At 27.0% G+C, this 72089-nt stretch overlaps 3 protein-coding genes across 3 annotated transcripts in view; 1 reads left to right on the top strand and 2 right to left on the bottom strand.

Annotated features, from left to right (window-relative positions):
* Nucleotides 1-1551: 1551 nt before the first annotated feature.
* On the bottom strand, nt 1552-13073 carry LOC145833790 (protein YIPF4-like). Its single transcript, XM_082940975.1, has 6 exons — nt 12963-13073; nt 12136-12276; nt 10258-10360; nt 3658-3784; nt 2698-2889; nt 1552-2268 (listed from the first exon to the last, which is right to left on the bottom strand). The coding sequence occupies exons 1-6, from the start codon at nt 13042-13044 to the stop codon at nt 2131-2133; spliced, it is 783 nt and encodes a 260-aa protein (XP_082797101.1). The 5' UTR covers nt 13045-13073; the 3' UTR covers nt 1552-2130.
* An 8809-nt stretch (nt 13074-21882) lies between these two features.
* Nucleotides 21883-58150, bottom strand: LOC145834687 (uncharacterized). The gene is made up of 14 exons (XM_082942183.1): nt 57946-58150; nt 51314-51452; nt 48077-48190; nt 47250-47368; nt 46409-46547; nt 43950-44081; nt 43702-43826; nt 42982-43103; nt 40045-40189; nt 37417-37566; nt 36799-37032; nt 36525-36653; nt 36322-36423; nt 21883-22084 (listed from the first exon to the last, which is right to left on the bottom strand). The coding sequence occupies exons 1-14, from the start codon at nt 58125-58127 to the stop codon at nt 21901-21903; spliced, it is 2016 nt and encodes a 671-aa protein (XP_082798309.1). The 5' UTR covers nt 58128-58150; the 3' UTR covers nt 21883-21900.
* A 10905-nt stretch (nt 58151-69055) lies between these two features.
* LOC145833912 (E3 ubiquitin-protein ligase MYLIP-like) overlaps nt 69056-72089 on the top strand; it is a 7771-nt gene continuing 4737 nt past the window's right edge. Inside the window, exons 1-4 of the mRNA XM_082941174.1 lie at nt 69056-69210; nt 69996-70189; nt 70628-70828; nt 71825-72089. The exon at nt 71825-72089 is cut by the window's right edge and continues 26 nt beyond it. Of these exons, the coding sequence (XP_082797300.1) occupies nt 69091-69210; nt 69996-70189; nt 70628-70828; nt 71825-72089 (780 nt within the window). The 5' untranslated portion in view covers nt 69056-69090. The remainder of the gene's footprint in view (nt 69211-69995; nt 70190-70627; nt 70829-71824) is intronic.

The following is a 72089-nucleotide window of genomic DNA, read 5'->3' as shown; positions in this document are numbered from 1 at the left end:
ACCAAGGTGAATTGGCGAAGTTTGACTATTTCGTTCGCTAATCTTCAACAGTTTGGCACAATCTAAAACTTGGTACTCACTCAAAATAAGCTGTTTATCGTGTTTCTCTTCTGTATGGCAGCGAAATGTAGACTTTGTTAAGTATGCAGAAAAAATATTAACACTTTCTATTAGCAATGTCTCTGTCGTGTTTTAGAGTAGGGTTAAAAATTAATAGTAACAAATAGGAAGGTAGTAGTATCATCACTATGTACAATATACGTACACCACTTTAAACAAGCGTCAGACTTTGTTAGCTTGTTCAAGTTCTTGGTATGAGTGAGAAACCAATTCCAAAAGCTTTGCTATTCATTTGTTGTTACCAAACGTTGGTAGTCGAATAATAGCCTACATAAAGATCGTTGTAAGCGCGACTTAGTATGGAAATTTATAAATGAAAAAAAAAAATCATAAGTTAACAATTAGCGAAAAGCAAAAAACTGACTGAGATAAGAATACTTATAGATGACCAAATAAGAGGGAGAAATAATCGCAATGAGTTTATTTAATTTCTTTATAAATTTGTTTTTAGAATACTTAATTTTCGCAACTATCATTTTTACTGTGTGTTTACTTTTTCTCGACGTTTAATTCTTAAATTCGATCTTTAAACTTTCACATTTCAAGTACCTAAGAAATTATCAATAAAATTGTTTACACTTCAGAGTAACTTAACAGTTTTTTAAAAGAAAACATAACGTACAAATATTATCCGTACTTATTAGTTTTTAAAAACTTTCACAATAGTAATACCGTAGGAAAAATTTTTATTAGGTTTTAGATACCATTTGCAACTTAGTGGAAGTAAAATTGCTTGTTTTATACAAGTTTTTTCGACATAATCTTTATGTCCTTATCGTGTGATACAGTGAATGTAATTAAATTGCAAGTAAAGAATTTATCAAATCAGTTAATAATGGTATGACTGATATAAACAGTATTTAAATAAATTATTAAGAAATAATAAGTTTAAACCCTAGTATGGTCTTAATTTTTATTCACAATAAGTTTTGGTTCTAGGCACCTAATCCTGCAAAAAAAAAACATTCGAATGAAGTAAATTTTAAGTAAAATATATATGCCCTTTTAAAACCTATTTTAGCTAAACAATTCAAAGTGTTTTTTGTTTATATTATTAGCTTAAAATTTTTTTCCAACTACCATTGAAAAAAATAAGCTAAATTATAATTATTCTTTATTTTACAGTAAAATTTTTATTATTATTAATTTTTAAATATTAAATTTTAAACAAAACTTTTAAGAAAAGGAGATACTTAAAGAACATTTTGAGATTTTGATAATTAAACCTTAACTTGGTTATTTCATTAAAGTTTTGAGCTTTTGTGTTTATTTTAAGTGCGAATTGTGATATGAACTTATCTTTTATTTTGCAGCTTTGTAATACTTTCAAGCATGCTACATCCCTGTCATAGATAGAATATGTTCTAACTAAAACTAAATTAATTTTATGGGTTCACAATAATACAAATAAAAATTATGTTAGACTTAAAAATAATTTATTTACTGGTTAAAAAGTAGTTTAAAATTCAAAATGTTTATAAACCAATGCTTTGTTTATAGCTTTATATATTGAGAATTTTTATATAAGTATTTTAGTTTTGTAAGAGTATAAAACAAAAAACAAAGTTAAATTTGGTTAAAAAAACGACAATCGAAATAAAAATTAAGTAATACTAATTTTTCTAATACAAAAAAATGTGTTTTAAAATTGTAAATCGACTGTAAAAATGCAATTTGAATAGTGACTAGAAAAAAAATATATATTGAAACTAAATAACAGGTTTTAAATATAATTCGTATATCTATAAAACTTATATGCAATTGCAAAAACAATATACTGAATATATTTTAATCAAAAAAAAACTTTAAACACTGTTAGCGGACAAAAATAAAAATTTATATGTACTATAACTTTCAACATATGCTATAATGTCAAATTTTACAAAAATATAACACTTCGCAAAAATTGTATTATAACTAACTTTATTTTGTAAAGGCAATTTTGCATAAAACTTTTTGTTAATAAATAAATTAAGTTAAATATGTTTACTTTTATTTAGCTATTTGGCTTTAAACTCCATGGTAAAGACTAAAAAAGTATACATACAAAAGAAATATGGGGTAGATCATCATAGGTTTTTTACTTTTGTATGAATCATCTACTATTAAAGATGCTGCACTGTAAGATGCCCAAAAAATTCCTATTATCTGTTTAAAAATAGCTGAACTAAGGCTATGTTCAAAGTTCGTACTCAAAACTACTGTATTTTAAACTTTATAAGTATTTAGCCTTTAGTAGTCATATAAATAAAACAAAACATATTATAAATAGTTATAGTCTGCTACTGCTACCATATCAAAAGATAACTTATCATTTTTGTAAACATTTGTTTTTTAATTTTAAACAAAAAAATTAATTTTATTTTAAAACAAAACAAACATAATAGCTAATATTTTGTACACACTTGAAATAAAAAACAAGCACTAGACTGCTATGTCGATAGATCCACTGTGCAGTCTAGTAATTGTATAATTTTTCTTTTTGTAAAGTAATTGAAAAAGCTGACCATACTTTTATAACTACTTTTTTTATATAAAAAAAGTAAAATCAATTAGCAAAATGTATTTCTTACAGACCCTTATGACGACGCTTAAATAGTACAAGTTTTTCAAAAGTACAAGCAATGGAGCAGTGATTATGAGCGGTAAGAGTGAATAGCCAATCACACCCAAGCATTGTTGATAAGCCACTTCTCCTCCCAATACTCTGGCTAAAACAAAAATTAGCATAGTGCCAAACAACCACATGGTCAGTATCCACGAAACAACCTGTTGTTATTGAATTCTATTTAGTTTTAGTTTAGTAAAAAATGAGATATTTAAGTTCAGGTAGTTTAGTTAGTCAAATTATAAATATAAAAAAATTGATAAATTATTTTAGAAATTTATCAACATAACATTTTTTTATTAAATCAACAAAACAAACTACTGTTCTCAAACGTTTCTAACATAAAATAAATTAAAAACACTAAATTCTTTAACTTACTTTTAGAACATAAATTTTGCAGACTTATATTGTTAATAATATAATATACTTCAAAACAATTTTCAATTTTTTTTTTTTTAAACTAATAGTTTATGTTTCTTAAAATGATAAACTATTTATAAGTATTTATATTATATATATATTAATATAATAGTATATACGTTAAACCTAAAAACTTAGTCATTTTCTGAAAAAACTCATAAAATGTTTGGTTATAATCTTAACATTATTTACCATATTACCATAATTATATTCAAATATATTTTGCAGATTAGGTAATATTTTAACTAATATTTTTGTGTTATTGAATATCAAGGTTAAAAATGTTTTGAATGAAAAAAAGTCTGTAGGTAATTTTTAAAATTAAAATTATTACAAGCATGAATTTATTTTATGTAAGTAATCTGACTTAAGAATTTAAAACGCACGAACTTAGTCAATCTGAAAAATAGAAACAGCTTAAAACTCTTTCTAATAATGAAAACTTATGTTAATGCTATATTATTGAATAATCAATTACTTGTAATGTAAATAAAATGTTTGTATATTACCTGAATTTGGCCAACTATGGAAACCATACTAAAAAGTAAAACTACAGCCAAAGGACCCCAAAAGTCGGGATTTTCTCTTAAGACCTTTCTGTTGTATCCAAGAGAAGGAAAAGGAAGAAGAACGCATCTGTGAATAATCAATTCGTTAAATTTTTTAAAAACTCTTAACTTTTTCAATGGCTACTAATGTATTTTTTAAATTTATAAAGTTTTTGATATTTTTATCAAAATTTAAAGTAGTTTAGTTATATCACTATAATTTTAATATCTATACTTAATAAACTGACAAGTTATAAATCACCTTAAAACTAATTTTAGTTATTTTAAAATAAAGATAATTTTGAAATTAATATAGGAAAAATAAAACTTTATACTTTTTGTTTTAAGCGTAAAAATTAGAGTTTGCAACTTGGGTTTGAGGAGTTATTAGGACACATATTGTATGATAAACTCTTTTACAATATATAAAAATAAAATATTCTTTATTATTATACATATGTTACTCTACTTGAGTAAGAAATTAACTATAAATTGCTGTTCCTGAGCTAGACAATATAGTAAATCTGTCTTAATTATAACTTTCCAACAAAAACATATATATCTGATATTCCATGAATTAAAATAATTTGTTTTCCTTCTAAACATATAAGATACAAAGAAGTATTTAGTTAACTAAAAGTTGTAGCTAAACAACTTTAAGACCACACACTATCTTATGTGGTTAAAAAGTTAAACCTTATCTCAAAATTAGTATCCACTGCTCTATCTTTCTAAAATAACTAAAATAATTCTTACATGACTGACTATTCATAAATGATTTTAGTAAAACAGCAACTAATCTCTTGAAAAATCCTGATTTTTTCATTAGTAGGACAGAAAAGGTACGGAAATAGTTCTACTTGATAAAAATAAATACTCTGAGAATATATACATGATAGTACATAATAGAATTTTTTTTAAGAAATTAAGACCAGCTGATTCATATGATAATGCAATAAAAATTTAATCTGCAATACAATCATACAGACAATTATCAATCAAAAAGAGTAACAAAATTATTTCTTTAAAATATAAATCAATGCACGAATCTGGTTCATACAAGCCAAGACTTTTTAGTTTGCCCAAAGTAAACAGAGTTGACATAACCATAAAACAAGTAAGTCCTTTTAATGATATATTCACAGCAAAATAAATTTGCAAAAAATTGTGTTATAAGTTTATAACCTTTAGAGAACTTCCGCTGTAAATTTGTCATAATTTCTTTTGTCTTAACTGATAAGGTAATTAAAAACTTTTAAAGAATATACTACCATGTTTCCTTTGATATTGAACCACTGTTTGCCAACAATACAATGTTTTTGGAAAGTTTTCTCCAGGTTTTCAAAATTTCTTCTAGGTTTTAAAAACTACACGGTTTAGTGTCTATTTTTAGTTTAAAATTAAGTTAAAGGTAAAAAACTGTGTTCAATAACATAGTGACATTAAAAAGATATGTTAAAGCTTCTTTAAATGAGTTTTTTAATAGACAAATTTATGACCAAAAAAAACTTTATCAATATGATAAATATTTGTCTCAAATCAAAACTTTACTACTTAACATATAAAAATTGTTTAAAACCACAGGTTTTTTATTAATTTTTATTCAAAACACCAGGTTTTTAAGTGATTTTTGTTCAAAATTCCAGGTTTTTTTTTCAAAATTTCTTAAACTCAAGGTTTTTTGTCAACCCTGACAATACCATTCTAGAAAATATCAACCTTGTGTTGAAGAACTGTTTACTTTAAATCGAGCATCAACAAATTTGTTCCCTGACGTTTTTGAACAACTATCAAAATTAGGAAGTGTAAGGGTGTTGAACTTAGTTGATTTATAAACATATTGACGGAATTCTTCACCAGGTCATATTATTTAAAAGATCATTTTAGAGTTTTTTGAATAGAAAATTATAAATGATAAATCTTACAACTACTATTAAAAACTCAGTAAACAACAGTTTGCTATTTTTACATTTACGTGTAAATTTAGATAAGAAAGTTTTTTACAAATATCTACAAAAAAAGTTTGTTCACTTGTGATAATTTACCATTTAACTTCTTTAGTTCCATTACACAGAAAACTAATTTGATCAGCTGTCCCAATTGTAGAGCTATAAAAATTTGTTCTCAAAGATACTTGAAAAAAAACAGTCAAGTATTGAAAGGACTTCCTGCACTTTTGTTTATTCGATTGATCTAATAAAATCTTTAGTTCTTAAGACAAAAAAACGGTGAAACAACCACAATAGGTTCTTAGTAATGTACAGGGTATTTAAACTTGATGTACACTAATAACCAAATCTTAGAAATTAATTTAAAAAAGATTATTAGTAAGTTTTACAAAGATTTATTTTACAATAAGATAGGTTTTTCAAGACGAACATACTGTTTTAAATGAACAATTAAGACAAACTTATCAGTAGGGGTATCTGTTGTCACAACCCTCGAGTTTCTTGATGAAAATTGTTTCAGCCTTGGGAGGTCACATATAAAAACAACACAAAAAAAAAGCTTTCTAGTTTTTACCACCATTCAACACTTTTTAAAATTTTCTGAAACATCCCCTATGTAAGTTGTATGAAACCTTAACATTTTGACTTTCAAGTTTTTGATTGAAAAACTTTCTACACGTAGCAATTCTCACAAAAGACATTCTACGTGTCTCAAGACGATTTGAAGAAATTTTCATGGAAGCACTTCTTAATTTTCTCAAAAAAAAAATTAAGTACAAAAAAAAATTTAATTACAGAAACCCAAAAAATGTTTCCATGAAACTTTCCTTAAATTGTTTTTAAACGCATAGAATGTTTTTTGTGATAATTGCTACATGCAGAAAATTTCCAATCAAAAACTTGAATGTCAAATTTCTAAGGTCCCATACAATTTACATAGGGGTTGTTTTAGAAAAATATCAAAAGTGCTGAATGGTGGTAAAAGCTAGGAAGCTAATTTCTTTTGTTTTGTTTTTTTATGTGATTCCAAGGCTAAAAAAACTTTTCAATGCGCTAAACAAAAACTTTCAACAACAGGTACACAACTACTTCCCAGCCACTATAAAAACAAATTGATATATGTTTGGTCATGTAGAAGTAAATATATGGGAAGGACTTGTAATAAGTTACAAAATACAATAAAACAGCACATACTAAAAAATTTACTTATAAAGATTGTAAGTTGGAATAGTAAGAGCAAAAATGGTAATTTGAACAATAAACTGTATAGATGTTCTCTATTTTTATCAGGGGAACGGGTCAAAAATTCACAAAGACAAAAAAATTGCACGAAGATACTTTTGTATTGAAGACAAATTTACACGAGGGGATAAAATTGCACGGGGGGGGGGACAAAATTGTACAAAATAATTTTGCACCAATAGTCAACTTTGCACGGAGGGTTATTTTGCACGAGAGTAAAAAAAAAAAACAGAAATATATATATATATAAAACAAAAAAAAAAACAATAAGATAATATTTTAAATATACAAAAAAATAACTTACTGATCAAGGGTTAGGGCTAACAGTGATAGTAAAAAAAAAAACAAAATAAAATATTAAAATAAATTAAATTAATATATAAAAATTGAAACAAAATATTAAAAAATTAACCAGTGCAAAATTGTTTCCATGCAAAAGTATCTTCGTGCAAAAGTGTCTTTGTGCAATTTTGTGCCATCGTGCAAAAGTATCTTTATGCAATTTAGTATGCTCGTGCAAACTTGAAAACTACCCAAAATTCAGAGAGCTAAGAGAAATATATCTTAATTTTTTTTTCAATATAATGAACTGGTACAACAGATTATCATTAAAAATCTCGTATTTAATATTCTAAGTTTCAAACTTAACTTATTTTTCAAAAAATGTTTATCAACCATTTTACTTCTGTCTTTAAACTTGTGATTATCTTTTGTTACAATCATTTATAATTGTAGTTAACTCAGTCTAACTTGTATACTTTGCTTGTTTCTAAATTATATGGTTTTTGTTTAATACCTAACTATTTTTCGTTTGTGCTTATTTAATTAAGGCTCAACTTGTTTTATCTTTATCTAATTATACTCCACTAATAACTAACACTGAAGAGCAGTGGCTAAAAACGTTGTACTTTTTAGCCACTTTTTACATTGTATTATTTTGAAATAAATTGTATCAGTAGTAAAAAGGTCTCAAATGAAGGTCTCTAATAGAGTAATAAACGGTTCTATTTTAGTAGTTTAATCTAAAATAAAAAGAAATAATCAAAAATTATAACATTTCAAGTTGATTGTCTTCAAATAAAAAGTAAAAAGAATAAAAAATTTTGAGTGGAAAAACCTTTAACTTGCTGCGAATTACCTTCGCAATTTTTTTTACTCTCAGTATATTAATATACTTGTAAGTCAATAATAAGAAAAAACGTTTAATAAAAATTATTATTTTAAAATCTAGAAGCTACTACTTTTTGTTTATTTCTACTACATTGTCAAAGGTGTTCTAAAATTATATTGCTTAATTTATGGTTCCCTAAATAAAAACTAAAAAAAAAGAATTTTTTGTCATAGAACATACTTCTTTAACTGAAGCTTACACTTACATGATTTAAATTATAACTCAGCTATGTTTTTAGTATAAATTAAATGGCAATTCTTCAACAAAAAACTAACCTTGAGTTTTATATAAAATTTAACAGCTTTTTTGTTTAAGAATTGCCTTTTTTTTTAAATGTAGCTGATTTATAGTTTATAATTAGTTATAAATAGTTATAGATTTAAAACCGTTTTTATTTTTTCCAGTGTCAAAGAGAATGAGAACTCCTTTGTTCAGACAGTAGATAATAATTTATAGACTCTTTAAAATAATTTTGTTATACCTGATTTATAGTTATAACTCTAACATAAGTATTCACATAAAATTTAACAGTTTTTCAAACTCATTTTCATAAATGCTATCTTGGTAGAAAATAGAAAATAATCACCTCCGTTTATTAGATGTCACCCCTTATATTAAATTACTCATTTACTCTTTGCAGCTTTACTTATAACGCCCCGCTACAGACAAAAGGGAGCAATTATTTCTATTTTTTAAATCCTGCTTTAGCATGGTTGCCACTGATCAAGCTGAGAAAAATTTCCTGACTTTTTACCAAAATTTTCCTGACTTTTCTAAATCAAACTCTTAGATTAAACTTATTCTAAAATACATAATCTAACACTTGAAACTATATAAAGCTTTCAATCTAATTTTAATACAGGTTAAAAACAACAGTTTTTTTTTGCTAAATTCTATCATCAAACTTCCAGTACATCACTTAAACCATCTGTGTATGATTGATGTTTGTAATAAACAGCTCTATCAGCAAATGCTTGTATTATTACCTTATAAACACAGCTTGTCTGAAAAAAGACACAATTTTTTAGCATTTCCTAGCATAAATTTATCTAGATAAACAAATGACATATATGGAACTTTTACAATTAAAACATTAAATTAATAACTAACTTTCACAACTAACATCTTAAAGCAACAACAGATTTTACAGTTAAAACCTTAAAACTAAACTATATATCTGTTTTATAAAATATTTCCTCTTATCATTTAGTATAAAATTTGTAACAAATAAATATACTCTTATTTACTTTAAGACTTAAGTTACTCTACAAAAAATACAAACAATAAGAAAACTTAATCTTGGCATATACCTCTCTTATAACTTAATTTATAAATTTAAACAACTTTGAAAAAATTATAAAGAGGTAAAGTTACATAAAATACAACCCTAACTGAAATAGTTATAAAGAACTCAATTATTTACTTATACAAAAACCACTTTGATTCTAAAATTATGCTAGATAAACTTTTGTGTATATATCACAGTTTCACTATGGAAGAGTCCTTGCTACAGATCATCAATACTAAAAAGCTTACAAAATCTGCTTGTTCAAGTAGGGTACTTGTTCAATATGTTAAAAGAAAATTTTTGCAGTTTTATAAAGGATATTTTACTAATTTATACCAGATGAAGGCATTGGAAATAAAATTAAATATTTTTGTAAATTTATAGGAAAATTTTGGAATTTTTTTCTGACTTTAAAGGACTTTTAATTAATTTTTACAATATTAAGGCTTTGAAAAACAAGGAATTTTGTAAACTTGAACTGATAAAATCTGACTTTTTTTTAAATTTTATCAAATTTCCTGACTTTTCCTGACTTTTTTTCAAAACCCCCCATTTTTTCCTGACTTTTGAAATTTTTTTGAATTTTTCCTGACTTTTCCTGTTTTCCTGACTTTTCCTGACCGAGTGGCAACCCTGCTTTAGATAGAAAGATAGGTCTAAAACTGATTTAAATTTTTTTTTTAAGAACAACTTGTTATCTAATATTCTTGTTTAAAAACTATTGATTAAGGAAAGCAAGATTAATAAGTATAAGTGAAACTAAATAAGAAATACAATAGCTTTAATTATATGTAATAAATGTTATACATTTAAAAAAAAAAAAATTTATTGATAGCACAAAATTAAGAGATTATTTATATGAATAATAAGCATTTTATATACTACTTAATAAAAAACAGAAATCATCAAACCTTATTTTATAACAAATGTCTTTAATATCAATGTCAAGCTCTTCCAATAATGGTTTTTCAAAATCTTCATCACCATCTTCTGTCTCCAACAGCCAACCATAACCTTAACAAAAAAAAAAGAAAATTGATAATTTATCCAAATTAATGTAATAAGTAGAAAATCTCTAAAGGTGTTATACAACATACGCAAGCTCTACAGAAGAAAAAAAAAACAAGAAGAAGCTTCAGCTAAAAGGCTCTTAACTAAATAAACTGAGACAGAGGTTTTTTTTTTGAAAACAGTATAAATTTCTAGAGCATACACGCGAAAAACTTGGAGAAAACTAATGTTTTATTTATTTTTTAATTAGATAAACAACTATAGTTTGTAACAACTTGTATACAGTTTATAATAAAATTACTTTTAGCAATTTTTAAAATAACTAAGATTATAACTTAAAAATTAAGTAGTACAGTGCTTATTCACTTACTGGACTTCACTTATCCGGATAGTTTCAGTCGAGAATAAAATTCAAAAAGTTTCAATATTAAACACAAACATTTTTGTATGATACAAATATTTATGCTTTCATGCTGTAAACATTTTTAAGTGATGTTATAAATTCTGCAACTTAGTTCATTATTATGACATAAAAATACTAAAGCTTACATTTTAAACTTTGTTCAAAACTAGTTTAGTCATCAAAAACCTTTTTATGTAAAGTAAGTCAGTTTTAAATTTTTTTAAACAATGTTATTTAAAATATGACTTAATGTTTATTATTCAAACGTTTAAAGTTTTTATGATAATAGTTCATTAAATTATAAATTAAGGGCATAGGGAGGTGGGTAAATCACTTTTTTCATAATTTGATCTTATTTCATAGAGTTTTAACTAAGCTTAAAGATGCTTTTTATAGATTTTAAAAATTAAAAAATTTTGAGTTTTAAAAAGTTATTTGGAGCTTAATTAAAAATATATAAAATAAGACTAAATTAAGAAGAAAGTGTTTTACCACCTATGCCCTTAATTTTAGAAAAATAATGTAAAGCAGTTCTGTTATGTTTGATTTTTAATTCAAACTGTACTATAAAAGTTGTTAATTTAAACACTTTTTGTTTAAGATGAGGTTTATGACAATTTTTTTATTTTTATTATAAGATATAAAAGTTTGACACACTTAGCATACTAGGTTTTAGAAATAGTCAAGACATCGAGAAAAAAGAAAAGAAAACAAGTTGCATTAACCATCAAAAATAAACTAAAAGTTTGTAAAGTGGTAAAAAACAATGTGCCAAAGTCTTTTATACTGGAGCAGTTTAAGTTTAGCATAAGCAGGTCGACTCTGTATGATATTTTGAAAAGTAAAGAAAAGTTTAAAAGTGTAAAGCAGAAAAAGAGGAGCTGAGCTTTTATTATTTATTATGCTTTGTTTAATATACATCAGTTATATAATTTTACAGAAAAATAAAAATATATCAATTAAATTTAAACAGGCATGAAATTTTATATACAAAATATTGACTTACTCTTAATCATAGAAAAATTACTAACTAGCATTTGATTTTACATATAATTTTCTAAAGTTCTAATATTTTATTTTGGAGCAAGCCTGAGAGAGCGAAAAACTCTAATTAACTCAATATAGTAGATAACATTTTATTTGCGTAATCTTATTTTCTTGTTGTTATTTTTAAATATTTATTACTTTCTTAAAACAAAAAAGCTTGTTATTTTAACTTTTGTTTAATTTTATAAGTTTAAATCATTAACAAACAAAAACATTATTTTGTATGTGAAAAATGTTTTTTCTAATAAAGAGGTAAGTCTAAAACTACTATACTATTTTAAACACCTGATAACAACGTACAAAATTTAATAAACAAAGATAAAGTAACCCCTTTTCCTGATTGAGGAGCTAAACATGCCATCATTGTTGTTGTTTGTCTCATATGCAGCTGTCAAGTTTCCTGAAAAGGATTGTTCCATATTTATATTAACTTCACCAGTTTGTTGGTGCATATTGTTTGTGTCAGCATCTGTTTGAAAAAAAGGCAAACATTTGTGTATAAATAAACTAAAATTACTTTTGTTCTCCTTTCGAAAGTCAATGCTATTATTCTATTCTAACAAACAAATCTACAGTATAATATATTCATATTAATTAACAATAGGTGTTTTTTAAAAGTTTTAACATAACAACTGCATACTTTTATTCTGGTGTTAACAAAAAATTTGCTGCAATGCATTGATAAGGTCTTTGTTTAGTATTGTGTAAATTTTTGTAAATGTTTTAATAAATCACATTATTTTTTAAAATAAAAACCAAAAGATTTGTTGTAAAAATTTTAATAAATATTTCACCATGATAACAATACTTTCAGTAAATTCAAAAAAACTTTAAAGTAGAAAAAGCTTTTGTTTAAACAACATATATATAATTTATCAGGAAAACACGATTTTAAAAATTCTAGAACATATGTTTCATAAAGACAAAAAAAGATTGTCTTTAATCTTTAGCTAGTTCAATTTAAAATAAAATGCACTTTGGTAATCAGAGATGCAAAAGTTACACAAAAAGACAAAAAAATATATATACAATCCCTTCTTTATAAACTAAAAGCTCTTTAAAGAAAATTATCAAATTAAGTAAATTTGTATATGATAATAAAAGTAAAGGCTTGTTTTAAAATATAATAAGCCACATACTATATGTTAAACTAACCTTGTTTGTAATCGGAAGAAATATATGTAAACTCAGAGGTTGTTGAAGAAGGACTAACAACCAATGTTTCCCTTTCTACCATAATTGTAGATATATGTATTTACAGATCCTACAGATAATAATAAAAAGCTTGAATTGGTAAACTTTTAAATGAATAAACCACTAAATATATGTTTGAAGTTTGATAATTTAAATTGCAAAAATTAAAAATATTTAGGTGGCTTGCTACTTTTCAAAGCAAAAATCAAAAAAATAACTTTTAATTAGTTCTTGTAACATAATTAATACTAAGAATGTTATATGTTTTGATTTTTAAAAAACAAATAAAGAAATCTGAACTACTAGAGGAAATTTAATATTTTTTTCTTTTGACACTTTATAATGCAAATTAAGTTTTGGAGTACTATTTTCCTTGAATGTTACTTATCTATTTGGACTTTTTATTTAAGCACAGACCAGGTCTTTGACCAAAACTAAGTTTGCATAATAAAGTCTTGAAAGAATAAATATACTTTTTAATATAAAAAATTAAATTTATACAATAACTACAAAAATAAAAATACAAAAAACAAGATACAAAAAACTACTTGATTAGAAAGATAAAAAACAAACATGTTCATGACTGTATATTTAACATGTCTGTGAAATTTAAACTACTTTTTTAAAGGATTGTTTGTGTAAGAAGGTCTTTTCTGATTTTTTCCAGTCTAATTTTGACCAGTGAAAAATAACTTTGATTGAGTTTCTGCTTTGAAGTATAAAAAAATATAAATGATAACCTTTATTACTGTTTGAAAACTAGTTTATAAATTTATCAACATTCATACAGTTGATAAATTAAACTTTTGTAATTTTATATTCTTTTTTTATTATTATCTTTTTTTAAGGTACAAAAACATTAGAACTCACTCTCTCCTCTGCAGCAATAAACGTTTTCTGAAGGTCAAGCTACAAGTACTTAAGTTACTAAGGCTAAATTACTTAAGTATTATAGTTTATTGAAGACAAAAAAAAGACACTCAAAATATTCGGTCCTAGGACCTGGGACACAAAGAACCTTTCTGTTATCTAGTCCCACACCACAGATACCTTTTAACATCTTGTTCAGGAACGTTTAAGTAAGTAGAGGTAGTTAATAGAAATTATCAAATAAATTGGTATTGTGTTAGTAAAGACTTTCATTTTCACACTCACTTTTCTTCAGAAAACGTTTATCATTGCAAGGGTTAGAGTTGGAGACTGGTGTTTCTTTACTATTAAAAAAACTAAGATTTATCATTAAAAAATACATAGTTGTAAATATGTTATTTGTATAAATCCTGTTAACAAATTAAAACTCCCTTTTATGAAATATATTTAACAAATCATGAACTTTACCACACGATTATCAAAACAATATCCAAGACAACCTACGACCGGTTTCGTCCTTATTAGGACTCATCAGGTAGGCATAGTCGCGAAAACGCTGTTTAGATCATTACCTAGTGGGGTTAAGTGCATATGCACTGAAGAGACCGTTTGTGGGTAACATCTAGAAAACTGACGCATATGACTTTTTGATTTTTCATTGAAAAATGAAAAAACTCTAAAACTTCTCAAAACTTTACTTGTTAGCTGTAAATCTAAGGCTACTTCTGATTGGCTAGTATTTTGCTTATTTTAGTTTAAGGTATAATTAGTTTATCTCTTGGACTTAATTCTTATATAATTGAGTAAGGTGGGTTAGGATAGGAATAAAGGTACGATCTAAAATTTAAAACAAAAATGGTTCGGGAGTTGGGATAGAGGTTTAATTATTTGTTATTAATATACTGCTGTGTAATTAATTATCTAATTTGTACAATATTATGAATAAAAAATGATTCAAAACCTTACAACTGCAGCCGACTCAAACTTTAAAAAAATAAAAATAAACAAAATTAAAGCGACCCGCCAAGATTTGTTATACATATTGCCTTGCAATTAGACGAGTTTTCTTTTATTCTATCCCATCGATCAAAAAAACAGCAAAGAGGTAATTAGAAAGTTTTTATAGAAATAAAGTTATTATAGTTTTTAAAATTTTATAACTATCTAGATCTGGACAAATAATTAAAATCCTTTAAAGATCAATTTAAAAAGGAGGACGTATTTGTTTTGTACAAAAAGTCTTTTTTGCATAGGTGTCAATTTTTCATGAGTCGTTTCTTTTTTTTGCACTATTCGCCAGTTTTTTATATATCGTCAATTTTGCACAACAATATTTTTGCATGGAGTCAATTTTGCACGGTTGACCATTGTGTATTAAAATAAAGTTAGTTCAATGAAAATGGTTTAAAAAAAACCATAGTTAAAGTTATTTTTAGTTTGATCAGGTATAAACATGTATTAGTGAAAAATTGATTTGAAAAAAATAATTTTTAATATGAAAGTAAACTAAATTTAAAGTAGGAATACAATAAAGCTAAACAAAATTCTTAATTTAATTTAACTTTAATATGTATAACTAAAACTTAATTTAGGTTTAAAATAAACCTGGTTAATTAAAAACAAAACTTACTTTAAAATTGGAATTTTTAGATTTCATTACTAATCTTTTCTGAGTAGCTTTTTTATTTTCTATTGGATACTAATTAGTTTTTACTACCAGGTCAACATTTTTACACTGTGTTTTTCGCTTTAAAATTTAATGTATTTTTTTGAAAAAAGTCCTCGAGGCTTGAGGTAAGAAGCTACTGTTAATAATTTGAGCGATACGGTAAAATCACTACTACACATTGAAAGGGTACTATAATTGTTTGTATTCGTAGGTAGGTTGTAAAATCTGGGCTGAATATCTCTTTTTAACTACGTAATAAATTAAAAAGACGTGAGTTGTTCTGACTCACTAGGTTTAAGTTACCAAAGATTAGAACTACAATATCTTACTAATGAAGTCAGTTAGTTAAAAAATAAAAAGCGACTATACTTTATTAAAATAATATAAACATAGTAATAAGCATAAACTTTATTATACTATAAATGGGTTGGTGTCAAATTTGCACGAGCGGAAAAAACTGCACGAAAGGATTAAATTGCACGAGGGGACTAAATTGCACGAAGACGCTTAAGCACGAACAGTCACTTTTTCACGAAAGTACTTTTGCACGAGCAGACAAATTTTCACGGGTTGAATTATTTTTTTTTATTAAATATATTTTTTGTTTTTCTTTAAATTTAGCATTTATATTTATTTTACTATAACTGTTATCCCTAACCCTTACCCTCGGTAAGTAACTTTTATTTTTACTATAATTGTTACTCCTAACACTTTCCTTCGGTCGGTAGATTTTTTTTTTCTTTTAAAATAGTTTATTTTTATTTATTAAATCTTCTTGTATTTTTTTTTTTTGGAACAATTTATATTATTATTTTAGATTTTTACTATCACTGTTACCCTTAACCTTTACCCTCGGTCAGTAACTTTTTTTTTTTTTATTACTACATTTTCTTTTAGTTTTTTATTCTGTATCTTTTTACTCTCGTGCAAAAATTACCCTAGGTACAAATTCGTGCAAAATTGACCCTTTGTGCAAAAGTATCACGTTCAAATTTGAACCTTCGTGAAATTTTGTTTTCGTGGAATTTAGTCCCCTCGTGCAATTTTGAACCGTTCCACTATAAATATATAAGGTAAAAGATTTTTTTATATTATAATAATAAGTACAGAAAATAAATGTGATTTGCTTGGTGCACAAGCTGACAGAGCACAAAGCCATACATTGTTTATATTTTCATAAAGTGTTTTTTAATAAATAATCCTCTAACGCCACCGGCGGTCATTAAAAAAAACAAATCTTATTTTTAAATGCGATTACTATAATTTATCAAAACAGTTCGCTTTTAGTATCAACTATCAAACTGTTGTTTATCTATTAGAATATAGTGTTTTTAAGAAATAAATCTTTTAAAAAGTTTTTAAGCAAAGATATTTTCTAATTATCAAAATGTGAATAAGTAAAATTAAAAAAAAACCATATTGTTTCTAAACACCCTGATTCGTACTAAACTGATAGTGCGTTTTCGTATTTTAATTTATAACTTTATTTCAAAATTAGTCAAAGTAATCTTTAAATAGACTTATTTTGTTAATGTTAAAATAGTTTAAACAAGCTAATATTTAAATTGAGAAAACAATCTTCCTGCATTTATATATTTTTCTTTTTTTCGAATATTTTAACAAGTAAAAATAAGTAGATTTAGAATAATACTAAACTTTATTCTAAATCACATATTTGTTAAGATTAAATACTTAGTTTTTCTTCAGTATCCATTACTGTCTTATCTAAAAAAACTTTACGTTTGACAGAAAAACCACGGTGTCGATATTTGGATCAAGTTAATTAGTATAAAACTGAAAATATAAAAACCTTTTTGAAACGACAAACTATAGATTAAAAAGTTTTTTTTTAAGTTGAGTAAAAATTTCTTTTCATATAAATGTAAAAAAACTAATCATTTAAATTAACTTGGATTAGTAATAAAATTTATTTTTTGAACTTCGTTTTAGCTTTTTTTTGTTTGTTTTAAACTTAATTTTGATAGGTTTATTTAATTGTAATTATATTATAGTTTTTTAATTATATAAGTTTGAATTTAGTCAAAGACAAACTTTTATTTAGGTTGAAAAATAATTTAAAAAACTTCTAATTGGGTTTTATTGTAATTTCACAAAATTCAAGCTCGGAAAGTTGATGCCGCGTAAAAGTAATTCCTTGTGCTAAGTTGACGACTCATGCAAAAGTGACATTGTGCAAAAAAAAAACAACTAGCGCATTAATTATTGATAGCATTGAAAAAGATTCTATAATTATAAAATCTTAACTATAAAATAATAAACTAGTTGAGTATCTTAAATGTTTTATTTTACGTAAGCTAGTATTAGTTGTAAAATACTTTTTATTGGCATTGTTACAAATTTGCAAAACTGTTGACGTTTTTGTTCTGGAAACAAAAGTATGTTTTCGTTTTAAAATAAATAATATTTTAGTTACAAATACACTTATTTATATAGCCGCATTATATGTGTTTCAGTAAGTTTAACAGTTGTGGTTTCTTCGTTTTGATCGTGTGTTTAATTTTACAAAAGCATAACAGTAAAAGTTTAAATTGCTAGATTTTAAAATAGTCTATTTAAAACGACTCTGTTTAAATTAACAAACTTACAATTGACAGTGAAATTACAGCAAAATAATATCTATGACAGTTTGCAGAAACATGTATCTTTTCGCTTTAACAATGCTTTCAATATAAGTTTTTAGTATTGATCTAAAGTTTCTCACAAAGCTTCTATTGAGTTTTTATTTAGAATACAAACTTTACTACTAATCAGAGAAAAGGTTTTATTTTTAAGAAAAAAAGTGTGTTGTATTTTTAAAACTAATAGCTAAATAGATTTTTTTTTATTATGTTTATAATTTATCAGCTTATAATAAAGTTATATGTTAAAGTTGAGATAAGAAAAATGAAACAATTAATTATTTATAGGTAATTAAATCAACCACTTAACAGTTTGTACAGAGAGATAGCAAACTATTTTTCCTCATAGAACTATGTAAAAAAAGAACATTTTGCTTTTAAGGTATTGTTTCTTAAAGTTTTCATGTTAGATAGAGAAATATTTAGTTGTACTTAACAGGCTAAGTACAAAAGAACTACGTTTTTAAAACTTAAAGACATTATTTTACGTAATTTTTTCCCATGTATTTGTTATATGCTGACTTTGTGTATGTAATGGGTTTGTAAGTAATTTTGGCAACTATGATTAATATTCATCATCGAATAAAATTCCTCGTGAAATAAAACCTCTAGAGAGACGATAACATTTATAAGCTATTTGTTTCTGTCCCAAATGTCCTACACTTTTACAACAATAAATTTAAATTATTACTTTATACTATTGTCGTGTTTTTATGAAAATTATTTTTCTGACCAATTTTTAACATACTTATTTAACAAGCAACTAAAGATTGTCATGTCAACTTAACATAACAAAACGTCACTTAATAACAATTATAAAAATCAGAGATGTTTTTACTATTATAACGAGCTTGCTTGATCTATCTTTTATTATTTAATATTGAAAACACTGCAAATCAAACAAAATAAGATAATATTTTATTATCTTATAAGTGGCAGAAACATTCATAGTATTTAAAACGTAATTAATCTGAGGCTTCAATTCACTACACATAAAACTTAAGTATAAACTATAAAGTAATACTAGCTAAAACTTTTTAAATAAACACTATAAAAATATTTCAAAACTAGGACAGATTTTTTTAAATGAATACCTATTCCTTAACTTATTACACACCCATTCATCTTTAGATTTTTTTAAAGTGATCTTTAGGGTTATTAGATAAAACTGTATCTGAGTTACAATTTGGGCTTGAAAACTTAATTTTAAGCTTGCTTGCATTGTTCTTAACAGAACTGATTTTTCGGTCCCTTTTTGAGACATGATTACTGCTCTTTGATATATTTATTAAGTTTAAGCTGTTGGATAAGCTGGAGTGAGTTTTTGATTTAACACTGCAGATTTTATTTGACGGAGCTGAAACTTTTTGATTGGTTGCAACTAATTCAGCAGTGCTTTTAGAATGAAGTTTTGTTGTATGTGCAGTGTTAACATAATTGTTCTTATTAGAAATCTTTATCTTACAATTTGAGGAGGAAGTCTGAAGCTTGAAATTTCTGTAATCTTTACATAGTTGGTTTTTAAAGTTATTGCAACTAGCTGCAGACTGATGGAAATTTAGTTTAAAACTATAAAACTCCTTTCCAAGAGTTAAAACGGACATTGTCTTTTTAGGTACCTTAGCTATTGTTTTATCATTACACGACAAATATTGTTTCATACAGTTTTTATCAGAATAATTACTATTATTTGACTTGGTTCTGTTTGGTACTTTCTGTGGAAATGTTTTAAAAATAGGTAAAGCGGAACCACAATTAGTTTTATTTCTGTCATAGTTTTTAGCAGGCATAAGGTTTTTTGAGAAGGCTTTATTAAAAATTCTATCATCTTTAGATTTATGGCAAGGAAGTTTTTGACTGTTTAAAGGTTTCATGAATGATTTTTTGTTTTCAGTTAATTTATAACTAGCTTTTGATATGTTTTTCTTTTCGTTATTTTTTGTTTTACATAAAAACGGTACTTTAAGATCTATTTGGTCTTTAACGTGATTATTAGATTGACAAGGAAGACTAATATCATTAAAAACGTCAAAGTAATGCAAAAAACAGTTTTTTACCTCATTGTATACACCTTCCATCAATTTGCTTTTATCTAAATTTGGCATTAATAGATTTTTACAATTTAAAGAACTTATCGCCGCAGATTCATTCGTGAAACAACTACTATTTAAAGCTGTTGAAACTTTGTTCGCATCAAGCAAATTATGTTTGCTTGTATTAACTTGTTCAAAACAATTTTCTTTAGGTAAACTTTTTTTATAAACTATACCAACCGCATCGCTCGAAGGTTTTGAAGTGCTTTTGGTAGGATTTTGTGTTCTATTTAAATTCTCTTTTAAACTTTTACTATAGTCCTTATTATCTGTAGTTATGATATTTGATGGCAATTTTGAATGCGAAAAGCTAGCTTTATTGACATCAAAACTGGAATGTGATGTTTTTGTTGGAGACAAATTAAAATAAGAAGATTTCAGTTTATTAAAAATACTTTTTTGCTTATTCGTAATTAAACTAGAAGGGTGGACCCACATATTTGAAGAATTTTCCGGGCAACCTTCTGACTCAACAGCTTTGAGATCTTTATTGTGAGAAACTGAATTAAAATGACTTGGAACTACACTAAAATCTGAACTCGCTGTACTTTTAAAATTTTTAAGTTTTCCAGTGGCTAAATGTGTTTTATTTTTGTCGAAAATTGATGCGATTGGATGTGTATTATTATAGTTTGAAGATTCTTCTTTAGAAATAATTTGACTTGAGCATTTAGTTGGTTTAATATCAGGTTTGCAAACTTTTGTGTTAGTTAAAAAACCAACATTGCCCAAAAACATTTGGAAATCTTTATTATGTTGAACAATTTTATCTTTTTTAAAGTTTTTTTTCAAAAGGTTTTCAGAAGACTTGTTCGCTGCAAAAAAAGTTGGTAACTTAGGTAAAATTTCTTCTGTGCTTTTTGAAATAATATTTAAGCAACCAACTGAAGGTTTGTTTATATTACAGTTATAAGAGCTAAAAGTAGATGAACTTCTTACTTGCTTATTATTTGTAACTACGTTGTCAACATCTACTTTGGGCAGTACGCTACTTATGTTCGAAAAACACTTATCAACAGAGACTTTTGCTTTATTGATACAACATCCTTTGTTAGAGTAAGGGTTGTAAGAAGTACTCTTGTTTACAAAGATTTGAGTATTAGTGTTTGTCGAAAAGTCTTTAACTTGCTGGTTTTTTAAAGAAGTCAGAGCAGTGGTTATTTCATTATTTAATTGAATTAGCAAATCGCAAGGGTAGCTAAAGTCTTTAATTTTATCTGTAACTTTGTTGTAACTTCTAATTCTACACAGAAAATTTTTAATGCACCTTTCTAAGTATTCAATGCTAGCTTTGTAACCAAATCTTTTAAGAAACTTCTTAGTAGGATTAAAGCATATTTCAGCAGTACTTTGGTACGGTCTGCTGTTACACCAAGAAGTTGATGCGTAGTCACACTCACCTGTAATTTAAAAGTTATGTTTTCAACAAAAAATGGTGCTTCATAATATAATATCTGCAACTATTTCTTTCTAACAATAAAACTCACTAACTCAATATACTCTACATTAGTTTTTTATGTTTACAATATTTAAAACATGCGTAGACTAACATAACTGAAAAAAAAAAACGTAATAAAAATTATATGTATTTTGAAAGCGTAATGAAACGTAATACAATAAAATTTATTTTAAAAGTTGGCGTGGGATGACGAATTTAAGGATTTACGTAAATTATTATTATATTGCGAGGGGCTTGAAAAACCGATGGTTTGTTGTTCTTCAGAAATACATCTTTGAAACTGACTCAACTTTCTCTTCATATCACGAAGTTCACTTCTTACTCTATTGTGCTCCTCTGTTGAAACTCCGTGCCTAGATAAAAAGGTATTTAGTTTTAATATATATATTTTATACACTAAGTCTACATAAATCATGCAAAAAGGTGTGTTTTATTTGTTTCAACTAGAAAAGAGAAACTTAAAATAAATAAATATAAATAAAAACCTTTAATTTAAAGTACTTTATAAATAAAATAACTCAAAAAAAATACTTAAAAAAAAATACGAAGTGTTTAAAAGGTCTGCTCAAATAATTTACTTAGCACTAAGTTTGACTAATCTTTATAAACCAGAAACAACTAGTGATCAACCAGATGCATAAAAATAGGATTAATTAACCCGTTGTTCACAAAAATTAGATATGATTTATAAGAAATAAGAAACTCAAATAAATAAATTAATTTTGCTGACAATTCACTAAATATTAATAAAAATAAACCTAAGTATAACAAAAACCTACTAAAAAAAAACATAACTACAAACTACAAAAAGTGCGAAAGCAACGCATTAGAAATAATTGATGAAGAAGCTCGAAAAACTATCAGTAACTTAAAAAATTTCCTGTCAAATTCGAAAATTACAACAACAAGATGCATTTATTACTTTAAAAAATCATAAACCTGGATTTCCAAATAAACCTAAGTGTAGAGTAATAAACCCGTCTAAAACAAATATCGGCCAAATAGCTATGAACATTTTAGATAAGTTAGTTAATAGTATGAGGTCTGTTATGAAGTCAAACTAATGGAAAAACACTCAATTCGTTATTACTAGTTCAATAATATTGATAACAAACAAAAGCATAGATTCATTAAGTTTGTTGTCAAAGACTTCTACCCGAGTATTTCTAGAAATACGCTGCTAGAAGCTTTAGCATTAGCTAAAAACTATTGCGCAATTAGTAAGGACGAAATTGACACAGTAGTTCACTTCTGCTAATCAATCCTTATTTATAATAACTGTGCGTGGTCGAAGAAGGATACGGGTGATGGTTTTGATATGCCGCAGGGAAGTTTTCAAATTGCAGAAGTATGCGAACTAGTAGGGTTGCTTATATTATATGAACTTGAGAACGAAAATATCTTTCAGCAAAACAAGTTTGGAATTAATAGAGACGATGGCTTAGCTATCGTAGAAAGTAAGTTAGGTCCAATTATTAATGGCTTTCAAAAAAAACTCAGAAAGGTGTTTAACAGATTTGACTTAAAAAAACTATAGATTCTAGTTTTGAAAGAACTGATTTTTTTTGATGTAGTGTAACAAAATTTCCTTTGTTACTTTTAGCTTTTTCCCTACCACACTTTTTTTTATAAAATTGGCACCGGAAAGCATTTATGTTTTCTTACGATTATTCTGTTTCATCAGTTGCTACAAGATTAGTTAGTGTATTTTTTGTATTGCTTTGTTGAATAAACATTTGAGCACAGCTATTACTAGAGTTTTATGTATACTTGGCAGTTAATGACTAAAAATAGCTCTAATATTCATATATTCTAATTGTGATATAATAGTAGTACAATGAGTGAGGAAAGCTCAGATATTACTTTTAGAGTTAAACACTCAAACGTGTGGCCAAAAAAGGATCAAAGCTCTTACCTCTAAAAGTAACAACCCAAACCATGCTGGGTCTATTAAAAATGGTGACCCGTATTCTAATAAGTACATGGGACCTCCTGATACTACAGATGTAGGAAGACCCAACTTTTTGAGTTTAAAAAATGAAAATAGTCCCATGATGGCAGGAAACATAGCTTATACTGCTAGTTGGCTAACAAAAACTTTAGAGGATGAAGTCAGACAGTTAAATTGAGTAAATCAGGAACTGTAAAGACAAAAAGCAGCTGGAGCATTAGAAGAGGAATTACAGCTGCTGAGGCGTAATTAACCAGATAAGTGACTCAAGTAGATCAAAGTGAACAGGTAGGGGAAAGAATTGACATGAACAAAATAGTTTTGGCATTGGGCAAAATATTTTCACAACTGTAAGAGAACCCTTGCACAAAAGTAAAGCACCATATTATTCAGCCAAAGATACTAGCACAAATCTCCCTGCTAAAGATACTAGACAAAATCTCCCCACAACTGTAAGAGAACCATTGCACTACATGGAAACACCAAATTATTCAGCTAGCACAAAACATATTAGTGCTAACACCTTATTACCAACAGTTTATAAAAAATAATATGAGAGTGTGCGGATCATGAACCCTGAGTCAATTAGATTGAGAGATTAGAGACTCAAGTGGCTAAAGACTTTTAAATTTGATATTGAAAGTGCGAAGGCTTAGTTCTTGTACTTCGAGAAAAAAAATGGCCAATCAAGGCATTACTGATAACGCTGAGAAATACTGGGTGCTTCGCGAATTTTGGCCGAATAACGACATGTCAGCCTATTTATTATGCACGGAGCCTAATCATAGGGATTTTAAAAGTTTACGAAGATATCTCATAAAAAAAAAGGAGTACTACCAAGGGTCTTACTACCAAAAAAACAACATCACGCCATCAGTGGATGTGACCTTAATAGCGAAGTCAACAAATTGATGATGGAATTAGAAGATAAGGAAGCTTTACACAAGTTCTTTTACTTACACTTGATCCCAAACCACTTGAAAAACACAGTATCAATTACTCTTTAACTTGGGTTGGTTGATTTTAAAAGGTGGGTAATGGACATTTGTGATGCATACATGGGAAAACTAGGGATGCAGCAAGGGAAGTTAAGTATTTTAACACACCTCAAAAAAAAAGAACAGTAATCATTACAAAAGAGAAATGAACCACCAATTAGACAAGTCAATTATGGCTAAGGACGTCCCAAAAACTAGTTTGACAGCGCTCACTATCAAAATTATATTAACAGACGATATATAAATCAGGTAAATGATGAGCGTTGTTATAGACACTGAACAAAGGGTGTGATAGTAATCAACACATGGGGGGATATTATTGCGCCATATAAATAAAAAAAACGGCAAACCGTCCTCCTCACATAGAAAGGATCAGAGAATGGGGGTAAATGTCTTCTCTCAAAGACTGGTATGCCTAGCAGAACCAATAAGCTAATCCCAGTCTCCAAAATTTCAAGAACATTGTCGTCTACAAGAGACAAAAGCACTAATTTACTTGGTGAAGATAGTAATCAAAATATTGGATCAAAAGCTGTGGATAAAACCAGCCAAACTGCTCCACCCTATTTACATCGAACTATAATGCCAGAGAGCACCGTAATGCATACAAAGGGAAAACAAAGTCAACATACAGTTGTGAAAAATATAAATAAAGTACATTTTAGATATATTATTTCAGAAGCATTGTACAGACCACAGAGGGGAAAAAAGCCAAAACACATTTGCTGTGAATGATGAAAGAAAAAATTCTGACTTTAAAAGTTCTAGACAGCATGCAGAAAAATCTCATTCCGTTACTCAAAAGTTAATCAACGATAGACAGCTAAAGACAGTGCTTAATACAAAGTAGAGTAAAGTATAAAAATGGATATTTACAGTAAAAAAGGACTCCAACAATCGACCCCCCAAAGACCTACAACAAAATCTACAGTTTGTAGTAGATACCAACAGCAACGTGGTGTTCATGGTGGATAAAGGAAATGAACTATCAGTTCTACCTAAATAGCTCACAAATAGAGTCAATAGATATTTCCCACCTCAAATTAAAACAATTCAGGGAATAAGAGGCGTAGTAGCGCCGATATTACCCTTAAGCTAGGCGATTTAGACACCATCAAGCACACTTTTTGGATCCTACCAGGAAACCATGGTTTAGACATACTGAAGAACCATCGTGTAAACATATCACCGGCTTCAGCAGAATTATGTGAAATAGGGTCAAAAACAGTAGCCAAAATGTCTTATCCAAATGGCTACAAATATGGTAGTCTCAGTTAACAAGTTAGCGGTAACTGGCCAGGATATTCCTCATTAAAAGAGAAATGTAGGAAACTAGTAGAGGCATTTTCAGAAACCACCAGAGAGCCAGACTACAACGAAGTCCAAAACACAATCACGCTCTTGAGATTGCGGTGGATAACTACAACCCGAAATAGAGCATTTCAATGACCTATTATAAAAGCGAAATGTCAAGCGAGGTAGTCGGGACACGTGTGTAAAAAGAAGGACGGGGATCTAAGAGTTTGTGTGGATTACACCAGATTAAACTCCTTCACACGACCTTTATGCTACTTATTTTCAAAAATCGATGAGTAATCTGCTATCATTCCAAGTGGACCAGTTTTTTTACAAACTTGAACCTTCAGGAGGCTTACTTTAGCTTACCTATAGCTGTTAATTCCAGAATGTATGCAGCCGTGATAACTCACAATAGAATATTTATTCCGTCACGTTGTCAATCTGGGCTGAAAAATGCCCCCATGCGCTTTCAGAGCTAGATGGAAAGCCTACTAAAAGGTTGTGAAAGTTTTAAATATGTCTATTTGGATGACATTTAATTTATTCCTAAAGTGAAGAAGAACACAACTGTGAAAAGAGGATTAAATGTACTATCTCATAACGGTTTGTTTCTCAAAACATCAAAGTTCGATTTTGCGAAACCATAACTTGAATTTCTTGGTCACTGTGTTGGGGTCAACGGAATAGACGTCTTAAGTGCAAAAGTTCAAGCTATTAGGGAGTACCCTGTAATGCTAACCCGAAAAGACCTAAAAAGGTTCTTAGAATTAATAAACTATTACCACAAGTTTATCCCCAAAATGATAACAGCACCATTGAACGAGATCTCAGGGAGCCCAAAAAGACTAACAAGACAATACTACAACTGAAGGAAGCACATGTGCGATCTTTTGAAAATGCAAAAATTTGCACTTGTTGAGGCAGCAACGTTAGAGTACAAAGATCACAACAAACCCCTAATATTGTCATCAGGCGCCTCTGACACTCATTTTAGGGTAGTTCTAGAGCATTAGAAAGAAGATGGGAAAATAGTCCCTCTGGCGTTTTTTCGAGAAGCCTACCAAGGCTAACTAGGGTACGCTCTGTTTTCTACAAAGAACTTTGAGCTCTTTCTTAAAGTATGAAACACTTTCATTCTAGAAAATTTGGTCAAAACTCATTATTAGATCTCATTGTTCAGATTTGGTAAATGCAGAAAGAAACGAGCTTTAAGACCAACTACCATCAAACAAAGAGATCTTTAAAGAATCAAACAGTATGACCCTGAAATGGTACACATACCAGGATCAGAAAACATCGTCGCTGATGCACTCAGTCAGCCTCCCCAAGCAACGTCAATGCTTTTAAAATAGCCCAACAACGACTACAACTAGGAATAGTCAAATCCACAACTATGGTTGCACAGGATTACTGGTGGCCGAATTTGAAAGAAGATGTCGAACATTGGACTCGGTCATGCGTGGAGTGTCAAGCTGTCAAAATAACCCGTCACAATAAACCTAAATGTGACTTTTTCCTCAGCGGAATGAACGTTTCCTGGTCGTGCACATTGACACTGTTGGCTCAATGGATGTAGCCTCAGAGAACAACAAAACATCTCACAATGAATGATCGCGGCACATTTTTTAGTCACTGCTCCGATACCAAACAAACAGGTAGAAACAATACAAAACGCATTGGTGTGGGCACGTTTGAATCCCACAAGTTATTATTAGCAACAATAAAAGAGAATTTAACAATCAATAAAAAAATTAATTAAAAAAGCTTGTGAGTAGTTGGAAATAGAACATCGAAGTGTATCACCATACAGTCCCCAAACAAGTGGACTCATTGAGCGCCAGCATCGTGTGACAAATTTCTTCGTACAGAAACAATCAAGACAAACTGGGCATTAAGATTGCCAATAACAACAGTAGCTAAATCATACCCCTATAGAGAGGACACTATTTAGACTATCACAATAAGCACTTGGAGCGTGTGTGAATTCACCTGGACAGATATTTATGAACAAAACCCAGGGGGAAGTAATAAACTGTTCAGAAGCAGACATGCGGCTCTTCCTTAAATTTATAACAACCATTTGTAAGAAACGTAAGTATTACAAGAACTATAACATCTTTTATGAACCTACACCGTCACTTGTAAAAGGGTTTGGCTGAAACGGATAAAGAAAAAAAATTAAATACCCTATATCACGGGCCATACGAAGTATTGGACACCTCCGAACATAGTATGCACATACTAATAAAAATAGAGTAGAGAAAGTTTCTATTAGAAATGTTAAGTCTTTCATACCTCGTGATAATCCAGACTTAGGTGATGGTAAAATTACAAGAGAAATTCTGTATAACCTTAGAAGGAGAGAAGTGATAAATTATGCAGAAAGTACTGGTTGCGACGAATGAAATTAGTTTTCTTCCTTAAGCCTGATGATAGCAGCCATTAACTGAATTGTCCACAAGTGAAAATTGTAAAGTGTGAGTTTAAAAACACAAACTTTAAAAACTTATTTTTGATTTTTAAGTCAAAGATGGTTGCTGATTAGCAAGTTAAACATTATTAAATTGTTTTTGAGTTAAAATGTCAATTTTTTGTTTTTATTAAGTTTGATACTCAGTTAATATAATATGAAAAAGAATTTTTGCTAACAAAATATAAAATGCAAATTTAATTATGTTTTGCAACTTCAAACTTTTTGTTTTTCTACAGCTCTCAGAACGCCAAATATTGTGAAACTTACAGTTTATTTTTTACAACCTTTAATGGTGTTTCTTTAAAAGTTATTTGAAATATTTCATTAGACTATTAAAAATCTATTTTTTTTTTTTAATTATAGATTTTTGTGATTTTTTTTAATTAATATTATCGTTTTTCAAAACATTTTTGAATGTTTGATAGTTAATATGTAAAGACTTGTGATTTATTTTTAATTTTTGCACATTAAAACTCGCTTTTTCACATACGTTAATTTACTTAAACTGAGAAACTTTCAGTGGTGAACTACTTTGCCAATGGTTCGGGTCAACTGAGCCCAGAATTGAAAATTCGCTGTCAATATGGCTCCTTCACCCAGGCTTCATTTCATTCACAATGGCAGAAGTAGCAAAAAACGCCGTAAATAATGTCCCAGCTGACGGCAAGAAGAAGCGCATCACGTCGCAAGAAAAGCTTCAGCATCTGCATGTACAATATGCTCAAGCAAGTACACACCGACACTGGTATATTCAGCAAGACCATAAGCATCAGGATCTCTTCTATTGCCGCTGAAGTTTCACCCAGGCTTCTCCCTGGCTCACTACAACAAGCTTTAAACCATCAGCAGTCGCAAATTTAAACTGCTGTTCGTATGTTATTGTCGCTTAGTTGGCTAAAAACACCGTCCCCTGAAAGTACAAAAGCAGTCACCAAGCACAACAGCAGAATGATGGCTCACGGTTGGTTAGTACATCATAAAACGTGTCAATGAATAGAACTGATAAGCAATTGCTCAACATTTAGAACAGGACGATTAATCATCATCATGTCTAGTCGTGGTATAGGAGGAAAAGGTTTGGGAAAAGGAGGCACCAAACGTCATCGCAAAGTCCTTTGTAATAACATCAAGGGTATCACCAAGCCCACCATTCGTCGATTGGTTCGTCGGGCCGTGTCATGTGTAGTTCAGGCTTGATCTACGAAGAAACTTGTGGTTTGCTGAAGGTATTCTTGGAAAACATTGTTCGATTTAAGTTCGATTATTATCCTTCTATTAGCGAAGAGTTGGTGATTAAATCATTGAATTTTGCTAATAGTTACATTAGCGTACCTGCTGAGGACTTAACCCTGATAATAAATGCCTGCAAATCGGTACTCTGCAAACAATAAGCTCGGTGCAGCAAAAAGAGAGTAAATAACACTAACTCACTTTTTGACGTAGCACAGGGACCTTATATGGGCGCGGAGCTATGCGAACTTGTGGGACTTTATTTTTAGACGGGTTAAAATATATCTTTGGTTTAAATAGAGTTGTGTTGTACAGAGACGATGGACTAGCTGTATAACCTAAATCTTCTGGCTTTTTATTACGATCAAGTAAAGAAGAAAATTTTTTAAAGATTAAAGATGAATATGTAAAAATAATGAAAAAATGCGGCTACGATAATAAACTTAAATTTGAAAAACCTGAGTAACAACCTAAAACTAATCAAAAACACAAAAGAAAAAGAAATGTAATATGGTACAACCCATCTTTTAACAATTCAGTAAAATCAAAGAAAATTTATAAATCCAGTCCTAAAACACTTCAATAAACAAAATCCGCTAACAAAAATTTTCAACAAACATAATATGGGAATAAATTATTCGTGTACGGCAAATTTAGAGAGTATCATCAAAGCACACAACCAAAATATTTTGAAATCAAAACTCAGAAATTCAGAGTCAATGTGGTTGCGCTGGTGGCTGTAAATATCATTTGAAAGGGGGCGATTGCCGTTCGCAGAACATCGTTTACAGGGCCACAGTTAACTCTGACGTTATGACGAGGTTCTAAATCGGCTTGTACTCGACTCAGTTCAGATTCAGGTATGCCAATCATAAAAATATTTTAAATGCAGCATATATAAAAATGACACTGAGCTTTCAAAGTATGTTTGTGGCTTAAAGCGTAGCGGTTTGCCCAGTTTGTCTTATCAGATAACGCGCGAAGTGCAACATTGATAGTCTTATGTTGCCTCTCGATGAAACCGTTAGATTGAGGGCTGTATGGGGATACCAAACGATGATCTATTCCTAACTGCTCGAACGCTTCGGTTAACACGGTGTTAACAAATTCACGACCGTTATCAGAAACAACAACTTGAGGGACCCCGAATGGACCAACCCAGCATTGAAAAAAAGCATTCCTGACAGTCAAAGCTTTCTTATCTGTGATCGGCATAGTTACAAGAAACCCTTTAGCTTTATCAACTTTTTGTATAATTTTACTTGAGTTAATACGTATTTTTTAAATCACATTTGTTATTAAATATTGTTGATTAAACTGTGCTGTGTAAATTATAACCGGTTGTTTTTAGTTTAAGCTACTATTTAAGTGATTACTATACCATTAGAATGATTAAGACTAAGAAGGGCTTAAGACAAAAAAATAAGTTAACGGGTCATGCAGATACTGAGCCATCAGTATCTGCTGACTTCAATGGCGACTCTGACTTGATATCGAACTCACAATCTCCCAGCAATATTCAAGCGACAATAAACAGCGCTCATGAAACAGAAGTAAGCGCGCAGACTAGGGACAATAATGAAATTGTAGATTTTAATGCTTTAGATGAAGTTGACTTAGACGTTGAGGATTTAGCTCACTTACTAGAGCAAGCTAAGGTTTTAGAGAAAAAAAATAAACTAAAAAATGAACTAAAAGCTATTTATAGAAGATTAGATACCAATAAGACCATAAATGACAGCGGCCTCACCCTTAACAATCACACCTCGCACGCTTTAGGTGAAATGTCAACACAAATAAGTTTCAAGAAAAAAACTCTTGAAAATTGTAAGCTTTTTCAAAAAATTGATGCCGTACGCGATCCGGCTGTGGAGTTACGTTTTTTTGAAGACCGGTGTACGGCTTATGGTATAACATCTGAAATGGAGAAGTTTGAAATTCTCCAGAGAATTTGGCCCCGTTCAGATATAATTGACTTCGTTGAAACACACGACGAAGACAGAACGTATAGCAGTCTTGTTAACTTTTTACAAGGGAAAGGAAGCAAATTGCCTCGCATATTAGGTGCAAGCCCATCATGGCCAGAGCCAGTTCAATTCCAGGACTTGTTTTTGGCAGCTAAGCAATGGGCAAAGTCTAAAGAGGAAGACAGAATTAAATACTTTATGCACAGACATGCCCCTAATAATTTAAAAAACAAAATAAAGGAATGTTTTGGGCTTGAATATAATGAGTTTATTAGGCGCACGGAATTTATATGCGACATTGAAGAACAGAGGGTCTTTGAAAATGCTAAAAACTTTTCATACGAACCTCAGCGATTTAAGCACAATAAGAGATATTACAAACAAAAATGGCATGAGAACATTCCACAAAAAAGGGAACATTTCCGCAGCTATGAACACAGTCGTAGTCAGGGGTATTTCGGGGAAGGGTATAACAAGCGCACGAATTACGAACAAAACGCGCTTTGTCACAAACATGCAAAGTTTGGAGATAGGGCAGACTATTGTGCTGCAGTTTCAACTTGCCCTATGTCCCCGTTACGGCAACAACACGATCAAAAAAACGATTTCCCATCTTCAAAACAATGAGAGGACATGAGGATGGGAACAGAGTTCCTCTTAATAAGCCTGTAGAATCCGTACCAATTCGTCCCTCTGCCAAACCATGGCAGCCTAAAAAGCCATCACCTGAAACAAACTCTCACTCTCAATTGCGTAATGATATCACGACAAAACCAACTGTAAAAACTAATTGGTCGTTTGCTATTTAAATAAATCGTCTATAAATCCAAAAACCTTGCCTCAAAGTCTATTATTTGCAAAGGACAATGTTACAAACGTTCTTTTCTTAATTGACTCTGGATGTGAAGTTTCTATATTGCCTAAGAATCTAACAAATGGCATAAACCACTACTTTAAGCCGTTCAGTAGAACTATAAAGGGTATTGGCGACAATGAAATCCACCCCATAGGGAGTGCTTGCGTTGACCTTAAGCTAGGTAATTTAAAAACCATTAAACATAATTTTTGGGTTACTCAAGAGTATAGGAGTTATGGCATTTTAGGTATGGACATTTTAATGTCAAACAAACTGTTAATATGCCCTTTCACGTTAGAATTGACGCATCAATTGTCTAACAAAACGACTAAACTGTTTAGGGCCGCTGACTTGCCTGCGTCGGTAGTTGTGTCAATTAATACGGGGGAAGTTAAGGATAGTAATAACATAGCTACGTTAGAGACCAAGTGTGAAGCACTACTGTTGAATTACCCTGAGCTTACAAAAACTCCTGATTATACTGCTCCTAGAAAACACAACCACTTTCTAGAAATTATAGTTGACAATTATAAACCGCGAATGATTAAGGCGCGAAGATGTAATTTAACTTGTCAACAAAAGGTAGATAAAAATTATTCAGACCTAATTGCGAGAGGTGCTGTTGTAAAGGGGGATGCCGACATGTGTGCATCACCAATCACGGTAGTGCCCAAAAAAGATGGTGATTTGCGTATTTGTGTTGATTATACAGTTTTGAATGCCCACACACGCCCATTTTCATACCCGCTACCGCGCATAGATACGCTCTCGGAAAGAATTCCGGGAGGTACCCGTTTTTTCAGCACGTTAGATCTTAAAGAAGCTTACCATAGCTTACCTCTTCATCCAAACTCACGAAAATATGCTGCTATCATAACTAATTCCGGGGTATTCGTCCCTAAGGTGACTTCTTTCGGGTTGCGGAATGCGCCAACACGTTTTCAGCAGTTTATGGACAGTATCTTGTCCTCTTGTGGGGCTTTCACTTTTGTATATTTAGATGATATTCTTGTGTTTTCAGATTCCGCGGACAGTCACATATCACATTTAAAACAGGTTTTAGAAACATTATCGACAAACGGTTTATTTTTAAATCAAGCAAAATGTTCTTTTGCTAGAACTAAGGTAGATTTTTTAGGTCATACAGTAGGTGTTGACGGGGTTGATGTTATGGAATCTAAGGTAGAAGCTATAAAAAAATTACCCTTACCAAACACGCGCAAAGAGTTAAAAAGGGTAATTGGTATGATTAATTACTATCATCGATTCATACCAAACTTGGCCGAAGTAATGGCACCGCTTAATGAAATTTCGGGGGGATCTAAGGCAAGCAATAGGGCAATTATTAAACTTACTGATGGCCAAATCAAAGCTTATCATGACACAATAGCTCTGTTAGTTAAAGCAGCAACAATAAGCTATGAAGACCACACAAAACCCCTAGTTCTCTTCACGGACGCTTCCGACAGTCACGTTGGCGCAGTTCTGGAACAAGAAGGGAGAAATGGGGGAATGCAACCGCTTGCGTTTTTTTCAAAAAAGCTCCCTCCATTTAAGCAAGTACGTTCTACTTTTTATAAGGAACTTCGCGGGGTGTATTTGTCTCTTAAGCACTTTCAAAGCAGAATATTGGGGAGATCCTTAATAATACGTACTGATAGTAAATCAGTAGAAAGGGCCATTAAAAACGAAATGGGTAATCATTCTCCAGCGGAACAACGTTGGATATGCGCAATCAAGGAATTTAATCCAATAGTAAGGCATATAGATGGCCATGATAATGTAGTAGCAGATAGTTTAAGCCGACCCCCACAGTCGGCAATGCATGTTCGTGCGTATAACCAGGATTCTGATTTTGTTTATACGTCTGAGTCAGAGGCTGAAGACAGCGAGTCTGATTACGGTGATTTAGACGGTGAAGAGGAAATTTTAGGTAGTCCGTTAAATGAAGTGATCGGGGAAAATACGACTAGCTTTAATATGATAAATAGGGAAGTTATTGCGGTCTTGCAATGTAATGAACCGGGGCTAGTAGATACCGCACGTAATATGAAGAAAACGGTCGAATATTTACAACCAGATAATTTAGCGGTAGTGGTAGACGAAAATAATAAGCGAATCATTCTGCCCGAATCTATGCGCCTAACAGCATTTAATGTGGCCCATGATAGGTTGCACCTGGGAATTGATAAAACAATCGAGTCTATTGCAAAAGACTATTACTGGCCTACATTGATAAAAGATGTGACTCATTGGGTCAAAAGCTGTGTGGTATGTCAAGCGACCAAAGTAACAAGATATAATCGTCCAAAAATTGGTTTTTTTCCAGACAATACGGAACGATTCCAGTTTGTTCACATAGATCTTGTCGGTCCTTTAAATGAGTCATCTTGTAATAATAAGTATATTTTAACTGCCAAAGACCGAGCCACAGCGGCATTGACTTTGAAATATCTTGGGAAGTTATAAAAAGAGCACAGTCTATAGCTGACGGCAATAGCCCGATATGTAGCCTGTGTCTCAAAGAAGCAACAGCCTTGTGTATGCACTGAAAGATAAGACCTGCCTAAACAAAAGAAGCGAGTTTGTATCGTCTTGTAGACATATAAAAAAATCGCTTTTACAGTTTAATAAGTTTTGATTTCGCTTTATATTAATTTAAATTTCTATTTTTATTTAACTTTTTATCTTATTCAAATTTCATTTCAAATTTGTAGTTACTCACTGAAGTTTTATGAACTTTTGCCAGTTTATTGTCGATTGGGAAGATAATTTTTGTACAGGCCGTTTTGCATGATTTTTAACAGTTTTATATCTACGTCATAATATACTTATGCTTAAATTTTAAACTTTCGTTTGAATTTTTTGTTTTGTACTTTATTTTGAGCTTGTTTTACAGTTGAGGAGTGCGTAGGTACGAAACTTGAGTTCTGCAAGTTTTTACGTTTTCTAATAAACTTTATTTTTTTAAAAAGCCCTTAAGATGGGCTCTGTGTTGAAAAAATTTATTTATTAAGTTAATCAACTTATTTCTTTACATACATATATATACCACAGATGTTTTTGTGTTAAAACTTTATTCCGACTAACGGCGTAAAAACTTGATAATTTAACTTGATAAAACAAATCTTGGAGCTAAATATTTATTTGATTATAATAATTATATAATACGTTGTTTTTTATATAATCAAATAAATAAATATATATATATAATTTTTCTTTATATTAATATAAAGAAACTATCATAAATTCTCTTATTTTAAAGTTTCAAGATAAAAAACTCTAAATATTTTTTCGTCAACTAATATGGGGCTAAAGATCTGTAAACACTTTTATATTCTACAATTTTCTTAAAAAACTGGAAGGAGCTGAAACAAGTAAAGTTAATTCATTGATCTACTGGATCCATAACATTAGGATGTGACCGGATCCGGTTATTTAAAAAAAAATTAGGATCTTGTATCTGGCAGATCACTAAAAACAACTGTAAATGGCTTATTTACAAAACCAAAATAGAAAACATGATTCTTTTTTTATAATAAAAAAACACATACTACTACTCTAAAAAAAATATTTAAACTAGTGTAGAAAGTATAAAACTGTTCAATATTAAAAAAAAACTTATTATACTAACAAACTTACAGTATTTTATACTTGCTTTATAACTATTTATTTATTAACAATTTTAATTCACAATTTTACCTAAATATAAAGGAAAGTATTTAAGCTCAATCTAAAACAAGTATGAAAGCTTAAATTACTACGTTCAAACTACACATAAAGAGTTTTATGTTTTACTAAATATATACAACCAACTTTCCGGCTTTAATTTGAATTTGAAGCTTCTCTTGTTCTGCTTTAAGTATTTCATTTTCATTGCACAAATTTTGAATTTTCTTGAAGCAGCTTACTTTTAATCTTTGATATAATTAAATTTTAAGTGGTTTCAAATTTCTATTGTATGATATAAAATGCTGAAAAAAATTAATACAGTTCCTACTTTTCTTTACAAAACTAACTTTTTATAATTTATTTTAGTCTTTTCCTTTTCACAGTTGACTTTCTTTAAAATATCTTTAGATTCTTTAAGAGAATTTTGAAGTTTTTGTTTTTCACATACAAACATTTCTTTATTTTTCTGTAAACTTCTGTAAGTATAAATATGTACATTTAATTTAGTGGTAATACATTTTAAGTAGGTCTATATTAAAGAACTCTTCAAGTTTGAAAGTTTGTTTAATGTTTATTTTCAACTTTAATACTAAATATCTTAAGTATTAGTCGAAAACACACTTTTTAACATCGCAAACTTCATCATCAGCTTTTTTTCTCATTAGTTCTACTTCATTTCTAACAATTGTAAGTTGATGTTTATACTTTTCACATTCATCTTGTACAACTTGTTTATGTTTACAAGCATCATTTAGTAAACACTCCTTCTCAACTAATCGCTGTTTTATGTGTTCATTGTCTTGTACCTGTCTACTCATCTTGCTTAATTCTGTTTCTAAATCCCGAAATTTGTCTCTATAAATGTTTTTATGCTTAAGGATGTATTATGTCACATAAAAATGTATTGAACCTACTTTTAATCATTATTAGATTGTTTTGATTACTGATATTATTATCTAAACTATTCAATACAATTAAAACATTTTGCAAAAAAAGTTTTAGCATTTCGTCTCGTAAGTTTTTAACAAATACGAACAAAGTTAACTTTGTTTTATCGTTATTGAGATTGAAAAACAAATATTGAATTTAGAAAAAGCGTTCTTACAAATTAAATGGTTTTAAACTTATTATTTACTTGAGTATATCACGATTTTTTATTGTATTCTTAGTTTCGATTTCTTCATTATCAACTAGTAAAAGCGCTCTTACAAAATTAATGGTTTTAAACTTATTATTTACTTGAGTATATTATGATTTTTTATTGTATTCTTAAGTTCGATTTCCTTATTATGAACTTCTTCATTTAGCTTATCTAATCTTTTATTGTTGTGATTTTTTTCATCTTGTAATCTTTGCTTTAAATCAGATACATGTTGATCCAAAACTGATCTAAAAAAAAGTTAAAAAAATTATCTAAGTCTTATTAGCTATTTATATATAAAGTAAGGAATATTAAAATTAGTAAGTATTTGATAAATGAGTAGAAATAAAAACTATAAATTTTCTACAACATGTCACAGTGGGCTGAAAACGGGGATCAAGCGGCCATTGACATAAAACTGTCATAAGAAGCACTATAATACAAATTAAAGTTACACTTAGTGTTACAATAAGAATAATGTTTGTTTTTATTTAAAAAATAGTTTAAATTTTAATTTCTAATGAAACTTTAAAGAAAGAAACTTAAAAAAAAAAAGAAAATTATAATTGGCTACCTCAAGAGAGTCACATTTACTTCCATTTTAGTTTAAATATGAATGAATTTTCAATATCAAGCCGGGTGAAACTATACTTTAAATACAGTTTATTTTTAATTTAAGGCTGATCTTTGTATATCAAAGTTTGTATTATTAATAACGTTACATTTGTACTAGTTTATCAAAAGAAAAAAACTGTAAACAATTTGAACAATAAAAACATTTATTCGATGCAAAACAGTGCAAAAAACAAAATAATTTAGCCTGTGATTAAAAAAAGTACTTTAAATTTACTATAAAATATAAGTCAAACAGTAAGTTCTTAAAACTTCTTTGAAATTAAGTTTCTCAAATAAATAAAACACTCTATTCAGTAGCACAAAGCATATGTAACAACGTTTCTCATTCTGAAATACATGATGAATTTATTTAATTTAGCTGCAAACAACTTCGCGCAGTATGTCCGACTTCTTTACAATAAGTGCAATTCAGTCTGTCTAAAGTGTTATTAACATCGTAGTCACTCTTGTCCCATAATCGATTTAAACAGTCTGTTAAATTTTCATACTGAGAAGTTTTCCTTGAAAAGTTCATTCTTTACTGTCTTAGAAACTTAATTTTAGCTTCCAATCCACTTTCGGTGTAGTTTAGCAAACCTCTACCGTTGTTTTGCTCAATTAGTTCAGCACTATGTGCGAGAACAGTATGCGTAGTTGGAGTAAAGCGAATCCATTTAACCGACATGACCAGCATCATTGTTTTTTGAAATAAGACTGAGTATTTCTCTACATTAATCTTTCTGTTAGAATTTATAGGCCATAAAATAATGGAAACATACATAATAATTTTGTAAATGTTTTCTTTTAAACTAACATCAGAAATATGCTTCGTCAGCAGAGTCCTATTATTGGTGTTTAGCGAAGTTTTGACTTCGTTACCTGTTGTAGAAGTTCCACCATGGCCTGTGGGATACGGTTTTTCAAGAAAACCTTTAATTTGCTAAAATAGTATAAAAAAAACTATTTCAATGACTAAAACATATACTAAGCTACCATGTTTTGACCAATACTAACTGTTCTCATCATTCTTGGAGCTTAAATGATCTGTAAACAAAAGTAAGTGAATCTATACACATTAAGAACCTTCTAGAACATACAAAATGGTCTTTTTTTTCACAGTGAAAAACCAGGGATAGGATATTATATCAATTTTTTTAACAGAAATATCGCTTTTCAAAACCAAAAAAATAGTTATATTCCACATAATAGATTTGTCTGTAAATTTGTATATAGATTCCTTGTCATTTTTACTAGATTATTTAAAAAAAAATTATGTTGGTTCTTCGGTGGCGAATTGAGAAAATTAACCCTGAAGAATACCCAAAATTGTCAGAAAAGCATCAATGAATTTTCGGTGAGAATAGAAGATTTTTTAAATGAGAAATAATATACTTTTACATTTAAATATTCAAAGAATTTTGACTTTTTTCAATGAACATTAAACCAAAGAAATGAAAAAACTTAAAAAAAAGTATTTGTATAAAAGCTTATAAGGTGTTTTTTAACAGTAGATGTAGACCTTAATTTTGACAAAAATTTAAGCATTTTTCGAGGCTTTTTTAAACTTAAAAAAAGCAAACTTTGGCTACATTTAAGCTTACATAACTTTTAGTATACTTTAAGCAGAACAGAAATAAACCGAGTTTTTAAAAGACTAAACCCCGCTCTAAACAATTAAATAAAAATCTTGCTTTAACTGCTTAGTCGCGAAAATAGTCAATGACCACTTGCCAGCCCACTGTGCATGTGAAAGTTTACTTTGTTTTATTTAAAACTGTTGTAGTTTGAAACTTTGGTCAAAGAAGTAGCAAAAACTTTATTTTTTTTTTTTATTTAGTATTTTTATAAAACTTATTTGGATTGAGCTAGCTGAAAAGTTCAAGAAAGCATACAAGGGAAAAAAATAAAGCTATTTTAATAAGTTGTAACTAATATAGAAAAAAACATAAGTTACTAAATTTATGAAGTAGCCTGGTAAATTTTTGTTTGTAAAATTCCGTAAAACTTAGAAATAAGTTCCAATACTCAAATACTTCAAAATAATGATTAAACCTTTTTAAGTTTATTTTAACAGATAATTAAAAAAACATTCATATTTTAAAACAACAAACTTTTCGTTGGAAAGAGTGTTATACTTTTCCAACTCGATTTTGATTTCATCTTGCATCTTTACTTTGTTATCTTCTTCAACTTTAGCCAGTTCTTTTTCTAACTCTTCAACTGTACTTTTCTGAAGCTCTAATTTAGTTTCCAAATCTAAGTTAAATAATATTTCAGGGACTTTCTTAAATCTAAAGTGAACATTTTAACATTTAAACAGTAGTATATAGTAAAGATTTTTAAGGCATTTTATTGAAACTACAAATATGGCTAAATTTAATCTATCAAAAAAAATTGTAAAGTAAGTTTTTAAAACTTCAAGTACTAATAAAAAAGCTTGAGAACTTAAAATATTTGAAAAGTATTCCGTTTTTCGATTCCATGCTAAGTGTGAACAAATCTGTGAGAGTACTTAGTGTTTATAGCCGAAAAAATAACAAATAAGGATTAATATGATAATTGAGTGCAAGTTCATTTGCAATCAATTGAGCTCAATTAAAAAATAAAAAGCTGTAAAAAAATAAACTAGAACTCTTAACAAGATTATTAATGTGTAATGGTATGGTTTTTAAAACTAAAAGTGATTAAGTGTGGGTTCTCTTTTGGCTTCTTTGTTTTAAACTTGTTGTTCAGTAAATTAAAGAGATATTTACTGGATAATAAATGTGTTATAAGCTATTTAATGAAATCAGAGTTATTTTATTATAATACATTAGTATCTTAAAACATTAAAAGATCTATCAATGTAAAAAAAATGGTAATGTAGTGACGAAAAAATAAGAAAGTTTGCATTAAAATAAAATCAAGAAACATTCTGTAATACACAATAAGAGCAAAAACATAATGCAAATTAGTTACAAAATAATTTGAGGAAACGACGGCTGAAAGAAATAGGTTTAGCTCATGACTTTTTTTTTTTTTTGACAGATGGATTTTCATTGTGCTATTAATTTGAGGAAATCTTAAACTACAAACCTAAAAGCTAATGTAAGTAAAAGTAATAACTTTTGTGAAATAGCAATAAACTGTTTGTTTAAAACTAAGAAAATACAACTAAGTGTTTATTAAAATTCTTTAGAGCTTTAGACATTTTTTTTTTGTTTTATTCAAGAAGAAAGAGATTAAAAGAGAGAAGCATTAGGAAGAGTATTAGAGAGACGGACCATTTAAGTTGATGCTGACTTAAACATCTACATTAAGTAGTAGTGGTGAGAGACTTTTACTAAGTTGTAAATACTATAACTCAATTAGTACTAAATTAACTTGCTTGATTGAAGAAAAGAGAGCCATTATGAAAAAAATTGAAACCGATATTTTGAAATTTTAAACTACTTGTACTACCAGCTATTATGCAACTTCATTATTTTCATCTAGCATGACTGCAAGAAAAGACCTAATTTAGTTTAGCTAAAGGATCTTAAATTAATCATCACTACCCAATAATTTCTGAGAAACAACATTTCAGAGATTGATATGGCTGACATTTACACGGAAAGAAAAACTAAAGCAGTACTTGTGAAGTAGAACTTTAACCCGTAGAATCTAAGTAGCAGAAAATTTAAAACTTTGTTTTATGAAAACTAAGTTTTCTTCGATTTCACTAGGTTTTTAACTTAGTAAAAATAACATTTACAATAAAAATTTCGTACTAACTACAGTTAACTCGTTTGTTTATTTCGAACAAAGTACAATACGAATAAAGAATCAACTTGAAGTAAGAGATTTAGAACAACAAGGGTTTTTAAAGGAAGAAAAATCATGTAGAATTGTTCAATCAACAAAGTTTTAAAACAAAGTGAACACTATAAATTACTAAAAAACTATTATATAAGCTTGATAAATAAGGTGATTGCATGTTAACCTTTTGAATCTAAAAGACATAAATACTGATTTAATATTCATTTCAAAGTATCATAAAATTTAGTCTATTAATAAAAAACTTAATAGTTTATACAAAAATTTAAATTATTTATTAATGTACAAATGTTAACTCAAAACGACTAAAATTTTTATTTTACAATTGAAATTGTTTATGTAGTGCAAAACATAATTTTTTATAACAAGTATTTTGAAGAGTACTCATAATTTAATTTTCAACTCACAGTAGTGATTCTTAAAAAATAACTTCGAAACATTTTTGACTAGATACATTTTTTAATTTATACTACATATTTTTAGATAAACCGACCTGCGAAGAGTTTTTCAAGTAAGACTAGCCTGCCAAACAGAAAATTTGCCCTCCCCTAGTTTTTATTATAATCATTCTGAATGAAACTAATTATACATAATGAAACTAAGGAAATAAATCAGATGAATCTCATAAGTTTAGTTTTTTATAAGTGTTTTAGTACAGTTTCAATACTTTGAATTTTTATCAATAAGAATGATGAAACTCACCGTTGAAGTTATATTTAAGTAGCTTTAGTTAACTAAACTAAAGACACTTAGAATTAGTTCACTTAATATTTTTACTTAAGCATTAAGGTTGTAATTGAAATAATACCAATAAAGTAGCTCTTTGTGTTGCTACTGTGAGTAGTAGCAACAGGCAAGGAAAAGTATTACTTATAGCATTTGCAAAATGGCAACTAAGCAAGCCACGAGTGGGCAAGATTTTGAGTACTAGCAAACTTACTCAAATAAATAATGCTGACCCAAATTTAATAGCAAAGGATTATATATTTTGTAAAACATATGTTCTTTTTGGACAAAGTTCAGCTATAGTTGTAATTATTTCTATGGAAACAAATTATAATAAAGCTATTAAAAAGTATATACCATATTTATAAACTTTTAAGGAAACACTGCAATACACTTATAACAACTTTTTGCGTGATTTGTTCAAAAGATACATCAAGAATAAAAGACTTAACATACAGATTAGCCATTTAAATATTTTACTCATCTTTGCTATTTCGTACTAAAAACATTCTAGTTACTTCACAAACCTTTATTTTTGGCACACATGCTGTCATTTTCTCTTTTGAGTTCGCCTGTTACTTTAAGAAGATTCATTTTTTGTTCGCCGTCACTTATTTTTTTTCTATGCAAACTCTCATCTAACTCCTCTCTGTTCATAAACATTAACTTAAATATGTACACTCTATAGTTTAAAATATATATATCCAAATATATCTACAGAAATAAATATAAACTTTAATTTAAAGTAATACTGAAGTCAGACAATACTACATAGATAAAAGTAGTACAACTTATTTAAATAAAAAAGCAGTAACTAAAAGTTATATTTGAAAATTAGTATTTCAGTCAGATTAAAAAGATATAACTAATATGTAGGTTTTTATATACATTTTCATATATTTTAAGATTTCAAAATCTCAACTATTATTTTTTAGTAAATAACGCTTTTAAGTGACGGGCTTTTGAAATTTCATTAAAAGAATTATGATTCTAAGTAAACAGTAAATTTATACTTTAACAATCAGACTTTGGTCACGTTGAATTGTATTCAAAAAAATTATGGAATGAAATATGTATTTTATAAAGAATTTTATTTTTAAGTTATATAACAATCTTTTACAATAAAACTATACTTAGTAACATATCTTTCCAAAAAAAAAGCTATTGAATACGAATTGAAACCATCAAAATTTATTTATCATTATAAAGAAAAATGCACTAATAACCTTAAAACAAAAAAGTATAACCTTAAAAATGCAGATTGCTTATTAGCTTGTTGGAGATCTTGAGATAAAATTAATATTTTTTCGTTACTGGCTTGTAATTCATGTTTGTATCTATCACATTGACTTTCTAGTGATTTGCATTCCATCTGTTTTATTAGTGGCAAACAAAATAAATAAACATACTATTCAATTTAGGTGTTTTAAAAACACAGAACTAAAAAATACTATATTTATACACTTTGTATATACTGCCCGAAACTACTACCCACCTCAACAGTCTTTAGATTAGCTTCAATTTTAGCGATATCTTGATAGTAATTTTTTTGCAAGGATGACATATCTCTATTTATGTTTTCCCGTAGCTTCCTTTCTTCGTCTATCTCTTCTTGTAATATGCAAACCTAGTATTTAGTAAATTAACTTAACAGTATATATTAAATATAAACTAAAATCACACAATAAAAACTATACAATAAGTGTTTAAACATTTTTACAAATAAATTTGAATCAAATGTTGTATATTAACCAAGTTCTTACTATTGAAATAACAAATTATTCAAGTACAAATTTAAGTAAAAAATCTTATTTCACTAAACAAAAGTTATTACACAAACATCCGTTATATGATTTATGGAAAAATCATAAGAATTAAAATTATAACATGTAAAAAATATCTGTTTGGATTTGGATTGTTGAAATAAGATTTTTTATATAAATTTGTACTTAATTTGTTAACAAAATTAATGATGTTTTATCTTTTATTTTTTGATGACATGACAAAAAAAATTTTTTTAAACCAAAATTATAAACTATATATATCTAATCTTTAATCAATAAGCTTCTGTTCCCATTTGCAGTGTATATGCAGCTTTACCCGATGCAGTCACAACCTATATTTTAAAAATCTGATTATAAATATTACCATATGCTAATACAGAACAGTTATTTTCGTATATAAAGGGCATAAGGTATTCACCTTGATTTTTATAAGTTGATCTTATTTTATAGGGTTTTATCTGAGCTATTAGACATTTTTAATTGCGTAAAAAAGTTCAAATTAACTTTTGAGATATAAGCGATCAAAACCTGTGTGCTCAATAGTTTCCTTATGGAAGGCGCAAACAATAAACGCGAAAAAAGGCTATTTCATTAAAAATATATCTCCTCCTTTATATTTTAAAGCAACCTTCTTCAAAATTTCACAGAAACTCCATTACTAAATTTCTATTAGATTTAATGCAGGAATTTTTTCAATTTTCGAAAATAAAATGTTATTAAAAAAAACCACTTACTTTTTTGTTTTTTAATCTAAAATATTTATTTTTCAATATTTCTAAAATCGCAACATTTAAAGGAACATTTCCTGAATGTAACAGGTCTCTAGCTCAAAAAATGAAGGAAAAAATATATTTTTAGTGATTTTTGCAATTTCAGAGAAAATTGACCCTGAAAAATAACGGTCCATACGTTTGTATCGGAAACTCTTTTAGAAAAAATTTATATCTCAAAAGTTAAATAATATTTTTAAGCTCTACAAAAACTGGTTTGTAGTTTGTACTTAAAGCTTTCATATACGAGCCAATTTTATTTTTTGTGAAAAAAATTGTTGAAAACTCTATTGAAATTGAAGTATCACGTTGTTTTTTTAATACAAAAAAATCGATTATGTTCGTATACTTTTTTTTAAACAAAGCTTTTACAAGCATTCATAGGAAACTAATTTACTGGATACTTCGTTACCTTAAATTCATTTGGTTGTGTTTAACAAAAAACTAATTTGATAACCTGTCTAGCTTATAACATAGAGTATGCAACTTTTCTTTTCTGCGGGCCAGAAAATATCTTTTGCGGCCTGGACTTAATAAAAATAACGTTTAGCCGTGTAATTTTCAAAGTTTCACTGCAAATATATAAAAAAAGTTCTTTGAAGTTCTATATCATTGCTGAAAACCTTTTTTTTCAAACTTAAAAAATTTCATGGGCCAGAAATTTGTTGGCCGGCTGGATCTTCACCGCGGGCTGTACAGTACACTGCACACCCCTATTAAAGAGCTTTGAAATTTGTTTTGAAAGGTATTCAAACCTTATTTGTTATAAAACTTTATTTATTTTAAAGAAAACCTATAAACAGAGAAAAATATTTTAACACATTGTGTATTTGACTGATATTATAAACTTTACAACTTTTTAGATGAAAAGAAAAATTGAAACAGCAAAAACATGTACTAAAAATGTCTAGTACATTAAAATCACCCTAAACCAGGGTTTCCCAAACTGGATCAATTGGCCATTACAGAAGTTTAAGGGGACATGAGCAGCAAAGGGTCACAGGGGGGCTATGAGGTCATCCTATACTAAATATTCTAGAGTTGATGATGAAGAGCAAAAAAAAATGTCTTAAGCAGTTTTCATGGTAGTTATTTGAGAAATCTTGTTGGAAGGGGGATGTAGTTTTTTTAATTTAACTAAAGAAAGCCTTTTGAAAAAAAAACTTGGGTACCCTGCCCTATACAAACAACCAGGTCTAGAAAACAACTTAAAGATTACAATTGAAGACCGAGTATAGCTTTTGGAACAAATATTTTTCCTAACGATATAATTTTTACAAACTCCGTATAACTGCTTAGTTTTTAATACAAAAAAACGTAGTAAGACAAGATAAGTAAAAAATATTATTTCAATTTATAAATTTTGTTTAAAATTTAATATTTTTTTAATTCAATCTTACTCTTTGTTCGAGATGAGTTTTACTTTTTTTTAATTGGAGTAACTCATTATCATTGTCATCAGTACTACTTGCTACTATTTGAAGCTTATTTTTTAGTTCATCTCTTTCATATTCTAATGTTGATAATTCTGCTTGGTGCCTGTTTTTAGCTTTTTTAGTTAGTTTTTTTTTTCAAATTAAAAAGTTTTATATAACTTAAACTTTATTTTAAATAAAAATATATGACGATGACAAAATTTATGAATATTAAAAAATATATAAACAAATAAATATGTTTCTGTGTGTTAACGGGTTAACACACTTCAACGGAGCTCTGCAAAAAAAATAAATACTGTAAGGAAAGTTTAGAAGCTAAAGTAGGTATATACATGTGTTTAATAAAAATAAAAGTAATTACTATACATTATTGTAAACAAATGGTTAATAATCGATGCAATACATAATGTTAAATCCGACTGTTATACAACTATATAATTGTTTTTATTATCAAGTCTAAATTGAACAAAGTAAAGTAAAATAAAATAACAAATCATAATATAAAACGACTTACATGTGTATTTATTATGCGCACGAGCTGGGTATATATATATATATATAACTTATTGAAATGACGATTTTAAAAATACTGGAACATATATTTCATAAAGAAAAAAAAGATTGTCTTTAATCTTCAGCCAGTTCAAATTTAAAATAAAAAGCACTTTGGTAAACAAAGATGCAAAAGTTTACAAAAAAACAATACCTTGTTTATGGCTTAAAACATTGATGATAAATAAAAGCACTTAAAAAAACTAGTATAAATTTATCATCGAGTTAAATGGTCTGAAAAACTTTTAAAAACCTCATTTTTTGTTCTTCTATATCACGCGTCTGCTTTTTTTTAATATGATCAGCATTAGCTTGAAGCATGGTAAACTCATGTCTTATCTTGTTGTATTCTGTTCTGTATTTCTCTACTTCCTAATTGTTTAAAATGAAACAATTTTAAAAGATTTAAATATAGTTACATAAATGAATAAATCAATTTAATATCAATGTTTCTTTTTGCAGCTTTATATTTAAATTGTTAAAAAGCAGGGTTTCCCAAACTCAGGTTAATAATCTCCTACTTCGAAGAAACTTAATTCTCCACTTTTATTAGATATCGCCTTTTTACTTATTGATATAATTTTTGCTATAAACCAAAGAGAACTTATTATTAGATTTTAATATTGAAGTTTAATTTGCATTTATAAAAGTCTAACATTGTTTTGATGAATTTACTATCTTTATCAGTTAGATAGGAAATTGATATTGTTTAGATATAAGTTTCTGACTATTTCTGAAAGTTAACAGAAATAAATTTAATAAATTAAAACATTATTTAATTAAACTAAATATAAAAGCAAGGTTGACACTTTGAAACAAAAAATTCAAATTGAGTGATCAAAAACTGGCATAAGGTACAAAAAATTAGCCTAAGTTTGTCTCTACTTTTCAAAAAACCTAAACTAGCCTGAGTGTGGCAACCCAGTAAATTATAAGACGAAAAGGTTAAAACATCAATTAAAAAACAAAAGATTTTAAATGCTTAAGATACCTCACAAGTATGAAATAACTTTAAACTTGTATACAATCTTTATATTTTTATAATAAACATAATCAAAACTGCTAATATAAGATTATAACCTTATCCATAGAAATCATATAATCTTTGATGGGACCTTCAAGTTCCTTTGAAATTTCTCCTTTAATTGCTTCTAATTTAGTTGGATTTACAACTTGAGTTTTTGTAACCTCCAACTATTATTATTTTATTTTTAGAGAAAATAAGTAAGTTTTATTATTTAGTTTTTTTTTAGAACAATTGCTAAAAAAACACATATTATTATTGTGTTTTTTTTTAATTTATTAGCACTTTATTTATCATTTTTTTATTATTAAACTAAAAGTTTGAAAATCGACCAAACTTCAAAGTACTTAGCTACAAAACTTACACCACATTATTTAAATTCTCAAAACATTTTGATTCAATTAATCAAAACAGATTTTTTTTATAATTACAAAAGTGAATTTCATAAACATTTATACAAAAATATTATATTACAACAATAATCAATGAAAATAGTTAGTAATGATCATTAAATATCAATCTTATCATTTTTAATTCATATTCTAAGAACTTGAAGTCTATTTACATTAAAAATTTATTTTTTGATATTAAAATAAGAAGTAACTACATCTACCAATTTTATTATACTATTATATTGTTTATTGTGCAATGTTGGACTCAGGAATCAAAACCTTAGCTACTTCAAGAGGACACACAAGAAGAAAATAAAAATAAAATAAATTGATATTTCACAAAAAATAAACATAAACTTAACTAAGTGAAAATAATAAAAAACTCATTAATAAGTTTAAACTTATTTGCTAAATATAAAAGGCGATAACTTAATACATACAAAGAAGAAATAATAAATGCACATTTATAAGAAAGTATAAGCATATAAACAAATGATTGTACAAAATTAATAAAATTAAATTAATATTCTGTTAGGGAGGAGACGCAGGGAAGTAAAAAAACAATTAGTATTAAAAATTATAAAAATAAATAAATCACTACTTAATTTAGATGAGATAAACTATTAAAAATTTTTTGTTTTATTGTTTTTAATGGAAATAATGGATTTTACTGATCTTTATAGTATTTAAATTAAATATTTTTAGTTTTAAGCAAAAATGTTCCACCCTCTCACACAATACCACATCCTGTGGCAACTTAGCTCTGTGAAAAAATGAACCTTGCCACTGACTGTTGTTAAAACAATGTACACATTTTATTTTTTTATTATTTCCTCTTAACTGATATTTATTATGAGAAAATCTGAAAATTTGACTGAATTAAACCTTATATTTGCCATTACTAAATTTATAAAAAGCAAATAAATCAAATTCCCATCTTCTATATTTTAGAGATTTCAATTTAAGGCTAACTAATCTATCATTGTATGATGTATTGAAATGTTACAATGACTACATATAAAACGGGTAAAATTTATTTGCACAGACTTAATTTTATTAATATATTTTTTAAATAGGGTGATCAAATTTGGGTGTTGTACACAAGCTTAGGACGAACGTATTTTTTAAATAGTTTTGCCAGTTGATTAGCTGAACTAGTTTTAAAACTTTTTAATATTTTAAAGGATGAAATGTGTGCAACTTTATATAAATAAATTATGTGTTCATTTTATTTTGAACTTTCAGAGGTATATATTCCTAAATCCTTAAAAACTTTAACTGTTGGTATATTAGTGTTGTTGATTAATGGTCAATCCGCTCAAACGGTTTGTTTTTCTTAATGAATAGAACAGCTTTTTTTCCAGTGCATAACTTATTTATAAAATATAACAAAATACATATTCTGAAAGCCTTATGCATTCAATCTTTAAGGCCCAGTTTATTTAAGCAGAAAAAGTTTGTAAACTAGACTAGACTTTTTAAATCCTTATATTAAGTAATTTTAAAGTAATTTTTTCCCTGTTAAAATTTTCAAAAGTATAGTTTTATTTTCATTTTTATCGCTGGTTTATGTTAGTTTGATTTTAATCTAACGAGTTTTATTAGTACAGCAAAGTTCTATAGTATAAGATTTTAGTTAGTTTTAATTTTCGATTATTAAGTCATTTTATATTTTAAAACCTTATACTACAGTATAGTTTTATTTCAATTTCAATTTAGTTTAACTAGTAACAAACAATTTCTGATGAGCCTTACTATGAAAGTACTCGAATAAATTTGAGAAAAATGAAATGTATTTTGTAATATTTTTAAATATTTAGAATTTTACATTTGCAAGGATTTAAATTCAGGTTTCTTGTTTTTAGCCAGAGTAAATTGCAAAGAGATATTTGACGCACTAATTTTTTTTGTATCATCTGCAACCAAACTCATATCAATTTTAAATAAATGTTTGAAGTAATACCCTTAATGCAAATTACTACCAATTACACCACCTTGTGGTACACCATTGTATATTGTTTAAGAGTCTGACAGCGTATCATTAATGACCACTTTTTGTGATCTCCCAATTAAAGAAATCATTGAATCACTTCTATAAGCATTCATGTAGTCCATACAGACTCAATATTTTTAATAATCGTTTGTGTGATACTGAATCGAATGCTTTTTAAATATAAGTATACTTTAATATATTTTTTTTGAGATAAGGAACTGTCTATGAATGTAAACATGTTAACAGTTAGATATTTGACGAAAGGTTTGGGAAAAAAACAAATTGTTTATGAGATAGTAAATTATAGTCAAACAGTGGATTAAGAATTTTTATAGGTATAATGCGTTCAAAAATTCAAGAAAAACTACTAGTTAAAGATATTGGCCTATAGTATAACGCGTTGTGTTTGTTACCTTTCTTATGGACTGGAATGACAAAAGACATGTTCTATTGTTTTGGTACTTCAGCCAATTCTATAGAGCAATTGAAAATTAATGAAAGTGGAAAAATTATTGATGGAATTGCATACTTAATAAAATAAGGTTGGATATTTTCTGGGGTTCTAATGATTTTATCTTATAGTTGGTCAATCGAATTTTTAATGTCTTCATGAATTATAAAAAAAAATTCTATTTTACTAAAAATTTTTTGAGCTAGTTTAAAATTTCCATGGTTATCATCTTTTCTAAATACTTTTTGAAAACTTCTGTTAAAAAGTGAGGCTATTTCAAAATCAGAGGTTACTGTTTTATCTTTATCATTGTCATATAAAAGTGTTTTTGTAGTATATACTTAATTAAAGTTTATATTTTATGTAATTATAAAACTTCTTTTAATTTGGGTTTTTGCAGAATTTTTCTTCTTATTCAAGATTGTGTTTTTTAATAAAAATATTATTTATATCTTACTTCTTGGTGTTTTAATTCAAGTTTTCTTTCAAGCTTTTGTATTATATTATCTTTATTTTCCTGTTCATTTAATACATGTCTTTTTACTCTTAAAACTTCAGTCAGCTCTTCTTGACATTTTAGCAGTTCGTTTTGTAGCCTAAAAATTACTTTGTCTTAGAAAATTTCTAGGAATTTTAAACAAATTAAACAACATTACAATGTTCAATAATTAGACTAAAAATAGAAAACAACACTACAAAGAATTTTTTACAAATATTATAAATAAGTTGTATATTCTTATATAAATATAATCTGTTTGTGAACTATACTCTTTCCTATAATAGCTAAAAAAATATTAGTTTGTCTGATTAATGGTATATTAATTGTTCATAAACTAATAATAAACCTTAACAAACTTAAAAACTTAACATAATAATTTAAACATGTGATAAGAAAACCCTATGTAAAATTAGTAAATGTTTTTTTCAATTTTTCAGAAAAATTTTTCAGAGCAAGAGCAGGGAGGGATCCATCTTGTTTTTTCAAGTTGTGTGCCATCGTTAAATGGTAGAGTTGAAGTGATAACTAGCTTATGTAAAATAGAAAGATCTTTTCTAACTATTTAACTAGTCACTGACTTCTCTGCGACTAACTTTTTTTTAGCTAACAGTCTGAATATTGGGTGTTAGAATATCTTTTAAACATAGATTAAACTGAATTTTACTACCTTACTTCTCAGAACTTCGCCCTGTACGGATTTTCTATTATAATTAAAATCTTTTTAGGTTAAATAATATTTTTTTTTAAACTTTTAAAAATTCAAGATTTAAAAGTTTTAAAAATAAAAGTGTAGTTTATATAAATTTTAAGTATCTTACAAAAAAATGAGATAAAATGTTGGTGTTTTTTTTTAGTTTATGAAAAAATTGACATTGAACAGTATGGGGTGTAAATAGGGTTCCTAATAAAATTTCAAAAAAAATATCTAGGTAAAATCTATGGAGTTTAGCATAATTCTAGGATTTTTTTTACTCAAAATTAGGTTCAAGCCACCTTACATTGCAAAACGAAAGAAGTAACTGTTGTGAGCTAATCACTAAAAAAATTCTCTACAAGCACCAGCATTATGAAATATAAAGCATAAGAATTGTGCAAGTGTTTGAGTAATCTTTTCAATTTCCAACTTGTTGTTTCTGCTCTTTTTGGAATTTCCCATGAAGAATGTGTAGGCTACCTATGCTAACTAGATAAGAAAGCTGTTAGTAATCACATTCTTTACTTAAGGTTTTTAAAATATCTAGTTCACAGCCCGACCATCCATAAATGGTTACATAAACTTTCTTTATTTAAAATTTTTAGTTACTATTTACATTTTTAAGAAGGTTATGAAGATCTTTTGATGTGCCTTGTGCCAAAAACTCAAGATTTCAAATATTGTTTAACTCATTATAATTTTTTTGTCAAAAATCTGACAATAATGTCCAACTGAGTTTTATGGATACCTGTATTTAACGATTCATCAAAATAAAAACGTTATAACTGCTCTTTTGAATTTACTCTACAAAATACTTTTTGCATACTGACCAAAGCAAAAATTGCAGATGTAAGACAACTTTTTTGATTTCATTTAATAGTTTTTAGCTACCAAACTATCAGGAAACAAGGTTTTAAATACATCTGCAAAATTATCTGCTAAATTAAGTAAATAATTATTCTCTACTAGTTTTAATACTCAAGGAATTCCAGCTGCTGTACAATCTGTAGTAGAAAACATACTATTTTTAAAGGGAAATGAACTTGAGGATGATGGAAATAAAAGGGTGTCAAGATTAGATTGTTTTTTGGACAACTATAATATTCTTGTACAATTATACCTCTAATATTTTTAACCGCCATCTGATGCTTTTAGTGGTTAAATACTAAACAAAAGCTGATTTGCGTGGTAGATAAACACCTTGTAAATTTGAACCATTGACAAAGGATTTATAAAAATTAGGAACTTTTTTATCAAAAATTTAAAATCACTCTCATCTAGCCACAAATCATAAAATGTGTTTTATATTTTATTTTGGTCATACTGGTATTCAATACATTTTAATTCAAAATAAAAAACAAACATCAATCAATGGCAGACTTACTAAACTATAAACACTTCTATACTATACATGTTAAACTGAAAAAAATATTATAATTGAGAAGTATTAACAACTGTTATCTAAGTTTACTATTAAAGTTTTAAAGTAAATAAAAAACTGTTAAATTTTAAAAACAATAAAAAGTAGTAGTGGCTTAAATAGAATTATTTAAGTTTAGTAAAAAGAATATTTTTTCTTTCAACTTAAAGAAATTTAAATTAAAACTAAATATCAACTACTTTAGACTTTAGAGAGCATGTTTTAACCTCTAAACAAAAACAGTATATAATTCTTGTTCTAAAACAAGGAACTATTTAGTTAGCAAAAAACTACTATTTTTTAAACTTTAAATACTTTACTATTTATTTTTTATTATTTTAAGATAAAGAAAATAAAAACTATTGAAATACAAAATCTAAAAAAATCTGTTTAGCTTATTATAGTTTTAAAACTCTTTAAGCTTTAACTAGAAAAATTAAATATTATTAGTAAAACAAAAAAATCTGTAAAATTGTCACAAAAATTTCAGCACTTATGCAGTAAAACAGTAAAAACTAGTGATTTTTCAGAAAATTGCACAAATCTAGAGAAATTAAGGGAAATTAGAACCCTGTGTATACTATTGAAATAAATAAAAAAGTTTTTTTTATTTAAAAAAAAATCTACAAAATTTTAAGTATTCGTTATATTGCCTAAAGTACTTTCAAATTCTTCTTCAGTAGGCAATTGAATTAATTCAAAATTTTCTTGCATATAAAAAGTAGAGTGTAGTGAATGCGAAGAGTTCTATGTCGGCCAAACAATCACGTCCTTTTCGCAAAGATGGTGCTCTCACAGACACATCTTCAAGAGTACAATCACAGATGAAGTTAGTGATAGAGCAGCTTTTAAACTACATTACGCCTAAAAACACAAAACATCAAAAAAAGATTTAAAAGAAGCTTTTTCAATTATCTTTGTAGACACCACTAATAATTATTCAGACTTGGATTTTTTAGAAAGTTAATAGATCAATAAACTCGAAGCAACAATAAAAATACACAAAACTATATTACCACTTTACAGATAATTGACTAAAATACTATTATTTAACATGTTTTAATGTTTATAAAGTTTTTTGATTATAAATTATTTCTAAATATCTTAACAAATTAAGGTAATACGCACTACTACTTTTATCGACTTATTTATTATGATTGTTTACTCCATTTTTTAACTTTAACCAACAATAAGCTCGATTACTATTTTTATTTTATTTTTACATTTTAAAGTATTATAAAACATTAAATCAAACACATCAAAGTTGAACAATTTAATTTTATTTAGTCTTTGTCTTTGATTTTATTTTATTTCATTTTTTTTTAATTTCATTTAGTTTTTGCGAGTTTAAACTAGAGGTACTAATAAGATTTACTATTTGAAAAATTTTTCAAATTTTCAAGGACAGGCATTTTAAAACAAAGTTTACTTTAAAACTTGATTTATAATTACGTCATAATATACTTTTTTTAAACTTTTTATATGCAAGAAAATTTTGAATTAATTCAGTTCTAATTGCCTACTGAAGAAGAACTTGAAAGTACTTTAGGCAATATAACAAATAATTAAAAATTTGTAGATTTTTTTGTAAAATAAAAAAAAAAAAATTATTTAAAACAATTTTGATAAAAACAAAAAAAATCACGAAGAACAACACACAACCAAGGGAAGAATTGAGATACTTAAAACTCTAATATTCTTACTATTGTTTTAAACAAATAGAAAACTAACTAAACATATTAAATATTACTTGAATTAATTTAAATTTATAAAAATGTGCAATCTATCAGATCTAGCTTATTGAAAAAACCTTCTTTTTTTAAACAAGACACCGACATTTTAAAAAACAACAATACTAATTTTAGCCTTTAGAATTAAAATATAATTTTATTAAGTTTTTTTCTCGTTATAAACAAGCTACCAATTATTTTTTACCTTGTTTAAACTTAAAGTCACTTTTGAGAAATAAGCAATTATATATTTAGAATTTTATAGGTTTCTAACTTAGGTAAGAACTTAACTAAAAAGGAAAAAAAAATCACTAAACATTAATTAACATAAAGGTTTGATCACACCAATTGATCATCAGACCACAAGCTTTTGATAAATTGAGACTGGGGTTTTGTTCATATTGAGACTCTTTAGTCAGTTGGAACTTAAAAACCTGCAATTGTCAATCTACAATTTTTCATGTTTTACCATGATGTTACCGTCTGCTGGTATGATCAGTGACATAAGTTTTGTCCTTTTGTCAGGAAATGTGTAATACATTATCCACTAGACAAGACAGCTGGTAAGCTCATTTTGAATATTTTCAAAAAAAATTGACAAAAGTCTACAGAGCATAAGCCTGGACTTTTGTATGCCCTAATATTAATAAAAGCTCAAGTTAAAGGTTTGATCATACCACTTTGATTATCAGATCACAAGCTTTTGGTAGACTAAGACCCAAGCAAGCATACCAGATGTCTTACCTAGTGGACAAATGTATTTAATGTTGCCTAGGAAAAGAAAAATCTGAATCTGCTGATCACATCAGCAAACGGTAATTATATTTCAAAACATTATAAACAGCTTTTAGATCAACAATATCAGGTTTTGCAGTTGCCACTGAGGGAAAATTTTTAATAAAAACTAAAATAGAGTCTCAGCCCACCAAAATCTTGTAATTTGATAATCAAAGTGGTATGATCAAACCTTTATGTTGTTTTGAGCTTTGCTCACATCTAACAAAAGTCAAGGCTTAGGCTCTGTCAGCCTTTTGCCAATGTTTCCTTTAACTTAATTTAGCTACAGTTTTTATTTTTATAAATAGTATATAGTTTTACTGTTATTTTATTTTTAGAAAAGTCAGTAGTAAAAAAATATTAAACCTTTTAGATAAAACTTTCAACTTAAGATCAATGTTATGTTAACTACTTTTTTTATTATATTATTACTTTCAATTTTTTTTAATTTGATTTGACAGATTTTTTTCAATATTGCAGGGATAACTTATTAAAAACTTGAGGTCACTAGCTCCAAAAATGTAAAAGTAGAGAAATTTTAAATATATTTAAGTAACTGAAAATATTTACAACATTAAAGATATGGTGTATATATTTGTTTTTCAAACTTTTTACAAAACAATTAAATCTCAAAAGATAATTTAGATTTTTATATTCTTTGACATAAAATTCAGACTGGGGGCTTTTATTTAACAACTTATATTATTTGTTGTAAAAAATATGTTGGAAACCTCATGCTTTGATTTCTTAAATGACTATAGGTATAGTGTAGGGGTGAGCAATGTACGGCTGCGAAATGAAAATGATTGACCTCCAACGGTTTTTTTAAATTTCAATGGAATCTGGCGGCAAGCAAAGTGATAAGCCAACAAACGTCAATATTAAAGAAAAAAACTGTATCATATTTTTAAAAAACAAAACTGTAAGAGTTTGAATTTAAAAACATGTTTTAAACGGCTTTTTTATTTAATGTCTAATGATAAAAACACCATTTTTTGCTAATACCTTATGTTGTTCTAAGTTAGTTTGGATATTCTTTTGTCAAATTACCCTAAGCAAAGTGTTTACTTAAATCTGACATTTAATATATCTTTGTCATTTTAAATTCTATATATAGACATTATAAAAACATCTGAAATTTAATTAGAACCCAAACTGATCCAAATCTTAATTTAAAATTATTATCTAGTCAGATCAAGATGATACTTTCAAATTAGGATTTGGCCTGACCGGACCTAAATAGGCGTTATCCGGTTTGATCTGGATACTGGATACAGTAAATCACTGATTTGAAATGCTGCGGCCAGCCAAGGACTAAATTTTTTTGGATGCGGCCTGCCAATTAAAAATGTTGCCCACCCCTAGTATAGAGCTACAAAATAGTATTCAAGCTTCTTCAAAAATAACTAAAAAATGCAATCAATCACATTATTTAAGTCATAAAAATAAAAATAGCTACAGTACGTTAAACAATACACTGTACAAAGTTTTTGGAAAACATTTTTGTAAAAAAAACTTCTAATAGTTTTTTTTTAATCTTTATATTTTTATACTTATATTTTAACAGTTAATTATAATCCATTCCTTTAAATTTAAATACATGTTAGTGAACAAATAAGAAAAAAATATTTTTTTATGATACAAAAAAAAAGAACAGTTTTTTTTAAATCACCTTTGTTTAATATAGTAAATTCTATAGGCTATATTTTTTTAGTAAAAAAATTTTGTAACTTAGCTAAGCACAATTGGGTATGCAACTCGATGACCAAGAGGTATTTTTGTGTGCCCAGATCCTTGAACCAAAAAATTTTGAGCATTTTTTTGTTTTTTTCATTAGTTCAATAAACTATAAACTAAGTAGTAAAATAAAAATAGTATTCAAAAAACATTTATAAATTTTAATTTTTTATATATAACTGCTACTGCTAGAATATAAATTAAAATGTAAAAGATGGAATATAAAATCAACTTGGTATGTTGTTCTTTGAGAAGCTGATAATTTGTTTTGTGACTTTCACATCTCATTCTTTCATCTATCAGTAGTTTCTGAAGCTCTGTTGCATCACGAGCCACATTTCTTTTGTCATTTGTTAGAATTGATGATGGATGCATTAATATTTCTTCATCTTTAAACAGACTCTCTTCATCCATTGCTAGTTTTTAAGTATTTAAGATCATAGTAACTGAAAGAAAACTATTATTTACTTGAATAGATTTGGTTCTTTTCGTTATAAGTTTAGAAATATTTTCTATTTGTAAACTTTTAGAGTTATTTTAAATGTATAAACAAAATACATAATCATTGAGAAGGTCCTCTAAAAAGATTTCTTACCAAGATTTAATAATGAATATGGTCATAAATAACTAGCTTGTAAAGATAGCTGTAGACAGAGCTACTTATGAATTAAAGGACTAAAGCCATCTCTGAAGATTCCAGGCTGAACTAAAGGATAATTTATTAAAATATCAACTAGTTAAAATAGGTTTAAATAAGACAAAGTAGGATAGTGTTTTGTATGTACAAGGTATAGATTAATAGTTTTTTAAATTTAAGTATATTCAATTAAAGTTATTTATTGGGTTTTAATGGCATCAGTTCAATACAAATTGTAGAAAGTTATAATAAAGTTGTAATGTTTTTTATAACAATAAAAGAGTTTAATCAAACAACCAAAACTTATTTTATCTAAATAAAATTACTAACCTCTATATTATATAAGATATTCTATAAAAAAACAAATTATTATATGACTAACTGAAATTTATGATAAATGTTAAATTGATAATAACTTGACTTATTTTATTTATTCTTTTTACAGATAAAATGAATATACTATTTTAAGTGTTGTTTGTGCCTGTTTACATTGTTATATTCGTTATAGTTTTTAGACTTAGATATTTATATAAAATTGTAAAACCTGATAAGATTTAAATAATTAATTCATTCATTTATTTTGCTAGTGCTAAGCCTAGTTTTTAAATGTTATAGTTTTTTTATTTAAAGAAAAAAGCTTACAAGAGAGTTATAATTGTTAAATATACTTTTGTTTTTATTTCCTATAATATTAAGAAAAATTTAAATTGCGTGCAAAAATTACTGATAAAAAGTTAGTTAAAATTAAAAACACTTAAGATTGTAATTGGAATTTTACTAAAGTATTCAATGGATATTTCATGAGTCTTTAATGACAGACAGTGGCAATTATTTTGAGCTTTTTTGTTGTTCAATATACAATACTATTATTTAGTGATCAAATAATGAATATGAAACTAAGCTTTGTCTGAAAATATTAATAAATACATTAAAAAATGTACAGACCTTTTTTAGAAGATCTCAATAATTATATAGTTTTTTTTTTAACTGCTGATATGAACTGAATAACTTGATAATTTTTCATTGTTGACTAAAAAAATGGCTTTATTTTAAACAGTTTCAAATACTAGACAGTTTAAGCTTGTTTTTTACGCATGAGCAAGTTTGTAAAATAATCTATTTAAAACATATATTACATTTTTATCACTCGTAGCGCTGTTTTCTTCTAAACTTTTTTACCATTTAAAACTACAAACTATGTAGGCATAAGATTAGAAGTTTCAAAGTAGTCAACTGTCACGATCATGAGTTTAGGTTACTTAATTTAAAGCAGCTTTAGAAAAATAGATGTTTTAAAAAATCTGAGTAATTAAAAATGAGTATCTTAAAAGGTACAAAAACCTTCTTACATTGTTTAAGTAAAATACCTGGATGAATGCTGATAGAAACCTAAAACACTGCAAAAAACTATGTGTTATATAAATTGTAAAACTGCCATTATGAAAAAATAGATTTTAGCTTAAACTGAAATAGATTTAGAGTTTGTTTAAATTTCAATTGATGAATTAGTCAATATTGTGAAACTTCTAAGACTTATTTAGTTTATGTAATTGTAAATAGTCTGTTTTTAGTTTGTTGAAATTTTTTTGCTTAATGTTTTTTTTATTGTTAATACTGATATAAACAATCAATTAAGCTTTAAAACTTGCAGGCAGACAGAAAAAATAACATAAGTTTTAACTCAACTAGGATTGTATCGAAAAAAGTGCAAATAAAAACAAGGAGTAAAAACTTCAAGTTTATGTAAAAGTAAACCCTTGTAAAGCTTTATTTAAAAACTTCAATTCATTAAATAAAGAATATAATTATAAAACTTCAAATTACTAACTTTATTTTGTTGTAAAATATGTATATTAGTTATTACTTGAGATTAATTTTTTTAGTGGTTATTATTATTTATTTTTTATTGTACAATATTTGACTCAGGCATCAAAACCTGAGCCACTTAAACAAGAAACACATAGAATAAAATAGAATAAAATGAAGTACATTTGTATTCAACAAAAAATAAACATTAAACAAAGTTGAAAATGTAAGAAACTCACTAACAAGTTTAAGCTTATGCTTGATATAAAAGGCTATAGCTTAGTACATACAAACACATTTGTAGAAAATTAATAACGTAAATTAATAGTTTGTTAGGGGTAGGGGTTGAGAAATAAAACTAGTTATTACTACAAATAGAATAATGAAAAAATCACTAGCTAATTTAGATGGGATAAATCATATAATATAAAATGTTTTAATTTTTTTATATTGTTTTTATGGAAAGTTTCTGAGTTTTACTGATATTTATACTATTTGAATTAAATCTTTTTAGTTTAAAACGAATAAAAAAGTTTTAACTCATTAATTTAAAAAAACAGTAAAATTGTCCTGGACACGACGTTAAACTGTATCCAAGTGGTGTACGATTCGATAACCGAAAGGTTTTTTCATGAACTAGGTCCTAGGACAAATTAGTTTGAGCGTTTTTTTGTTGTTCAATAAACATTGTTGTTAACATTGTTGTTAGATTATAACTGACTAAGTCCATAAATGGTAACCTCATAACTATAAGTTGTTTGTAATGATAAACATAAGTTTAAAATTTTACAACAAACTTTAATTTTAAAATATAAAACTCAATAAACTCTATATGTCCTATTATTATCTTTTCTTTTTCTCATTTATACAAATCTGTAATTTCTTTTCGATAAACAAAAATGTTGCTAGTTTCAAACAAATTTTTTTTTACTATTATTCAATCAAAGTTTAATTTTAACAAGAAACTTTAAAAACGATTTTACATATTTTAATTATCTCTTAAAATTTTACACTAAATAAAAATGCTAAATCTAAAGATTTAAAAGCAAAGTCTATATAAAATGAAAAATTAAAATATAAGCTTTTTTTTCTTAAGAAACATACAGGGCTTTAAATTTTCTGCAACGACTAAGCTACATGTCTGTTCATTCAGGTAGAAATTGTTTTAAAAACAAACCATAACAAGTGGACTCGTGCATACACAGCACGAATAGATGCTGCGCGACTCGATAACCGAAAGGTTTTTTGTTCACCGGGTCTTTGGACCAACTATTTTTAGCACTTTTTTTTGTCATTCAATAAACAATATATTATTAAACTGGCTTAAAAGACCTACTAACAGTACTAAAACCTTGAGTTGCAATTAATTTTAAGTTTGCACATATGAATATATACTAGGGTGCTTATAAAATGGTTAGGCGACCTTTGAATTTTGAGCAATTTTTGAATCAATTTAAGTTTAAGAAAAAATACAGTCTGTGAAAAATTTTAGGTTACTAAAAGCAGCGTATATTAAGGCAAAATATTTTTTCTTAAAGCAACCCCAACAAGGGCGTGTTTTTACTGGTATCCTGTTTCAAGTGCGGCCCTTGAATAAAACTACAATAAAAGTGATCATTTATTTTATTTAAACGATTGTTTATGACTTTGTTTTTAAATACTTTGCTAAAAATTCATATAAACGTTAAATTTTTGATATTTAGTAAATTTTGTTTCATATTTTTTAAATCATGACTTAAAAATACACGAAGTTTTATAAGAGTTTTTGTAAACAAAATGTAAAAACTATGCAAAAAATTTATGATTACGAAAATTGCGCAATGCGAAAAAGAAACTTTTTTATTCATTTAGTCAACCAAAAGTGTTTTAAAAAACTATTTTAAATGATTTTACAACTCAAAAAGTTTCATATTTTATTTTGGAAACTTTTGACTATGTCACATATTGTTTTTGTTTATACACAATTAGAACACCTGTAGTTTTACAACTTTTTTTATCAAGTTGTAAAATAGTTGTTCACGTCTGCTAGTTTGTTTTCATAAATATAATTTTCTTTTGATTTAATTTTGATTTATAGCTAAGTTATTTTAATTGGAACTCATTGTCTGAGTTATATATTTACATATAGTTGAATGTGTTTTTTCTATTATCAAAAAAAGCTAATTACTAACTTTGATTAGTAATTAGTTTTCAGTTTGTTATGTATAAATATTTCGTTATTCATGTTAGCTTCACAATGTAAAAATAAGTTTTCACATTCTCAAAAAAAAACACGACTTAGGTTTATTTAAATTATTCTATATAATAATATGTTTTAATTATTTTTATAAAAACAAAAAAACTAGTTTACTTGTTAAAAATTTTGCATTCTATTTTACTGGTATTCTTTAAATGTTTAAAGCTTAAAAATTTTTGTTTGCCTGAAGTTTTTTTTAACAGTTATGTAGTAGACAGTAGCGTATTTTCTAAAGTGTATCACTTAAAGCTACTACACAAAATACTCTATTATTGAAAATAAAAAGTTCAACCCGACTTAAAAAAGTATTGAGACCCAATGTAAACTGTACGGTACCTTAATAGTTCTATTTTCGATTTTTTCTTCAAACTCACGCTGATTGGTACAACGTGACCTGGTTGTGTACCTCAAAAACCCTAGTTGTGCTGAGAACTACCTAGACAGTAGGTTTAAAATTCTATCCAGAGCGAGAAACTCCTACCATCTCACAGCTCTAGAATCTTTGTTTATTTGAACGCGCGAGCCGAAAATTTGCAAACAAAGAAATTTTTACAACTTAAAACTTTATAATACCGTGTTTTTAGTATTATTGTTGTCGCTTTTTGTAATTTACTTTTTATTTAATTTAGTTTCAATTTAAATTTCTACTATCTTAAATGTTTTGTCTTAACAATTTTGTCTTATAAATAACTTCAAGTTGGCAAAGAATAACTTAACTCAATTCAAACCTTTTAAACAGACTTTTATACTTTATGACGTAACTATTTTTAGCTAGACTTTTCAAACTCATTGTATATAACTTAATTTACACTATAGTATTATTTTCAGTTTTAAGCAAGATTATTTTAATGATGCGCTAAATGAAATTAAATAAAAAACATTTTTTAAATAAGTGACTTATGTTTAAATTTTTTAGTTAAATTAATAATAATAAATACAGTATTAGATAAATAAGTATGTACTAAATCTTAAAATAGTTAAAGCTTGTATTTAACTATTGGTACGGCACATGATTTTTTCATAAACACTAACTTTAAACACTTGAAATAACTTTATTTAATGAAAATATGAATAGAATTTAATCAAATAGAGTTTAGTTATGAAATTTCAATTAAGTTTTAGCTTACTTACTTAATTTTGATTAATTAAAATACGCACTTTTTAAACATAAATGTATACAAGTAAAAATTTAAAAAATATTTCTTCTCTGTGTTCAAGTTAATTGGTGATGTAAAAAGAACTAATATTTCTCCGGCTCAATTATAAAAATTGTTTCTGTTTCAATTTATATTTGTGGTGAAAATAGAAACTCTGTTAAATTAAGCTACTTATATATTCAAAAACACTTTTACAAGTATCTTATACTGTAGAAAAAAACTAACTGCTCCAAAAAACATTCTTATGAATTGGGGCGATAAAACAAATCCAACATGGAACATTGGATGGCACTGTAAAGGTAAAACGCTTGCCGCTTTCTATCTCAGAAAAGAACACAAAATTATAACAATTCCCTCGTTAGTAAAATGTTTGAAAACGTTTGTGGCAAAAGTGTTTGTAAGGAAATAAGGAATCTTTTTTTTAAACTAGCTGTTCAAATAGCGTTAGCAGTATAGATTTTGACACTACAACATGCAACATCAGGGCTCATCACAAGTACTTGTGTGACTCTATTCTAACCTAACCTCAAAAAGTAGTTATATTTTAAAACTAAATTAGTGTGAAAGCGATTTCATCAATTTGTCTTACTTTCGTTTAAAAAAGAAATCAGCAATTGTTTGTCGTTAATGTATTTTATAAAAGATACAAAACTGTAAACATCTGTTAAAATATTTTTGGAGAAGTATACGAACAGATTATAAAATTAATTGTAGCAAAAAATAAAAACAAAGTGAAAAACTGTGTTTAAAAAAATCTTGATCTCCTTCCATTGGCTTTTTACAAACATTTATTATAAGAAATCTTCAAATGCCATTAGAATACTTTCAATAAAAGCTAGGAGAACAACTACATTTTGTGTTGTTTTTTATATGATTTTTTATATGCCACGCTGAAAAATATTTATTTTACGCTACTGAAAAAATATAATTTTTTAGGAACACAAGATGCACCTTACTGCACTGCATACACTGCTTACCTTACCAAATGCTAACAGCACTTTTTCAACAAACCAGGAAAAATTTAAGTTAGTAAAATGAATGACTAACTTTAAAACCAACCTGAGAAATGTTTAATGCATTATATAGTAACACTAGTAATCACTATAAACAAATATTAGTTACGTACAAAGTCATTTACACATAAATAATCAAAATAGTAATTGATAGAGCTGATTAAATACAAACATATAAAAAGCTAAAAATGACGTTGTAATTAATACTTGTTTATAAAGAGTTATATTTTGTAAAGAAAACTATACAACCGGGTGTAAGCTCGGTAAATGTGAAAAGGTTTGTTCGTGCACTAGGTCCTTAGACAAAATAATTAGAGCGCTTTTTCTGTCGTTTAATAAACAGTATACCACTTTTTTTTTTTAAACTGGATAATATTGAAATTGAACTACATTTATTTGGTATGGTTTTAATTAGTACTTAAGTTTTGGTATCATTTTTGGCAGTGTCGAGCTACTTTGATTTTTGATTACATACTATGCCTGATTCTTTAATTCATTTATGTCTGGAGATACAACTCTATTTACTTTTTTAAGAATTTCAATTTATATGTAATCCATAAATCTAAGTTTGTTGAAAAATAGGCTTTTTATGATATTATAAACTTTAACTTTTGTCATATTCAACATTAAAAACTGTTGCTGTTGTTTTTTAGATTACTAAATAGATTTAGAGGTTTACATTTATGTACATGTCTGCTTTCTAATATCTGCAAAATAAGTAAAAATAACTGAATTAGTAAAGATTAAGTTTAGTTGTGTTATGAATAAACGCAAATATTATTAAAAATTGATTGAAGAAATTGTAAAAAGTAGAATATTTTTAGTTTTTGTATTTATTTATAAAAAGGAATAACTTTAATAGCGAAAATAATGTTATTTTGTAAATAGCAAACAAGTAAAACTTTAACTTAGATTTGCAAAGAGGTGTTTTTTTAAACTTATTAATCAATTTTAATAGAACTTCTGAAAAATATAAATCAAAAAGTTCAGTTGAAGATATTTTTGTTTAAATTGTATTCAAATTGTTAACGTAAGATATAAAAATAAATACTATCATAAAATAAACAAGTAATTCTAGCCAGAATTTAGAGCCGCAATGAAATACTTTTTCAATTTTAATACTAAATTTTAATAAGACTTATTTAAATTAAAAATAAACTAACTTTTTACAATTTTTTTGTTTAAACTGGTAAGAAATATAAGGTTGAATTATCTAATAAAAGACTTTTTATCTTTCATAACTACAGTTAAAAAATAAGATTTACTTTATAGGTTTCAAAACTGTAATTTAAATTTTGTTTCACTAAATGTAAATAAAACTTAAGAGAAATAAAAAGCATAAATTTTTAAAAATATTTTTGTTAAATTGGAACAAAGTTTAAAGCGTAATTAACTAATTTAAATTTGGGCCTAAATGTAAAAAAGTGTTTAAATCATAAAATATCTAATTTTGAATATAAATAAAACTTGAATTAATTTTATAAACCAATCTTTAATTGCCTTTAATTTCCTCAAAGATATATTTTGACAAGCAAAAATTAAAAAAAACTGTTATTAAAATAAAGTCAATTACTTCAAAAAATACACTTTAAAAATAATTATACAGTAATAGTATAACAATATTTCAGTTTCTTAAATCGTTTTAGTAAGTCAACAGTTTGTCTGTGGTTTGTTTTTATTGATCTTATACTTTCTATCTAAACAATTTAACAAAAATCAAAATATTAGCTTGGCTCATTATCTTTCTTAAAATTGTCATAAACTATTTATTGAAGCACAAAAAAAGTACTCAAAATATTTGGCCCAAAGACCTGGTGTACAAAAGAACGTTTTGGTTATCGAGTCGCACAACCTTTGGATACAGTTTTAACGTCATTGTTCAAGAAAATTTTTATAAAAAAGAAAAGGTAACTAAACAAATATAACATTGTCTATGCAAAATATTTTATAGAAAAAGACGTTACGACCAAAATTTGATTAATTAAAGTTAGTTATTTAGTTTGTCAACCCTAAATTCTTATTTGTGGTTAAAATAAAATCTTGTCAGCTCGTTTTAAATTTTTTTATGTATAAAAAATTTGAAATAGGCTAAACTAAATAGAATTTATAGATTTTATATTTTATTGTATTGAAAAAAGTATAATGAGAAACTAAAAAAAAAAATTAATTAATAAAGTTTACTTTATAAAATAATAAACTAATTATACGTAGAACAGTAATACGTTTTTGATTATATGCATAAAATGTTCTGTAGTTTATTTATGTTCATAAAGTTTTCTTCAACTTATTTCGAAAAGACTAATTCTATATGATTTTTTATGATGTTTATAAAAGTAATTGATAGTTCTTTTTTTAATTTTGATTGATGTTGTGTGTTTTTAAGTAAGTTTAAGGGAAGCTTAATCTTAAGCTTCCTTTATAATCATATTTTTTAAACTTAAATAAAACAATAACTTAACTAGAACATCTATAAAGTTTTAAAGATAGTAAAAGTATCTTATATTGTAAGTCTGTTTATGTTTAACGTTTTTTTTCACGAAATGCTTTGTTACAAGTTTAAAGATTTTTTTTTGTAATTCAGTTTTTTCTTTAAAACTGTCTATATCCATTTTAAAGTAGTTGTATTAGGTCTAAATCTTAACAGAAAAGGCCAGATCTGGTCGGAAAAGATTTCGTAATATTACTAATTATAATAAAATTGTTTTTATAACATGTATTTTTAATAAACATTTGAAAGGTAGTTGTATAAAGAAATCAGTAGCCTAAAAATATAAAAACATAAAACTTATACAATTCACTTGTTTGCTAACTTTAATGCGTGTTCAATAAGTTTTCTTTCTCCTAACCTATATTCAGTAATAATAAAAATCATAATGTAATCACACATAGATTGTTGCTTATTTAATTTGTCAACACTCATAAATTTATGGGAAACTGTTTTATTACTTGATGCTACTTTAATCTACTTTATACAAATCAGACAGAAAATTTGGGTGATGTATCTATTATATAAAAAAAACTAAAAAACACTGTTATAACAATACTACTTCAAAAGTATAAGTTATTTTTATAAATAACTTCGAACAAATAAAACTTGATAACAGTTTAAGTTTAAGTGAAAAATACTTTAAAATTTTAAATAGTTGAACTATAAAATACTAAGAGAACTCTAAAACAATTAAGTATTGTTAAATAAAAACTCTTAATGCTTAAATAATAAACATACAACAATAGATAAACAAGCAGTTTTTAAAATAGGTCTAATTATAACTTTATGCAAGATCTCAATATCAACTCTATATACTAACAACAAAACATGTCTATATTTTTTGTTATGTTTTCAATGCAATTACTTCAGTATTTTCACCCTCATTATAATTAGCTCGTTTTATGATACTCAACATTCAATATTTAAACAATTAACATTCAATATTCAAATAAATGGAACGGTCAGTGAAACTGGTATTCAATTGCAATTGATAAAAAAGTATTTAAATTTTTTATTTTATAAAAATTAGTTTTGAAAACCTGACAAGTTTCTACATTAAAAAAAAGTTCTACAACTACTATGTTAAAATGGTAAAATATAAGTTTTAATACTAACTGTTCAGTCTTACCTGAAAATATTTTTTTATATCTAAGCAAACTTTTTAATGAATTAGTATTTAAATTAGTAGCAGTCATAGTAGTATTAAATTAAGTAAATACTAATAACATTTTTTTTAAAGGTTGTATATTTTTATCATTGTACAAAAGGATTTTTTTATAAAATAGTTTTTATAAAGTCTAATAAAAGCGAAAGTAGGACTTTAATTAGTTTAAAAAGATATGTAAAATATTATTGCAATTCATTAAATAAAATATAAGTTGCTAAGTTGATAAATGAACTTTTTTTTTGAAATAATGTTTATAACAAAAAAAAATTGAAAATACATTGTAATATATAATTAAAATTAAAAGAGCTTGTTATAAAGTTAAATAAAAATAATTAAGCTTGCACGCAATATTGTTCACATGTGCCCGGTAAGTAGCTTTACTTTTTAATAAAAACTAAGCACGTTTGCAAACTTTAAAATGTTTTATTTTAAACTCTCGTTAAGTTTACTTTGGTACATTGGTAGGTTACTTTGTGTTAAAACGATAAAATTTTGTGACGTAAAAAGAACTCTCGTTTTAAGTCACGTGCTTTAAAATTTATGAAGTAAAATAAGTCTCTTTGAATGACTACTAAATCACATTATGCGGATGTTTGTATTATTATTGCATGCAGTACCTGATGGAATATGGTATTTCTTCTAAAGAAACTTGTTTAGAATACTTTTTATTTTAGGTGTTATTTATAAAAAAAGTGTTAGAAATACAGTAAATATTATTTTAAATAAGTTTTATTACGTGCTTATAATAGTTCAATGAAAAATATGTTTTTTTAACTGAATATTTTTGTTTAAGAATACAAATATAATAGTACTTACTTAGTTTTTTGTTATAGTTTTAAAGATAATTATTTATAACCCACTAACAACAACTAATGGATCTATCAACATGGCAGTCAAACACTCAATTGGTTTGTTTTATTTCGAATCCAGATTCAGTTGTAATTGAAGTGCAGGTTGATAAAAATGCTATTGGCCAAGATATTCTCGAAAAGGTTTTTTTACATACTACTAACTTTTGCGTTTAAAACATATATTTCTACTTGTTATGAATTAGTAGATATTTAGAAATTCGCAACAACTTTAAAACTATCATAAGTCTAAGTTTTTTTTAAACACTGATATAAACAATACTAAATTAAATAATTTTCAAAGTTAGGTAGATACAGGGTTGCCAAAAAACCTGGAATTTGAGAAATTTTGAAAAAAAAACTGGAGTTTTGAACAAAAATTACCTAATAACCTAAGAATTTTAACCAACTTATAAGTGTTAAGCAGTATAATTTTGATTTGACACAAAAAATCTATCACATGAATTATTTTTTTGTTATCATCAAAAATTTATTTTATTATAAAACACATTTAAAGAAACTTTAATTAAGATATCTTTTCAATGTTTTTTACTATTTTACACAGTTTTCTAGATAAAACTTAATTTTTAGTTTATTAGTTTATAATTTATTAGAAAATTAGACCCTAAATCGTGTAATTTTGAAAATTTGGAAAAAATTTTGAAAACCTGGAGAAAATTTGCTAAAAACACTTGGCAACCCTGGTAGATATTAGTTATATAAACTGTTGCTTCTTAACACTAAATTATATTTATATAGATGCATGAGTTAGTTGTTTTCGATGTTTTATGATAATCTTATATGTTGATGAAAATCAAAAAATGTTTTAATACCTATAGTTTTATGCTAAAATTTGATATTATGTAATATTATTTAAGTTTTAATGGTTTGAATAAGTTAATTATAACTACTTGTATATGATAAAACAGGTATGTGAATCTATAGGCACAGTTGAAAAGGATTATTTTGGTCTTCAATATTCTACAAACAAATTTGGCAGTATATGGCTTAATCTAAGAAACAGAATAACTTCACAATTATCTACATGGCAATCCCCATTAAGATTGAAATTAAGAGTTAAATATTTTGTTGAACCACATTATTTACTACAAGAAGTAACCAGGTATTTTTTGTAAAATAAGTAATAGTCAAAATTGAATAAAATTTTAAATTTGATCATAGTATAATGTTTTATAACTTTGTGTTATCAATCAAATTATTTTCCTCTTGTTATGTACTAGTTTTATGATACTTATGTTAATTTTGACTTGTTATTAAACGTTTTAATATCCTTAAATTATTTGAAAACAATACAAAGCTCCATCGAGTTTAAGTTTTGTTTTAAGTTAAAAAAGAAATATTTATCTTTTATAAATACAATAAATCTATAAAGATTAACAATTATTTATAGAACAGAGTTAAATTTTTAATTTACTTGACACATTACTTATTTAGTTCAAAAATCTTTGTTATGATATAGTATAATTAAAGTTTTTTATTAGATAAGTGTTTGATGTATTTTTCATTAAGTTGATAACAACTTTAACTAAATTTACAACAGAAAGTTGTTCTATACTCAATTGAAGCAGCAATTATTTAATGGCAAATTCAGTTTGACCTCAGATATGCTTTCAAAAGCACTAGCCACTATTGCACAATGTGAAATAGGAAATTATGTACAACATTTTAGTCAAAACTTGTTTGATTGTTATGCAACTGTTTTTAATTTTACAAAAGAAGATCAAAACTTTGATATTGAAAAGTTAGTTTTTGAAATCACTTACATTAATATTTAAAGGTAGTATATTACACAACTTTATCTATTTAAAAAATAAAGTATTATTGTTAAATTATATAAAATATTAATGTATTATTGTCTTATATATTTACTAAAGAAATTTTGATGTCAGCATGCAAATTGTGTTTTTACTTGACTATTATTTTGTAATAACTCGTAAAAGTTTTATTTTTTCTAAAACAATTCAGATCTTTTGTTACCTAATAAGTGATTGCATGCTTCAATGAAAATTCCTCACTTTTTTTTTGGTTTTGTAAGATAAGCATATTATTGCGTAAACTTTCATTTGTTTTTTCTCCTCTGGATAGTTTTGATTGAATTAATTCCTTCAAAAGCTTAATAGTTTAATACAAACATTTTTGTCATTTAAGTTTTTCACAGAAACTGCTTTATAAAACTGACTAATATATATCTAATATAATAATTAAAGTTAATGCCATAACAAGGTGCAAGCATATTTTATAAGAAAAAACTATTTTTCAAATGAAAGGTTTAATTATGATGTTCATACTATGAATTACTAATTGTTATTTATACTCCGTAACTAAACTATTTGTATAGATATAGTAAGTTTTGTGTAAAAATTTAGATAGAAACAAAGTAAAGATTTTTTTCTTATTTTTAAAGTTTTTTACATTTCATCAAAGGTCTATCTCTTTCTAGATTGTTTAAGCTAAGTCTTTTAAATCTTCTGATTGTTATCCTTACATGATTAGAGTTATTTTTTTTAAAGACATTTTCAAATTATGAAACTATATGTTTAACTTAATTTCAAGAGAATCTTTACATCTGCTTTTTACTTATATTAAAAAGTTTCACAATATTTTATTATTTTATAATGATTATACTCGAAATGTTTGAAGCAATTGCTTTAAAATTGTGAAAAGAGAAAACAGTTTTAAATTTTTTAATCATTAAAATTTTTTTATAACTTATAAAACTGAAATAATGTTTTTACAGAGTCATTTTTGAGCACCAATGTTTAGACAATATGACTAAGTCAGCAGCTATTTCCCAATTTCTTTACATTATAAGTTCTAATACAATGTACGGAATGGAAAAGTACTCATGTAAGTTGGATGTACAAGCCTCTACTGCTGATTTGTCTCAGTATCAAGCAAACAATAGTGACATGAATGGTAGAACTTCCCCAAGCCTTGTTTCCAACAAGCACAGTTTGGAAGATATTGACCTATTAATTGGACCTAAAGGCATTAAAATTGTT

The sequence above is a fragment of the Thalia democratica genome, chromosome 4 (genome assembly GCF_965202585.1).
Source record: "Thalia democratica chromosome 4, ktThaDemo2.hap1.1, whole genome shotgun sequence".
NCBI classification, from domain to species: domain Eukaryota; kingdom Metazoa; phylum Chordata; class Thaliacea; order Salpida; family Salpidae; genus Thalia; species Thalia democratica.
The sequence above is the reverse complement of the archived record's forward strand: the minus strand, read 5'-3'. Positions and strand labels throughout refer to the sequence as shown.

Coding starts and splice junctions, on each gene's coding strand:
- LOC145834687 (XM_082942183.1), bottom strand. CDS start 58,127: ATGGATGAAGAGAGTCTGTTTAAAGATGAAGAAATATTAATGCATCCA. Junction 37,567..40,044: donor AACACTCTTTCCAACGAAAA/GTTTGTTGTTTT, acceptor ACTTTTTTTTAG/ATCAGTTTTGGATCAACATG. Junction 36,654..36,798: donor GAAGTTTGCGATGTTAAAAA/GTGTGTTTTCGA, acceptor TTATACTTACAG/AAGTTTACAGAAAAATAAAG.
- LOC145833790 (XM_082940975.1), bottom strand. CDS start 13,044: ATGGTAGAAAGGGAAACATTGGTTGTTAGTCCTTCTTCAACAACCTCT. Junction 10,361..12,135: donor CTCCTCAATCAGGAAAAGGG/GTTACTTTATCT, acceptor TTTTTTGTTAAG/GTTATGGTTGGCTGTTGGAG. Junction 3,785..10,257: donor GACATTTGTTATAAAATAAG/GTTTGATGATTT, acceptor GATTATTCACAG/ATGCGTTCTTCTTCCTTTTC.